Consider the following 70121-nt stretch of genomic DNA (forward strand, 5'->3'; position numbering starts at 1 on the left):
ACCATCCATCCGTCTGTCTATCCATCCATCCATTCATCCATCATCCATCCATCCATCCATCCGTCTGTCCATCCATCCATCCATCCATCCATCTATTCATCCGTCCATCATCCACTCAAGCATCCAGCCAGTCATCCATTCATCCATCATCCATCCATCCATCCATCCATCCATCCATCCATCCATCCATCCATTTGTTGTATTTAACAAGCCAAACATTCTCTTATGCCATGATGAGTAGGATAATGCTAAGACCTAGCCTCTGCTTCCCCAGAACTTATTGGGGGGAGGGTGTAGACAAATGGGGCAGACACATGACCTAAGAACTCAAGTACAAAGATACAAGATAGACTATCATTCCAGTCACATGAGGGGGCACAGAAAAATGATAGGGCAGGGAGATTGAGCCATGGAGTAGATAATTTAAATTTCTGGACTCTTTTTTTTATTGCTATTGTTTTTCAAATGCCCCCTTCTGCAAAGTGAGGATGACGGAGCAGAGGCCATGCAAGCCCTTGCAGAAAAAATATCAGTGACTTCTTTGGTTGCGAAGGAGGAACCGATTTCTGAACCCAGAAATCCAAGTCAAACACTCTTACTCAAAAAGGGGAGAGGGGAGAATTCATTGGATCACATAGTCCAACAATCAGGAGGAGTAGATCTAGGCATGAGGGTTGCAGGTACGGCTGAATCCAGGTGTTCAAACAATGCTGTCCTCCATCTGTCTCTGTCCAGAGCCATTTACCATTAGGCCAAACCAGGTGATGGCAGAGCATCTGTGAGCCTTTCAAAGGTCTAGAAATGTGTAGAAGATTTCCCAAAAGATCGCCTGGCTTCAAATTGTGAGGAAAAGAAAGAATATGATGAGCTAGCCAACAGGTCCCCACCTTGGAGGTGATCTGTTCCCCCACGCTGCTCCCTCCTAAGTGCCAAGGTCAGCAGGTGTTTTGTCGCTCCCTCCACCCACTCCCTCTCTGCAGTCTTTGACACCACTGACCACCATGTCCTGGACACTCTCCTTTCCCAGCTGCCAGGCGCCTCACTTTCCTCCTTCCTCTGTGACCTATGTTTGTGCTCTTCTCTGCTGGATCTCGGAGGATTGAAGGGGACCCACGGCACACTGGGACCATCTTGGAACTGTAGGTGATCAGGACTCCTGGGACGGGTCACAGCCTGGGCTTGGGCATCAAGAAGCCACCAGGTCAGGATGCGCCACGCAAATCACGCCATGGAGTCCGGCCTTTCTCCTGAAGGTACCAGGGAGCCATCGAAGGCTGTATTGTGGGCGTAACGCAATCAGATTTGCGTTTCAGCATCAGAGAGGGGTGCTTGGCCGTGACGTGGACATGGATCAGGCTTTCACGGTCCCTCGGGAGGAGGGCGATGGTGGCCTGATGAACTGGTGACAGCTGTGGGGGTGGGAAAGGGGGACGGTTTATGACATAGGACTTGGTTGCACTTAGATGGAACAGGGGAGAGAGAGGGAGGTCGTTGAGGATGATGCCCCAGGGTCTGATGCTCAGGAGAGGAGCAGACAGGTGGGTCTGGTTGGGGCCGGGCGGGGAGGGCTCGGTTCATACACCTTAAACTGAAAGTGCCAGGTGGATGGCGGCTGGGGTGTCTGGAACGCAGAAGGGAGCCAGGGCCCCCCACCTCACAGCTCAGTCAGCACCAGAAGGGCCTCTATGGAGGTGCCCCCTCCTGCCCTGTAGCAATAAATACAGAGGCTCCAGTGACCGCGGGTGACCACAGAGCTTCTGCAGAAAGCAGCCTCACGGCAGGATGTGCTCTGGGAGGAGCTTTGAGGGCCACGGGGAAGGGGAAGGAAGAGGAGGGACAGAGTCGGGCCTGTGCCACGCTGGGCCTTTCTCTGCAGATCTGCAGGCTGCAGCAGGGACCGGAGACCCCCGCGGGGGCCCCTCGAAAACATCGAGCTCTCTGGAGCCGGCAGCCTCCCTGTGGGAAGACGGTCAGTGGGAAGTCTTAGGGAACCGAGTTCGAGCTGAGCTACGGTAGGTGCTGGCTGCGGGAAGGTGTCCAGGGAGGAAGCCGGGAGAGGCGGATCTGGGGAGACCAGGTGGAGGGGCCCGGAGGAGGGAGGCCAGCAGGGAGCCCTGCGGGGGGAGATGCCTCTGGCTCTTCTGTACATGAGGCCCAGCTTGCTGAGAAGGCTTACAAGAGGCGGCGGCCCCCAGAATCACTCTGCCCAGTTAGGATCGTTTCACCCCGACCCTGCGAGGGGACCGCCCCGTTCTTCTCCGAATCCTAACAGATTGCACACGCCCGATGAGGAGACCCCACGCACTGTCCCACCAGATGCTCGCCTGCACTCACAGGTGGGCCGGATACGCGTCTCAATGCCCATCCTTCTGGTCCCGTCTACACCGCTTCTGGGACCTCATCTGTCTGTCTGTCCCTCCTGGGAGGGAGCCAGGGGACGATCACGCTGGCCTGGCTACTTCTGCCCACGATCGAGCATCTTCTGGCTGCGCAGCCAGTGCTGGAGGCCGAGCAAGCCCGGGCCCCGGGGCTCGAGAAGCTGGCCAGCGGTGGGGCCTTAAGACGCGGCACGAGCGGGGCATCTGGGTGGCTTAGTCGGTTAAGCGTCCAACTTTCGCTTAGGTCACGATCTCGCGGTTCGTGGGTTCGAGCCCCGCGTCGGGCTCTGTGCTGACTGCCAGCTCAGAGCCTGGAGCCTGTTTCAGAGTCTGTGACTCCCTCTCTCTCTGACCCTCCCCTGCTCACGCTGTCTCTCTCTCTCTCTCTCTCTCTCTCCTAGAAATAAATAAAACATTAAAAAAATTTAAAAAAAAAAAAAAGACGCGGCACGAGTGCCCAACAGAAAGTAAAGCGCGCGCAGTCCCGAGGCAAGGTGACCTTGGAGCATGGGATCCAGGAGGCTTTACGGGAGGGGCAGAGAGGAGGGTTTGTGTGCAGAGGTGAGACAGCAGGCTTCCTGGTTGAGAACAAAGTGTGCAAACCCACAGCAGGAGAGCAGGTGTGAAGGAGGGGGGTTCCAGGAAAACAGCTAGTGACTTTGTTTGGCGGCTGAAGGTTGAGCTCATGGAAGGTTTGCAGGTGTGACTGTTCCACGCCTTCCCTCGGCTCGACGAGGCTGGTGAGCATCACCTTAGTTTTTAAATATTTATTTATTTTGAGAGAGAAGGAGGGAAGGAGGAGGGGCAGAGAGAGAGGGAGAGAGAGAGAATCCCAAGCAGGCTCCATGCTGTCAGCGCAGAGCCTGATGCAAGGATTGAAGTCATGAATCATGAGATCATGACCGGAGCCGAAATCACGAGTCACGTGCTTAACCACCTGAGCCACCCAGGCGCCGCCAGTATTATGTTATTGGTCCTTGTAGTAATCCGATGGGGGCATTGGGGCACCTGGGTGGCTCAGCGGTTAAGCGTCTGACTTCAGCTCAAGTCATGATCTCACGGTTCATGAGTTCGAGCCCCGCGTCGGGCTCTGTGCTGCCAGCTCAGAGCCTGGAGCTGCTTCCGATTCTGTGTCTCCCTCTCTCTCTGACCCTCCTCTGCTCGCATGCTCTCTCTCGCTCTCCCTCTCTCTCTCAAAAATAAATAAACATTAACAAAAATTAAAGATAGGGAAACTGAGGCACAAAGGTTCTAAGCAAGTAGCCCAAGTTGTGACAGCCACAGAGGGGATTGGAGTCCAGGCAAGTCCAGCACCAAACGCCACCAGCCACACGGCCCCACAGCCCCCCACGGGACCTGCTCTGTGGCTGACGTGGTGGCCAGGAATCTGGTCCCCGGGGGCTTCCTGGTCTACACCACACCCTGTCAGATTCCTCCCAGGCTCCCTGCCCCCCCAGAACAATAGTCTCCTTCCCCCCTCCACCAGCCAGTCTCTCTCACATCCAGGTGTTTCCTCCCTGGGCCGTAGCAGACATAGCAAGGGAAACAGGTCTACACCCCAGGGCCCAGCAGAGAGCAGGCCCCCACGGCCCCGGCGCCTCGGGCATCTGGACAGCCCCAAGTGGGCTGAGGGGTCCCCTCTAGCTCTGCATTTCTCCTGTGAGTCCACCAATCACATGCTCCAAACCACAGCGCCGGGTGCGTGGTCAGGCGCGTGGTCGGGCGCGTGGTCGGGCTGGTATGACTTTGTCCGCGGAGAGCAGTGGTCAGAGTCCTGGGAAGAGCATCAGGGCTTTGCCAGGCAGCGCCGGCGGGGGAGGGGCAAGTGGGTCAGTGGCGGAGGGAGAGGGTCCCTGTCCCTGTGTCAGAGTTGGGGGGGGACAGGGCTGCGACCTTGGGAAGCTCTGTGTCTTTAAGCCTGAAGGATGGCTGCAGAGAGGGCTGCATGGGGCCCGCAGGGGTGGGGGTGGGGCGCAGGGGTGGATAGGTCAACAGCCTGGATCTGCATTGCTGGAAGCACTGACCCCCACCCAGGGCTGTTGCTGGGAGTCTTCCCCCCCCCCTCGCCTGGCCCCAGCCAAGGGCAGCAGCAGCGGCAGGAAACGGGCTCCCATCAGCCTCTCCCTGTGGGTGGTCCCAGACGGGGTTTCCCCCACGGCAGTGACCAGCCTGTGTCTGCACCTGCCCTGAGGACCCTTTATTGCTGGGGTTCTGTATTGAAGGACTCGTACCCCCTGACTCCCACCCCATTCGTTCATGCGTCCGTCCATCCATCCGCCCGTCCATTCCTTCCTTGTCTCTGATCTCGTCCCTGCGTCCCCGTAAAGCGTCCAAGATCTCACCCTGCTCGGAACTGTTAAGTCAGCCTCCCCCGCTTTCGCAGCAGGAAGCAGGAGACTCGAGTCCGAGGCGAAGGACCTGACCACTCGTGGCCCCGCAAGCACATGAGGGTCAGGATCCAGGGCGCAGCGTGAAAGTGGGTGCTGTGTACCCTCAGCCAAGGAGCCCTGAGCGTAGGGAATCCCCGGTTTTCACAAACGTGCCCGTTCTGCCCGGGAAGGGGACACAGTCGCTGCTGTGCTGGACGGCAAGTAACTCTGCCACGTGTCACCCGCAGGGAGCCACCGCCGCCGTCCTCGAAGGCTGTGCACAACGCACACCTTCTTGGGTGATGCGGTGCAGAAGCTCAAACACGTGCCCCTGGAGGATCCCCCCCACCGCCCCCGGCCGCCCCTTCCCGCCACGAAGCAGCCACGCTGTCCCTCCCACCTCAGCGCCTGGCCTCCCAGTCCCTTCCCGGGACCCTGTCTGGGCAGATATGGCCACACTGGCCCTCCTCGCTCCCATCCACCCCCCCACACCCAGGTTTCTACCCAGATGTCACCTCCTACTGAGACCTCTCTGACCAACCTTTTAGAGGCCACTCCCCCAGCTCTGGAACCCCACACACCCCCTTTCCGGCCTTTTCCTTACAGCGCTGACCATCGGCTAATACACAGCTTACTTCTTGAGGTTCCTGTGTGTCCCCCTGCGTTCCCTCCGTGCCCGTTAGATTGTAGCCTTTATGAGAGCAGGTGTTTTTGTCTATGTTAAATTGTCTCCGTATTCCCAGGACCTAGAACCAGGCCTAACATGCGGAAGGAAGGAAGGAACCCACCCATTCATTGGGTCTCCCATTGAAGACTGGGTTTCTTTTTTTTTTTTTTAATGTTTCATATATTTCTGAGAGAGAGACAGTGAGAGCAGGGGAGGGTCAGAGAGAGAAGGAGACACAGAATCTGAAACAGGCTCCAGGCTCCGAGGTGTCAGCACAGAGCCCGACGCGGGGCTCGAACCCACCAACCGTGAGACCATGACCTGAGCCGCAGTCGGATGCTCAACCGACTGAGCCTCCTGGGTGCCCTGAAAACTGGGTTTCTTACCCTGTGTCTGTGGGACACTGTCCAACACGCCGCTCGTCTGGGTAACTACAGAGCAAAGGAATCAGTGAACGAAATGAACGCTGTGTGCAGGGCAGGGTGAGAGAGCCCGCAGGGGTGGGGTGGGGAGGGTTCTCCCAGGTGGTTGGGATTCACCCCTGGCCGCCCACGCCACCCACGCCAGCTGCTGGGAATCTTCCCGACTGGGGGAAGAGCACTGAGCCCGGGGCCGTGGTCTCTCCTGCCGGCATCCTGAGCGCCGACACCATCTCCGTTTCCCTTTGTCCAGTGGCTGCGCCCCACAGACTGGTGTCTGCCCCCCACTGGCTCACGTGGGCACCGTGGGCGCCCCCAGTGCCCGGCTCACCTAATAACTCCTCCTGGAGCGTTAGGGACTTGGCGCCGCAGCACAGCTGGGAGATGGCTCGTTGTCAACCTCCAGGGGCCCGGCATGGCAGAAAGGGTGCCCCGGACAAGCTCCCAGGCCCCCGGGGGGGCGGGGGGGGGCACCCGCCCTTCTGCGGTGAGCAGCTTCGCGTGGACCTGTGGGCTGACTGTCGCCGGATCTCCAGGTGATTCCTCTTACCTAAAAGCTGGGAATCTCCAGGGGCGCCTCGGGGGCTCAGGCAGTTGAGCCTCTGACTTCGGCTCAGGTCGTGATCTCACAGTTCGTGAGTTCGAGCCCCGCGTCGGGCTCTGTGCAGACAGCTCGGAGCCTGGAGCTGCTTCTGATTCTGTGTGTGTGTCTCTGCCCATCTCCCGCTCACATTAGGTCTCTCTCAAAAATAAATAAGCATTTAAAAAATGTAAAGCTGGGAATCTGGATTTGTATGTGAAATACGAATTTTTTTTTTTAAGTTGGCCACAGATGCAAATTTTCTAAAGCTATGGTTTCTTCTGGGAGCGGGTGAGAGGAGCCGGTCGCCCGGAGGAGGGGTGAGGGTGCTTGCTTTTCACTGTAGAGTGGTTTGCACCTTTTGGATTTATCATCGGCGTGGTTTTTAATTGAAAGGTGAATTTTATGGACATCCTAGGCAGGGCACGTCTCGGGGGCCTCAGTGCAAATCTGCGAAGTGGATTCGTTGTCAGGCACGTTGTGAACACGGGTCCGTGAGAGCATCAGTGTGCTGATTGTGGGCTGGTAGTGTGGCAGCCGGGGCCACGCTGCTGTCCTTGAGAAGTCCCAGACGGGCAGAGCCCCATAGTCTGACGGGCAAGGGCCATGTCTCCTTCAGTCATCTCTGAACTCCCGGGCCCTTGTACAATTTCCGTTACCCAGACAGGATGGGTATTCCATAGATCCTCTTCGATTGGCTCAGCAATGTCATCACTCGAGACCCAGCCAGGAGCTAGGAGAAGAGCCAGACAGCCTCTGAGCAGCCGAAATAGAGGCTTCCAACCACGTCTGTGCTTGGAAGCTTCTCACTCTTTTCATAGATCTGTTTCTCGGGCTTTGTTTTTGTATCTTGCCTCCAAAACCATCCCATGTGCTTATCGGCATCCCAGCCTTCTGGAAGAGTGCAGAGTGCTGGGAGAGGCTGCTGCCGATACAGGGGACCCTTGGTTGGAATTAGAAAGAGGCGTCGTCATGACACCTGGGGGGCTCAGTTGGTTACGCGTCCAACTTCGGCTCAGGTCATGATCTCACGGTTCGTGGGTTCAAGCCCCGCGTCGGGCTCTGTGCTGACAGCTTGGAGCCTGAAGCCTGTTTCAGATTCTGTGTCTCCTCTCTCTGCCCCTCCCCTGCTCATGCTGTCTCTCTCTCTCTCTGTCTCTCTCTCTCTCTCAAAAAAAAAAAAAAAATAGGAAGGATGGATGAATGACAAACTGTCGCCCTCCCTGGCAGGTAAATTACCCAAAGGCCAGTGGATGGGTCGCCAGGTGACAGCCCCCAGTCACCCGCTATGAGCAAGGAACAGCCTCCAGTGCTGAGACAGGATCATTTCCGAGGAGTCAGAAAGTACGAGCCATTCGGGGCAGGATGGAGGCTTCGGTCACTGGCCAACAGCTCCCGAAATCCTCGCCATGTGGCCACGTGCAATGAACTCCCATGAGATTCCTCTAGAAAACATCCTGAGGTGTCTTTGGGTGCGGAAGCGGGAAGCCTCCTCCCTGAGAAATTCGCTTCGTCCTCAAGCACAGACAAAGGTGGTGTTGATGCATTTTGAGAAGGACCCGGACCGGGTTCTGCGTACTTCCATTTCCTGTCTGGGTGCGAGCTTGTCCCCTGAGGGCTCCCCCACCGCCCCCCACCCCTGCCTTGGTCAACAGCCCCAAAGGACAGGAAATCGATTACAGAGGCACAAAGCATCTCCAGCCTTTGCACAAGGACATATAAGCACCGAATAGACGTGCGGTGAATGAATGAGTCGGCAAATGAATGAATAGGAGAACGGATAAGGTGGTTTTCTGACATTGTTTATGCTTCTTACGAGTTTATTTTCAGTCAAAAGCCGGGCCCAGAAGAGCCCTGAAAACGCACCGTGAGTCCTGAGACAGACCTACCCTCTTTTAATCTCTATCTTTGGGTTTCTTTTCCTTCGAGGCCGGCCAGTCTCCTTCCTGGCTGATGCTGCCTGGACAGAAGGCCATCTGTGTGTTCATTTTATTTTCCCGAGGGCAGAGGTGTTCTGTGAGGGTTGGGGGTGGGGGAAGAAAGGGTGCAGAGGGCAAGGGAGGTGGCCTGTGATCGCCCCCCCACTCCCCGGCAGTTGAGAGCAGAGCTCTAGCGCTGGTTCATCGTCCATTAGCCATGTGACTTGGGGCAAGATACCGCACCTTTGTTCTGCAAAATATTTATGCATCGCCTCCTGGGTGCCAGTTCCGCCCGGAGGTGCCGGGTCCTCGGCAGGGAATAGACACAGCAGGACCCAGTGTTGGTGGGGCTCACATTCTAATGAGTAGCCAAGAAAATTAATCATTACCCAGGAAACGCCTGATACAGATAAATGCTGTGAATAAAATAAAAGACTGCTGGAGAATCACATGGGGCAGGTAGGGGAGTTTATTTAGATAGAGTGACCAGGAAAGGACTCTCTAAGGAGGTGACATTTAAAATGAGACCTAGGGGGTGCCTGGGTGGCTCCGTCGGTTAAGTGTCTAACTTCAGCTCAGGTCATGATCTCACGGTTCATGGGTTCAAGTCCCGCATCGGGCTCTGTGCTGACAGATCAGAGCCTGGAGACTGCTTCAGATTCTGTGTCTTTCTCTGCCCTTCCCCTGCTCGCACTCTGTCTCTGAAAAATGAATAAATGTTAAAAAAAGTTTTTTTAATGAGAACTGACTATTGAGAAGGACCTAGCTATGGGGAAAGGCATTCCAGGTAGAGGTGTGCAAAGGCCCTGAGGTAGGTCTGGGTCTGGCAGGTGCAAGCAATATAATGAGCCATGAAGCAATAGCCGAGTGAGCCAGAGGGGGAAGAGATAAGGTAGAGAGGGGTGCACTGAGGCCAGATGAGGCCAGATGTAGGCTGGTGAGGAGCGTGGAGTAGTCTGAGATCTAAGAGATGCCAATGGAGGGCTTTAGTCAAGGACTGGGTTGCAGGGGAGGGCGTGAGTGCATGGGGACTTCTTGGGGACATGGCCACAACCCGAGCAAGAGGTGACAGTAGCTTGGACCCAGTGGGTTGGGGCAGAGGTCACCATGATCGCTCTTTTTTTTTTTTTTTTTTTTTTAATGTTTTATTTATTTCTGAGAGAGAGAGAGCATGAGAAGGGGAGGGTCAGAGAGAGAGGGAGTCACAGAATCCGAAACAGGCTCTGAGCTAGCTGTCAGCACAGAGCCTGACATGGGGCCCGAACCCATAAACCGTGAGATCACGACCTGAGCCGAAGTCGAACACTTAACCGACTGAGCCACTCAGGCACCCCCACCTCGATCGTTCTTAACTACAGCTAACACAGGGGACCTGGGAATCCGACTCCCTGGGTCCCACTTGGGAAGCCTCTGTTTGCTTCCCTGCATCACTGGCTTTGGGGTCAGGGTCCGTCCTGGCCCCCCACCCCACACAGCACCTCAGACCACCCCAGCTCTGCCACCGCCTCCCCAGACGGCGAACACTCCGGGTCAGCCACACCACGTGTTGATTCACGGCTGGATTTTCAAGTTCGATTTTTCACACTCCCTTCAGATCGCTCACCTGCAAACTCATGCCCCAGAACATCTTCAGAAAGAACGCACAGCGCGAATGCTCGACACACTCTTCTCCTCGGTGTAGTTTCAGATCACTGCTCCGCACGCCTGGCCTTTGTCAGAATATTGTCGCGAAAGAGCTGGACATTTGTGCCGCTTTGGGGGCACCCATCTCACAGAGGAAGCTGAAAGCTCAGAGAAACCGGTGACGGGCCACACGGGCACCCAGGAAGGGAGAGAAGAGCAATTATTTTAGTAGTTTTATCATTTTCTGAAGTCACCCCTGCTTTTAAGTTCCATGCACAGGGCAACGTGAGAGCAATCTTCCCGGTCAAGAGGAATTTCAAGAACCATTGGCTCAGTTGTGATCATGTGACCATTGGCATCATGTGCTACTCATATTGCAAAGCATCACTCATTTACGAAGTTAAAATTTATTAGAAATGTTTGCTCATCGGGGCACCTGGGTGGCTTAGTCGGTTGAGCGTCCGACTTTCACTTAGGTCATGATCTCGCGGTTCGTCGGTTCGAGCCCCGCGTCGGGCTCTGTGCTGACTGCCAGCTCAGAGCCTGGAGCCTATTTCAGAGTCTGTGTCTCCCTCTCTCTCTGACCATCCCCTGCTCACGCTGTCTCTCTCTCTCTCTCTCTCTCCTAGAAATAAATAAAAATATTAAAAAAAAAAAAAAAAAAAGAAAGAAAGAAATGTTTGCCCATCAGGGCGCCTGGAGGGCCAGTCAGTTAAGCTTCTGACTTCAGCTCAGGTCATGACCTCACGGTTCGTGGGTTCGAGCCCTGCGTCGGGCTCTGTGCTGACAGCTAGGAGCCTGGATCCTGCTTCAGATTCTGTGTCTCCCTCTCTCTCTGCCCCTCTCCCACTTGTGCTCTGTCTCTCTCTCAAAAATGAATAAACATTAAAAATATTTAAAAAGAAAGAAATGTTTGCTCATCTTGGAGAACACTCACAGAACAAGTTACTCGCAATCCAAGGTTTTACTGTATTAAGAAATCAGATGTAGACATGTATTACCAAGAAAATTACCTGTGATCCCACTGCCTATGGGTCAGTGATACCACACACACACACACACACACACACACACACACACACACGTACAAGTAAGCTGGGAAAATCGGAAAAAAGAAGGTTTGATGTCAATGTCCTGGTTACAATATCACCCTGAGGTTTTGCAAGATGCTATCATTGAGGGAACTGGGGAAAGTGAACTTGAGATCTCTCTATTCTTTCTTACAACTGTGTGAGAATCTACAATTATCTCAAAATTCAACGTTTAACTTACAAAAAGATAACGGCTCTTTTTTTTTCAAACGTCACTACACTCCTATCATCTCCCTGAAGCCCCCAAAGTTCTGTAGGGTTTAAATTCCCACTTGCCTCCAGTGTAGTAGCTTCATCAGGGTTTAAATTGTGATCTAAACAAGATTCACACATTCTCTCGGTTGATTCCTAGCCCCGCCCCCCACATTCATTTTCATATCTCTTACCGCCATCCCATCTACCTTGCAAATTACTTCTTGAAAGAGAATAGGGCGTCTGTCCCCCTTAGAAGTTCTCAGAGCCTGGGATTTGCATCCTGAGAATATGCATCAGCACAGTCTGTATTTTCTATAAATTGGTAATCGGACATAGAGGCTCGTTTGCTTTTAGAATATAGAAACCATGCACACGTTTTAAAAATTAAAATGGTCAGGGGCGCCTGGATGGCTCAGTAGGTTAAGAGTCAGACTCTTAATTCTCGGCTCAGGTCAGGTCATGATCTCACAGTCAGGGGATCAAGCCCTAAGTCAAGCTCTGCACTGAGCATGGAGCCTGCTTGGGATTCTCTCTCTCTCCCTCTCTCTCTCACTCCCCCTCCCTGCACCTCCCCTGCTCACCCCGTCTCTCTTTTTCTCTTTAAAAAGAAATAATAAAATAATAAAAAAGTAAAAGTAAAATGTTCAGTGGGGCACCTGGGTGGCTCAGTTGGTTAAACATCCGATTTCAGCTCAGGTCATGATTTCACAGCTCGCAAGTTCAAGCCCCACGTAGGGCTCTGTACTGACAGCTCAGAGCCTGGAGCCCACTTAAGATTCTGTGTGTCTCTCTCTGCCTCTCCTCTGCTCATGCTCTATCTCTCTCTGTCTCTCAAAAATAAATAAACATTAAAACAATTTTTTTAATGTTCAAAACTGGGTGTCTATTGAAATGTCAGTCCCTTTCCCACCCCATTTCCTCAGGAGCATTCCCAGAAGCACTTACAAACCCATGAGCAGGTTTCTATGTAAGTTGTCATTCTTCTACAGGAAATAGGAGTGGGGTTGAAGGATCACATCGTAAATGATGTTTCACTTTATGAGAAATTGCCAAACTGCTTTCCAGAATGGTGATGACATTTTGTATTCCCACCAGTAAGTAGTGTGTGAGCATTCCTGTTTCTCCACATCTTCTCCAGCACTATGTTTTTAAATTTTTTAATGTTTTATTCATTTTTGAGAGACAGAGTGGAAGCAGAGGTGGGGCAGAGAGAGAGGGAGACACAGAATCTGAAGCAGGCTCCAGGCTCTGAGCTGTCAGCACAGAGTCCAACACAGGGCTCGAACTCACAGACTGTGAGATCGTGACTTAAGTCTGATGCTTAACTGACTAAGCCACCAAGACACCCCTATTTGCCAGTGCTTTGTATTGCCTGTCACCAAACTGTAGTCATTCCCATGGTGTATGGTGGTATCTCCCAGTTTTAATCTGCAGTCCCGGATGACTAGTAACATGTGGGGTTTTTATGGGTGGTTTTTTTTTTTTGTTTTTTTTTTTTTTTGTGCTTCCTTGAGGTCCACATATCTTTTTAGATGAACTATCTGTTTAAATATTTCTCCCTTTTAGGGGTATTATTTATTTCCTCACTGCTGAGTTTTGAGAGTTCTTTATATACCCTGGATACGAGTTCTTTGTCAGATATGTGATTTGGAAACACCCTCTCCACCTCTATCCTTTGTCTTTTCATTTCCTTAAAGGCACTTTTCGCAAAGCCAAAGTTTTTTATTTTGGCAAAGTCCAATTTATCCATTTTCTCCTTTATGGATCATGCTTTTGGCATCACACCTAAGAAGTCTCTCTAACCCAAGGGCACAGAGACTTTTTTCCCTGTTTCCTTCTAAACCTTTATAGTTTTGCCTTTTACCTTCAGGTCTGTGAAACATTTTCGTTCACCTTAGTTTGAGATGTGGGATGTAAATTGAGATTTTTTTTTTCTGAATATTGATGATCAATTGTTCCAGATCATTTGTTGAAAAGAATTATCCTTCACTCGTTGACTTACCTTTGCAACTTTGTAAAAAAAATCAATCGGGTCTTTTTTATGTGGGTCTAATTCTGGAGGCTCTATTCTGTTTCTTCGATTTTGTGTTTAGTCCTTCACTAATAACTTTATAGTACTTCTTAAAATAGGGAGATGAGTCCTCACATTTGTCTTCTCAAAATTGTTTGGCTATTTCAGTTCTTTATAAATCTTAGAATCTGCTTATCTTCTAGCTACAAAAAAATATGCCTATATTTTTATTGGAATTACATTAAATCTATAAATAAACTGGGGAGAATTGACATCTCAACTATACTGGGTCTTCCAGATCATAAACTGTGTGTGTCTGCATGTTTCAATGTTCTTTGATTTGTTTCTTTAGCATTTTGTGGTTTTCACCATATAGATACTCTATGTGTTTTGTTAACTTTATACCTAAGTATTTCTCTTTTTTTTTCTTTTGAAGCTATTTTAAATGACATTGTGGTTCAAATTTTGGTTCCCAATTGTTCGTTTTTACTGTACATATGTAAGCCTGATGTTGTATCCTGACATTATATCCTGTGATCCTGGCAAACTCACTTATTAGTTCTAGGAGATTGTTTTTTTAAGTATTTTTATTTCTAGGAGAGAGAGAGGGAGAGACAGCGTGAGCAGGGGAGGGTCAGAGAGAGAGGGAGTCACAGACTCTGAAACAGGCTCCAGGCTCCGAGCTGGCAGTCAGCACAGAGCCCGACGCGGGGCTCGAACCCACGAACCGCGGGATCATGACCTAAGCGAAAGTCGGACGCTTAACCGACTAAGCCACCCAGGCGCCCCGAGATTTTTTTTTTTTCATAGACTCTTAGGACTATTCTATGTAAACCTGTTACCTGAGAATAGGGTCATATTTTTTGCAAATAGTTTTAGTTCTTCCTTTCCAATCTGTATACCTCTTTTCCTACCTTCTTCTACTTCTTCTTTTTTCCTTTGTCTTATTACACTGGCTTCCAATATTGTGTGGATTTGTTGAGTAGAGGTGGTGAGAGTGATTATCCTTGCCTTTTCCTAATCTTTGAGGGAAAACATTGACTTTTCTACTATTATGTATGTTAGTTGTGGGGTGTTTTGGTTAAAGGCCCTTTTTCAGATTAAGAAAGTTCCCTTATATTCCTAATTTACTCTTAAGTTTTTATCATGAATGTTAAAATTTGTCAAATGTATTTAGTGCATCAGTTAACAGGAGCATATGGTTATTCTTTTTAAACCTTTAATATAGTATATTACACTGATTGATTTTTAAATATTGAATCAATCTTGCATCCCTGGGACAAACTCCATCAGGTTGTTATACATTATTCTTTTTATATATTGCTATCCTTTGTGTCCTAATATTTTGTAGAGAATTAAAAGATATTGGTCTATTTTCTTTTCTTGTGCTATCTTGTCTGGTTTTGGTTTTTGTGGGGGGGTTTTTGTTTGTTTGTTTAAAAAAATTTTTTTAATGTTTTTTATTTATTTCTAGGAGAGGAGAGAGAGAGAGAGACAGCGTGAACAGGGGAGGGTCAGAGAGAGAGGGAGTCACAGACTCGGAAACAGGCTCCAGGCTCCGAGCTGACAGTCAGCACAGAGCCCGATGCGGGGCTCGAACCCACAAACCGCGAGATCATGACCTAAGCGAAAGCCGGACGCTTAACCGACTAAGCCACCCAGGCGCCTCTGTTTAAAAAATTTTTAATGTTTTTATTTCTTTCTGAGAGAGAGAGAAAAACAGTTTGAGCAGGGGAGGGTCAGAGAGAGAGGGAGACACAGAATCTGAAACAGGCTTCAGGCTCTGAGCTCATAGAGCCCGATGCGGAGCTTGAACCCACAAACCGTGAGATCATGACCTGAGCCAAAGTCAGATGCTTAACCGACTGAGCCACCCAGGTGCCCCTGTAATGTCTCTTCTTATTCCTGGTAATTTTCCTTGCCTGGAAATGGACTTTGTCTCATATTAATACAGCTACTTCAATGTTCTTTTGTTAATATTCAGGTAGTATTTTTTTTTTCTATTCTGTTGCTTTTAACTTACCTATGACATTATATTTGAAGTGGATTTATTGTAAACAGCATAGAGTTGTTTATTTCTTTTTTTATTTTTTAAATATTTTGTTTATTTTTGAGAGAGATAGAGATAGAGAGTGTGAGCAGAGGAGGGACAGAGAATAGAGGAAGACACAGCATCCGAAGCAGACTCCAGGCTCCAAGCTGTGAGCACAGAGCCTGACCTGGTGCTTGGACTCATGCACCATGAGATCATGACCTGAGCCAAAGTCAGATACTTCACAGACTGAGCCATCCTGGCACCCCATACAATCTCTGTCTTTTAATTGGTGTGTTTAGACCATTTACATTTAATATAACTATTGGTATATTTTTATTCAGGTCTACCATTTTATTATTCATCTTCTATTTGTTATTTCTGGGTTTTGTTCCTGTGATAGAGGGGGAAAATGTATTAAAGATTCTTCCCATGCCCTTGGAACTATAGTTCCTCTAGTCAGAGGGAATAATTTCCCTTTTTCAGGATTTTAGCTACCTGCATGCTCACCACTGCCATTACGAGATTGCCCGGAGGCTATAGCAGAAGAAAGCACAAAAGAAAAAAGTAAATTCCCCCACCCAATCCTTTGGGGACCTTTCTTTTTTCACAGCAGGAAGAGAAGGCTTTTCTTCTAGCTCTTTCTGTCTGCCCTAAGTGTTCACTTGTGAGTCTCAGGATGACTTTGTGTCCAGGCCAGGGTATATTGGGGAGGTGGGGAGTGCAGGAAACTCATTCCCAGATTATTCTTACTTCAAATACTGGCTTTCTTCCTAATTCTTCCTGCTGCCATTTACTTCTCAGAATCTTCAGATAGTGACCTCATGCGTGCTATCTAGAGATTTTAGTTGTATTGAGCTGGAAAGTTACAGAGGAGTATACTTACTCCATGTTAACCAGAACCAGGGCCTCCTGGTTGATGTTTACTTTTTCTTGACTTTTTACAATACATTTGATATATTAGATATATTGTTTTAAAAATTAATGCGTTAGGAATGTGTTAAGTGAAAAAAAAAAAAAAAAGGAATGTGTTAAGTGCTTTGTTACCTGGTGTTTAAAACGAATACCTCCAGGGGCCCCTGGGTGGCTCAGTCAGTTGAGCATCCATCCGACTCTTGATTTGGGGTCAGGTCATGATCTCACGGTTTGTGAGATTAAGCCCCATGTCAGGCTCTGTGCTGACAGCTTGGAGCCTGCTTGGGATTCTCTCTCTCCCTCCCTCTCTCTCTGCTCTTCCCCTCTCTCAAAATAAATGAATAAACATGACAACAATTTAAATGGATACTTCTGAAAATCTTTTCAATTCAGCAAATGTAGATTTACACATCATTTTTATGTCTGTTTAGTATTCCATTGCACAGATTAGTTTGCTTAATTGATACTCTATAGTTGGGCCTTTAGGTTTCTTCTCTTTTTCTCTGATTATAAACAATGTTTCAGTGACCATTGTTGTACACATTCCTTAGGATAAATTCCTAATGGTGGAGTTGCTTAGGCAAAAAGTGTGCACATTTTGAATTTTGATACTTATTGCCCAACTATCCTCCAGAAAAGCTATACCAATTTCCATTCTCACCAACTCCCCACAACAGAGCAAATTTCCACAGCCTCAGCAACAGTTGATATTTTTATCTTTTCTAATCATTGCCAATGTGTAATCACATTTTAATATTCCTTTCTAGGCTAGAATTACTCAGAATACATTATAATTTTAATTCATTGAATTCATTAGTGACATTCATTTAAATGTTTAGTATTTAATTTGTTTATTGTAGTAAAATATACATGCCATAAAAATTTCCTTCTTAACCATTTTAAAGTGTACAATTCAGTGTCATTAAATACCTTCACAATGTTGTACAATGACCACTGTCCATTTGCAGAATTTTTTCATCATCTCAAACAGATACTCTGTACCCATTGAATGATAATTCCCTGTTCTGCCTTCCCCAACCCCTGATAATCTGTTACACTTTCTGTCTCTGTGAATTTCCTTATTGTAAGTGCCTCATGTAAACAGAATCATATAATATTTGTCCTTTGGGCCTGACTTATTGCACTTAGCATGATATTTACAAGGCTCATCTCTGTTGTAGCATGGATCCAAATTTCATTTCATTTTAAGGTTGAATAATTTTCCGCTGTATGGGTAAGACCACTTTTTTTTTTTTTTTACTCATTCAGCTGTTAATGGACATCTGAAGTGTATCCGATTTTTGGCTATTTTGAATGATGCCGCTATGAACCTTGGTGTGCAAGTATCTGTTACAGTCCCTATTTTCAATTCTTTTGGGTATTTACCTAGAAGTGGAATTTGTGGGTCGTATGATAAATCTATGTTTAACTTTTCGAGGAATCACTGTACTGTTTTCTTTTTTTATGTTTTTTTTTTTAAATTTATTTTTGAGAGAGAGAGAGAGAGACAGTGTGAGCAGGAGAGGGACAGAAAGAGAGGGAGACACAGAATCCGAAGACAGGCTCCAAGCTCTGAGCTAGCTGTCAGCACAGCCTGACACGGGGCTCAAACCCACAAACCACGAGATGAAGCTGGATGCTTAACCGACTGAGCCACCCAGGTGCCCCATACTGTTTTCTACCATAGCTGCACTATTTTGAATTCCAACCCACAGTGCACCAGGGTACACATTTCTCCACGTCCTTACTGACACTTGCTATTTTCTGTTGTTTTCTCTCTCTCTTTTTTTTAAAAAAAATTTTAATGTTTTATTTATTTCTAGGAGAGAGAGAGAGAGAGAAAGCATGAGCAGGGGAGGGTCAGAGAGAGAGGGAGTCACAGACTGAAACAGGCTCCAGGCTCTGAGCTGGCAGTCAGCACAGAGCCCGATGCGGGGCTCGAACCCACAAACCGCGAGATCATGACCCAAGTGAAAGTCGGACGCTTAACCGACTAAGCCACCCAGGAGCCCCTGTTTTCTCTCCTTTTAAAATGTTTATTTATTTTTGAGAGAGACAGAGCAAGAGCCGAGGAGGGGCAGAGAGAGAGGGAGACACAGAATGGAAAGCAGCTCCAGGCTCTGAGCTGCCAGCACAGAGCCCATCGCGAGGTTCGAACCCACAAGCTGTGAGATCATGACCTGAGCCAAAGTCGGATGCTCAACCGACTGAGCCACCCAGGTGCCCCAAGTTGTTTTCGTTTGTAAATTTTTTAAATGTTTATTTAGTTTTGAGAAAGAGACAGAGACACTGTGAGCAGGGGAGGGCAGAGAGAGAGGGAGACACAGAATCTGAAACAGGCTCCAGGCTCTGAGCCATTTGCACAGAGCCCGACATGGGGCTCAAACTCATGAACCATGAGATCAGGCATGACCTGAGCCAAGGTCAGATGCTTAACCGACTGAGCCCCCCAAACACCCCTAAATAGCTGTTCCAGTAGAGGTGGAGTGCTTCATATCTTTTTAAAACTATCTTTATTGGATTTTGTTATCAGAGATAAGTTGGCTTTTTCAGAGAATCTTTCCTTCTTTCTATATGCTTTCGAACAGTTGTAAAAGCATAACATTTTTCTTTGCTGGCTTGAGAGAACTTATCCGAGGAATCATCTGAGCCATGCATCACTTTTTATTTTTATTTTATTTATTTATTTTTTCATGCATCACTTTTTAAGAGCTAGTCCTTTGACAACTTTCTTTATTTACTCACCGATCACTAGCATGAGTAGTTTCCTAACTCATCTGGAGCTTTTGTGTCAATTTTATTTTCCTAAAAACCCAGTTGTGATATATAGGGTTCAGATTTTTTCCCATAAATATGTATATAAATTTGATATATACCATATGAATATGCATATATATGATACATATGTGTGTTTTTTTCCTAAACATTGCCAATGGTATAACACATTTTAATATTCATTTCTGGGGTAATCGATAGGCTAAAATTATTCAGAGTACATTATAATTTTATTCCATTGAGTGTATATGGCACTTACCATTCCTAATATTTCCTTAATGTTCCCTCTCTCCTAATTAGCTTTCCCAGGTATGTTTTTATTCATTTATTGTGGAGGTCACTTAGTTGTGGAGTTTGTTGCTCTGGGAAGCAGGCTTTGGGGGGGCCTCCCATTGGGGGTCACAGTGGGGCAGCCAGGGGTCGTGTCTGAGGGCACAGGCTGGAGAATCAGATAGTCCTTTTTTTTTTTTTGAGAGAGAGAAAGAGAGAGTACAAGTTGCAGAGGGGCAGAGAGAGAGGGAGGGAGACGGAGGACCCAAAGTGGCCTCTGTGCTGACAGCAGCGAGCCCGATGCGGGGCTCAAACTCCTGAACCATGAGATCATGCCCTGAGCAGAAGTCAGACGCTTAACCAGCGGAACCCCAAGGTGCCCCAAAGCTTCGATAGTCATGTAACCTCACTGTGCTTCAATCTCCCCATCTGTAGAATGGAGAGAAAATAGTACCCACCTCATCAGGTTAGTGTGAATATTAAAGAGTTGGTAGTTTCTAAGTGTTTAGAAGGGCACCGGGCACACAGCCAGCATCATAGAAGAATTTCTTAAATAAATGAAGGCTTGCCTCCAACATGCTAGAAGGCTGGGACCCCAGGAACCCCTCCAGCCCCCAGATATACTTTCTGGACCTTTCCGCCACTAACGGCCTCTCATTTTGCAGAACCACCTCTGTGAGGAAAAGCAACCGCTTTACTTTCCACTCTGCTGCCTGAGACAACCACATCCTGCTGACACACACCCCAGGCTCCCATGGAGAGTTCAGGTCAGTGTGGCCGGAGGGGGGGACAGAGGGGTTGGGTGCGTCTGGCTGCCTAGCAGGGGAAGGCCTCCCCCGCAGGTGGCGGTATCTCCCGGGGCCGGGGGGACCACCTTCGCCTGGTTCCCCATCTCAGCCGCCCAAATGTGAGAACATCTTGGGAAGTGGACATCCACACACTGTGTGAGCCCCGGCTGCTTACAGGTCATGGAGCTGGACACTGGGGACTATGGCGATAAATAATAGCAGGGATCGGGGGCGCCTGGGTGGCTTAGTCGGTTGGGCGTCTGACTTTCGCTTAGGTCATGATCTCGCGGTTCGTGGGTTCGAGCCCCGTGTCGGGCTCTGTGCTGACTGCCAGCTCAGAGCCTGGAGCCTGTTTCAGTCTGTGACTCCCTCTCTCTCTGACCCTCCCCTGCTCACTGTCTCTCTCTCTGCTAGAAATAAATAAAACATTAAAAAAAAAAATAGCCGGGATCTATCGCCAGATGCTTGCATTTATTTAACGACACCTGTCTTGTCATCTATCAAGTAGTGATAAAAGCCCTTGACAAATATCAACTCATGTAGTCTTCATAAAGACCCCATGAGAGAGATGTTGTCATCGCTCCCATTTTACAGAAGGAGAAAGTGAGGCCCAGAGGCGACAGGTATTACTCCCAAAACCACATAGCTTTGTACAGTCAAACTAGGACTTGACCCCAGCAATCTAGCCCCAGCGCCATTCACTTAATGATTTCACTGTGGATTTACCCGTGTGGACGTCAGAAGCTTCTCTGCAGCATGGTATCAATGCCGTTGTTCTTGTTTTATTGAAAAGGGCAATGGAGGTTCAGAGAGGTTAGGGAATTTGCTCAGAGCTACACAGCTAGTAAGTGGCAAAGCCACAGCTCATTGTGAAACACAGGCTCTTCGCACCTTATTAACCTGGAAGTGTCTAGAATCTTCCCCACCTTCCTGTAGCCCTAAGGGGTTCTCTCATCCCAGAGTTCAGAAGAGGGGCCCCTGAAAAGTAAGGTATTTATTTGGAGGGACGCCAAAGAGCAGCATCCCAAGGGCACCCAAGTTATTGTTATTCGGCCCTCCCTGCAAACAGGGACAAGAATGCAAAGCTTTTTTGAACAATCTGAGCCCTTTTTCTAAGTGGGGGTCAAGGGGACCGGGCGTGGGGGTGACAGAGAAGCGTGACCACATTACTCCAGCCAATGGTGCATCTGGGTGCCGAGGGCAGATGTCAGTAGCAGCTGAGATGCTGACATGGAGCTATGGGAACATCGGGGTGGGGGTGGGGGGGCAGTTCACGAGGCCCAGGTGGTCAGCATGCAGGGGCTCGTGAAATCTGGGAGAACAGAACCCAGCCCGGGGGTCAAGGTCAGGGAAAAGCCACCCTCTGAAATGCAAATCAATGTACCAATCGGGACACATGTGAACATGCTCTCCTCGATTATTTTACGACTCACCTGGCATGAAGTAACGGGACCCAGGGTTAGTGATTTTATAGGGATGTTAAATGAGAGGGGACCAGAAAGAATTTGTGGGTGCATTTCCCATCTCCATCCAGAGAGGGGGTGCTGATTCTGGCCGCTGATACCCAGAAAGCAGAAAAGGGAAATTCTTTTCAACACCCTAGTTTGAGGGAAACGTCCCTTTTGGGATTGCTAATTCAACCTCTTGGGTAATAATTTTGTGTGTCCTCCAGGTGCCTGGGTGGCTCAGTCGAAGTGACTGACTTCGGCTCAGGTCATGATCTCACGGTTCGTGAGTTCGAGCCCCACGTTGGGCTCTGTGCTGACAGCTTGGAGCCTGGAGCCTGCTTCGGATTCTGTGTCTCCCTCTCTCTCTGCCCCTCCCCTGCTCGCTCGCTCTCTCTCTCTCAAAATAAGTAAACATTTAAAAAAATTTTTAATAATTTTGTGTGTCCCAAGTGACCTGAGGTTCCCTGTAACCCTTTCATCTGGATGGCCATGCCCCCCGCCCATACTGCTCCCCGGCTGTAGAAGGCTAAGGAAATACTAAGTTTGATGATTCTCCCAGCTTTCCCGATGTGTGTTAGCTAGGGTTCTCCAGAGAAGAAGCCCCCGTAGGATATATACACATATATGGAATGAGATTTATTTTTTTTAACATTTATTTATTTCTAGAGGGGAGAGGGGCAGAGAGAGAGGGAGAGAGAGAATCCCAAGCAGGCTCCACTCTGTCAGCACAGAGCCCGCCATGGGGTTCAGTCTCACAAATCGTGAGATCATGACCTGAGCTGAAATCCGGAGTCGGACGCTTAACTGACTGAGCCACCCAGGTGCCTCTAGAATGAGATTTATTATAAGAAATCTGCTCACGTTGGGAAGGAGGGAAAAGGCAAACAGCCTACAAGGGGGTTGGGAGAGATCAGATTCTGTCTGGGATCACGGAGAGCTGGACTGGTCAAGTTCTAGTGCAGCGTTGAATGGCCGGAAATTGAAGAGTGGACCTTGAATTAAGAGGGTCATCCAACAGTCAGAACCCTGACACCTTTCATCTCCATCCCTCCCTATTGGCTCCTCAGCCTCATAACACCTACTCTGGCTTGAGAGCTGGGAATCTTTGCCCAGGCGACTTTATCCAGGGCATTGAATCTAAGCATTCAAAGCCCAGGCGCACATAGATAACGCATATGTTCATCCTCTCACCGGGGAATTCCCTCCTCTCCCTTCTCTGGGTGAGCAGGTGAAGCAACACATGTAAAAGTGCAGCTTTAGAGGAAGAGCCTTTGCCAAAGAGAAAGCTCACTCCAACAGCTCCGTGGCCTTATGTCAATCACCTCTTCCCTCTGAGCCTCATTTTCCCATCTGTAAAATGGGACGAGGGCCTCTCAGGTCCCTCTGGGTCTGACCTCTGTGCTTGGAGAGGCAACCTGGGGCAAGGGTAAGAGCTCAAGACCTGAAATCTACAAAACAGGGAGAAGAATATTTGCAGGGCAGACACCTAGGGCTCTCTGCTCAGAATTCAAGGGGATAATATACCAGAAAATCCTCTGCAAGTCCACGCGTCGGTCAGAGAAGGCTAGCTGCCGTAACAAATAACCCCAGTGTCAGTGGATTAGCACCACAAGTGCTTATTCCTCAATGGCCATCCAACGTGGGCTCCAGTCTTCCAGGGACTGAGTTCTCCTTCCTTCTTGGGGGGCTGCCATCTTGAATGTGTCTCCCAGGGTCACCACGGAATGGGAAGAGAGGAGGAGGCTAGTGCAGAGGATTTTAGGACCGGGCCTGAATGTGTCATACGCCGTGTCTACGGTATTCCATTGGACAGGACTCAGCACACAGCTCCCGTAACTGCAGGGGAGTCTGGGAAATGTAGTCTTCCCGTCTACCCGCAACAAGCATGAAATTGTTTGGTGAACACATAATGCTGTCTTGCCACCCCTCTGTGTGTGTGCCTTTCAAATGCTATTTATTTATTTTTTTTGTTTTTTGTTTTTTTTTTATTTATTTCTAGGAGAGAGAGAGACAGCGTGAGCAGGGGAGGGTCAGAGAGAGAGGGAGTCACAGACTGAAACAGGCTCCAGGCTCTGAGCTGGCAGTCAGCACAGAGCCCGACGCGGGGCTCGAACCCACAAACTGTGAGATCATGACCTAAGCGAAAGTCGGACGCTTAACCGACTAAGCCACCCAGGCGCCCCTCAAATGCTATTTAAATGTTAGATATTAATAGTACTGTGACAGTATCCCACATTCCTGGGTGGCGGGGAGGATAATAATTAGGGATTTTTATTTATTTACTGGCCATTCTGAGTCAAGAATGATGACAGACGTGCATGTTATATATGAACAACCCTGGGACCCTCAAGGCGCAAGAAATACCCCATTTCTTTCTTTTGCTTAATGCAATTAAATCCAGCTTCAAGCTCTCCTTTGCCAAGGTCAGTACCCATTCCAATGTCATTCACTTGGGGGTGGGTCTCCCTGTCTGTGATCTTGTAAGCCCAAGGGGTTACAAAGTCTTCATGATGGAAAAGTCCATGGTCTTCAGTCCTCTGTAGCTTCAGCATCCCCAGCGGGTTGGCCAGGCTTGCATGGTGCATAGGGAGAGAGAGGGCCCCTTTGGGGACATTCTTGCGCGCTGGCCAGGGTGACCCAGGAGACCACAGCTGTGACCCTCAAGGTCAGAGTTTCGTGCTCACCTGCCTTCTGCTGAGCTCTTTGGCACAGCCGGTAAGCTGTGTCCCAGCCAGCCTTGGTCTGAGCTCCCCAATCCAGGGGACTCCAGCCTCCCTCCTCCCCTTTGGGCCACCACTCTCCTCTAGAACTAAGAGCATCAGGCTTCACCCCCATCCCTCTGAGATAATCCAGCTCATTGTCTCAGCCCCCCTCAACAGGGGTCTCAAACTCAGGGGCCCAGGTAGAGGGTGTGGATGAGCGAAACCAGGAGAGGAGGCTCCGTGAAGGCCCAGAGTCGTGGTGCCCCGTCAATTGCCACCTGTGAGAATGCATGTCTCATGTCATCAGACTTCCAGGAGATGCCGGACACCCAAACTTTTAAGCAAAATCTCCTGGTCTGTAAATGTTGACAGCTGATTCCTTTTTCTTCTTCTTCTTCTTTCCTTCGAGACACTCTACCAGCCCAAACAAAAGACGTCTGCAAGCCAGATGCAGACCCAAAGCCTCAGAGTTTGTTCTCGCTGCCCAGACTTTCGAATACGCACCTTATTTAGGGTTGTCTCCTGGGGCTGCTGGAAACTTCTCTATTTTTTTTTCCTCTGAAACGTAAAAGCTTAAGTCCCTTTGCAAAGCGGAGGAGCCCAGGGCTCAGAAGACAAAGGCTTGGCTGCCCTTCGGGGGAGGGGGCTCCCAGCCTGTGCAGCCCTCGGTGAGGAAGGAGGGGAAGGGAGGAGGAAGGAAGGAGGAAAGGAGAAAGTAGACATAACATCATGTTTGCATAACTCAGGCTGCACTGACTCATTCAGTCTGCATGCAAGGTGGAGACAGGTAAATGGAAAGACAGCTTGCGGCCAGGCTTCGTTCCAGGCTTGATGATCTCGTTGCCAGTGCCCAGCAGGGTGGCTGGGCGGGCAGACGGGGGCTCTGACAGCTTGTGCCCACGCTCAGCCTCAGGGAGACTCAGGAACAGGCCTTGAAGGGGTCCAAGGCGCAAGTGAGAGGCAGGTGGAAGGCGAGGGCTTTGGAGATGCCAGGTGGCTCTGGCCAACGCCGCAGACCCCACACCACGGCCTTGGGGGGGCCAGTCCCCGTGCCCTGGCTCACCCTGGGTCCTTGGCTAAACCCATTCTAACTCCTGAACTATACAACCCACTGATTTGTAAACCCTGTGATCCCCATTCTGCTCGCTTCCAAAAGAATTTGAAGCAATTAAGATCTACGTTAAGGGGCGCCTGGGTGGCTCAGTCAGTTGAGTGTCTGACTTCAGCTCAGGTCATGATCTCACAGCTCGTGAGTTCGAGCCCCGCGTTGGGCTCTGTGCTAACAGCTCGGAGCCTGGAGCCTGTTTCGGAGTCTGTGTCTCTCTCTCTCTCTCTCGCTCTCTCTCTCTGCCCCTCCCCCACTCGTGCTCTGTCTCTGTCTCAGAAATAAATATTAAAAAATTAAGAAAAAAAAAAAGAGATCTACGTAGGATGTAAAGCAAGAGCAGCAGAGGATCCAGGAGGAAAGGTCCCTGACTCCTGAGATGAGCTGATTCGTGACGCGGGGCCCCAGTCTGACCGTAGGTTTCCCGAGCATGAAGCAAAAGAGGAAGCCCAGACAGGCGTGTGGTTTGCAGCGTCCAAGGGCCGAAGAACGCACGCTGGCTGTCAATTCAGCCTCCCGATGGGAGCTGGTGGCAGAGAGGCATCTGTGGTGCAGAGAGCATTTCTCGAACTTCCTGCATTAGTCCAGAGCCTCTGCGAAGCAGATGCCACGACATGGCGGCCATGCGGGGATCTAGGTGGGGGCACGTCTTAGGGGCAGGAAAAGGAGTGGGTGAGACTGACCCCCGGCTCCAAGGTAAGGAGAAAGAGAAGGGCCCCAGTGTCCAAGGAGGAGACTGTGAGAGGCTGCAGCTCTCCGGGGTGGCCGGCCGTGTGGCCCCACACCAGTGGGAGGGGGCGAGGGGTCCCCTCCCTGCTACCCCCGCCACTTCCCCACATCAGCCTCTCATTCTTCCACAACTGCCTCACAGACAGCTGGGGACTTACAGCGAGGGGTGAGCGGATGGAAAATCACTAGGAGGAGACACGGAGGGGGAAGGTACAGATTCCTGCTAAGGGGGGTGGGGGGGTTTGCTAAATCTAGTCCAGGCGTGGGGCGCCTGGGGGGCTCCGTCAGCCAAGCGCCCAACTTCAGCTCAGGTCATGATCTCACGGTTCATGGGTTCGAGCCCCGTGTCAGGCTCTGTGCTGACGGCTCAGAGCCTGGAGCCTGTTTCAGATTCTGTGTCTCCCTCTCTCTCTGTCCCTCCCCTGCTCACGTTGGCTCTATCTCTCTCTCAAAAATAAATAAAACATTAAAAATTTTTAATAAAAAAATAAACTAGTCCAGGCAGGTGGAAGACAGGACAGGGGCTAAGATGGGGGCGGGAGCTGGTGGGGAAGGTGGTTTAGAGGAGCCTGAGTTCATGTGATGGGGGGAGGAGACTCTGCCCCAGCATTTATCTGACCTGTTTCTTTCAGCTGACTTTAAGTTTTCACTTCATGAATAGATTGAGGAACTCCTTAGAAATATTTTTTGGGGGGTGCCTGGGAGTCCAAATCTCGATTCAAGCTTGGGTCATGATCTCATGGTTCGTGGGTTCAAGCCCTACATAGGGCTCTGCATTGACCCAGGAGAGCCTGCTTAGGGTTCTCTCTCCCTCCCTCTCTCTCTCTCTCTCTCTCAAATTAAATAAATAAACATTAGGGGCGCCTGGGGGGCTCAGTTGGTTAAGTGTCCAACTTCGGCTCAGGTCATGATCTCACGGTTCGTGGGTTCGAGCCCCGCGTCAGGCTCTGTGCTGACAGCTCAGAGCCCGGAGTCTGTTTCGGATTCTGTGTCTCCCTCTTTCTCTGACCCTCCCCTGCTCATGCTGTCTCTCTGTCTCACACACACACAAATAAATAAAACATTAGAAAAACAAATTTTTTTAAAGAAACATTTTTTTCTGAACACACATTAAAATCAGGGCATAGTGATTCTATGATTTTAGGACCGTCTGAGTGCCCTATACAACCACCCCATGTACCGCCAGCTGACAGCGCTCTGGATTTACGGAGAACACGGAGATGCCGATTGAAAGCCGTGTGCTCGCTCCCTGCTCCGAGCTGGTCACTTTGGGGCACCTCTCGGGGCTTGGAGACGGGGCTGAAGATGGTCTCCGGGAGCGCAGAGGCGGGGGCGAGGGGCGAGCCGGGGACTCCAAAGCTCTTGGCCTCAATGCTCGCCCCCCCCCCCCACCGCTGCCCAGACGCTGAGCTTGATCTCCAGCGGAGTGTGCAGGCTGTGCTGCGGGAGCTGAGCGCCCAGGCCCCCGCCTTGCAGAGCAACCGAGGTGAGAGCCAGTGCGTCGCCCCTGCCAAGGTCCTTCCCAACCACCTTCCAGCCCCCACCCCGTAAACCAAATTCCCCTTGACCCTCCGGGCCCGCGTGACTCCCAGAAACGTGGCCCGAGGTGCTGACCTGCAAACATTAGCCACATGCACACACCTCTGTCCCCAAGAGCTCCCTGTCCTCAAATAGAGCAGAATTCCATGGTGAGGAGCCCACCCAGGTGCCCCAGAGCCACATGCCCAGCGGAGGGGTCAGACCCATGGCTCATCAGAGTCACGGTCTGGGTCCCCTTTCTCCTGGCCAGGCATGTGGCGGTGGTCCCTGCACAAGAAGGTAGAGCGAGATCCGGGAAAGAGTCCAGCTCTGGTCCGCATTCTGCTCAGAGAGCTGGAGAAGGTGGGTTCTGGGGCTTCGGGGAGGCGGGGGGGGAAGGCCAAGCTGCATCCCCCAGACTGTGGTCACTTGTGGATGACCAGCAGGAGGTTTACCAGCCGTGTCCCCCTTCTGGATGCTTCTGTGAGTGATATTTTCTTTATCTTGATGCCCGTCCTCTCACCTGACTTAGCCTCCCCACCCCAAGGACCGTAAATGGAAAAGCCCCCCACTTGCAGAGACAGACAGTATCGATACGCAGAAATGCACGCGTTTAGGACACCCCCGAGATCATTCAAGGACCGCCTAAAATGACGCTGTTCTGAGCACAGCCGTTTGGCAAATGCTGCGCTCAGGGAGCCTCCACGTGGGAGAGGGGGAGGGGGTCTGGCTTGGTGCTTTGTCCCACCCCCCGTCGTGAGTGGATGCCCCCACGCTCGGCTCCCAGGTCTTCCCAGCCCCCACCCCTGGGCCCCCAGACCAGTAAATGCCCGTGACTCCCTGTTTTCCAGGCGGAAAGCGAGGACATCCGGCATGTCATCATTCCCTTGCTGCACACGCTAATGTACGTGGTCACTAAGGTGAGCTGGCGCTGGAGGTCAGGGCGGTCGTGGTGACCCACACGCAGCAGGGCCAGCACTCTGCTCTCCCACAGGAGATGGATGCCCGGTCTCTGCCTGGGCGCGCCGGGAGGATTCTCGCATCGCCTGCCCCACCCTGGCTTCTCCACACTAGCCGGGCCCTGCCGCTAGTTCACAAAGGGGGGTGCTGGGGTGGAAGTGGGGAAAGCAGTATGTAGGATGCCTGCGAGCCATGAATGCCAGGATGAGGTCTCTGATCCCTGCTCAGAGGAGGGACAAGCCGCCGAGAAAATGTCGTGACAGCAGCGACCAGGAGCTGTGTATAGTTTCAGGGGGTGGGAGTGGGCAGCGAGGGAGATGAGGGGCAGGAAGAACGGTCCAGGAGCTTCTAGAATCCAGGGGCAGGAGGGGGCTGGGCTCGGGCCAAGGCAGGAGGCTGAGGAGGAAGCGGAGCCCCTGGGCATTGCACTGGGAGCATCATGCCTGTGGGATATGGAGCCCAGCAGGCTGGAGACGAGACTCCAAGTTCTGAGCCTGGATCCCTGCAGGAATGTGCTGCCCGGACAGGCAGAGGGGTGTGAAGGGGGTGGATTTGCTAGCAGAACAGGGTGCGGTGGAGCGGGGTGTCCGAGAGGTGGTGTGAAGTGCTTCCGAGTGCTGGGCGAAGAGGCTGGGGGTGAACGTTTGGGAGGCAGGAGTGAGCCCAGGTCTGGCTGTCAGACCTTCCTTTCCTCCTCTCCACCCCACCCTCCCGCCCACCCAGCACCCTTTGTGACCTAGGGCTCTGGGCACCCAACTCCCCCCTCCCACCCAGGCCACGGGCATCACAGAGGAACTCTACCAGAGAACCTATACCTTCTGCACAAGGTTGCTAACCCTGCCCGCCCCCTACTGCACGGTCGCCTTGGACTGCGCCGTAAGGCTGAAAACCGAGACCGCAGTCCCAGGTGAGAGCCGTCCCAGGTGAGGGCCGTCCCAGGTGAGAGCCGTCCCAGGTGAGGGCCGTCCCAGGTGAGAGCCGTCCCAGGTGAGGGCCGTCCCAGGTGAGGGCCGTCCCAGGTGAGAACTGTCCCAGGTGAGAACTGTCCCAGGTGAGGGCCGTCCCAGGTGAGGGCCGTCCCAGGTGAGAACTGTCCCAGGTGAGAACTGTCCCAGGTGAGGGCTGCTCTGTGGCTCCGACCACAGTCTTGCTTTTTCCTGGGCCTGGAGCTCAAAAGTCCCAGCACCTTCTGTGGAGGGTGCGGAGCGGAGGCCAGAGACCGGGGTCGGTCGGCTGACCGGGTCTGCTCTGCAGGGACACTGTACCAAAGGCTGGTCATTGCCGAGCAGAACCTGACGAGTGAGCTGTATCCCTACCAGGAGAGGTGAGTGGCCCCGAAAGTCGCTGCCCTCCGCCCCCTCCGGCTGTTCCCTGACGGGGACAGGGCCGGGGGGAGAAGAACACCTGCAGAGCTTCCCGTCCGTGACATTTGTCCCGTGGGGGGGTGGGGGGCGGGGCCGGCCTTCTCTGGAGATGCAGGTAGCAGGGTGGGGGACTCTTCTGGGGCTGGCTCAGAACACACACACACACAGACCCCTCCCGCCCGCTTGCACGCAGGGGTGACGTGAGCATGGGCCACCCTGGAGCTGTGCTGCTCCGCTTCCGTCCCACCCTTGACCGTGACGAAGCACCGACCAGCCAGACAGCCCGGGGTGGCTCCGGGGTGTCTGTAGCTCAGGCCACAATCACACCCTGAAATCTGGGGCTTTCGTCTGTGGGCGCCTGGCCCTTCCGATAAGATTGGGGAAAAGCCCACTGTGGGTGTGGGGGCGGGGGGCGGGTGTCGCTGAGGGTGCCGCCGCTGCCCTGGCCCTGGAAGGCGTGGCTTGAGGCTGTGTTCATGGCGGGTGCAGGGGGGTGAGGTGGAGAGGCCCAGGGGAGCTGGGAGCCGGGCAGGGGAGCAGGGGTGGGGCTCACTCGGGGTCCAGAGCCCGCTAGGGCAGGAAGGAATTGGGGTCCCTCCTGAAGAGTGATGTCATCAGTGGACCCCAGAGCTGAGGTGGGGGGAGGGGCGGGAACAGGGTTCAGGTCAGGACTTACCTGGACACCAGACTAGGGGGGACCCTATGGGGACCAGTGGTTCCCGCCTGCCCTCTGATTTGCTACGGTCCCCACTTCTCCTTATTAGTAGCAATTTTTTTAAGTTTATTTATTTATTTTTGAGAAAGAGGGGGAGTGAGAGAGGGAAGGGCAGAGAGAGAGAATCCCAAACTGTCAGCGCAGAGCCCGACGCGGGGCTCAATCCCACGAACCGCGAGACGGTGACCTGGGCCAGAAATCAAGAGGGGGACCCTCCACCGACCGAGCCGACGCGGCCCACCCGGGCGCGCTCCGCCCCCCCCCCCCCCCCCCCCACCCACCTCTGCCCGCAGAGCCTTCCTCTTCGTGGACCCCGAGCTGGTGTCTCCGTCCGTGTGCAGCGCGCTGTTGCTGGAGCTCGAGGCTGCCCAGGAGCAGCAGACGCCGGAGGCCTGCATGCGCCACGTGGTCTCGCACGCCCTGCGGGCCGGCCTGGGCGACGCCTGCCACGCCGGCGCCCTGCAGAGGACGCTGCAGGTGACCGCCCCGCCGCAGCCCTCCTGGCGGCGCGCGGGGCCTTGGGGGCGGGGGCGGGGGCGGGGGGCGGGGGGCGGGGGGGGGGATGCACGCAGGAAATAGAAATCACTCACCCCCCTCCACCCGGATACGTTACCAATTCACACTTGGGTCTGTGTCCCTAATAACACAACGATAATCCTAACAGCCGGGCCGGCCGGGTGTCGGTGGCATCGCAGACGGTGCCTGAGGCACCTCCGTGTATCACATGGAAACATCCTCGCAGCATCTCAGCCACAGCGAGAAATGGATGTAATCATTAGCCCTGGGGCACAGAGAGGTTGATAACCTACCCGTGGTCACACAGATACAAAGGGGCCGGGTCAGGATTTGAACCCAGATCTCTCTGACCTCAAACCTATGTGCCACCGCCTCCCGGCCCCACCGCCCCACCACCCCCTTTTTAGCAGAGAGAAATACCAAGCTCTGTATACAGTTGTCCTGAATTAGGGTGAGGGGCCAGGCCCTTATACGCCCACGTCTATTAGTTATTGGATGTGGACGGCCCTCAGGAAGGGGGCACGACCTCGCCTGAGGCTGACTTTGGAAGGGACCGCAGCTGACAGCCGACAGTTGCTAACACTCCCCGAAGCGGGTCTAATCAGTGCCTCAGTCTTGAAGGTGGGAATCCGGCAGCCACCATGGCTTTTACCACACTATAGTGGGTGGAGTCAAAGCCAAAGACATCATTACGGTGGCCTATGAGACCCTCGAGATCTGTCCCCACCTCCTCATGTCCCCTCTGATTCCATCTCCTATACTCTCTCTCTCTCTTCCACTCTGCTCCAGCTACATAGGTCTCCTCATTGTCCCTCAAACATGCCAGGCGTGCTTACACCCCAGGGCCTTTGCACGTGCTGTTTCCTATGCTTGGAATGTTCTCTCAGATATCCACATGGCTCGCTCTCTCCCTTCCTTTAGGACTTAACTCAAAAGTCACCTGCCAGTGAGACTTCCCTGATGGCATTACCTAAAATTTCAGCCCCTCCCCTCAATTTCACATCCTTCTCTGCAATTTATTATGTATAAATTTTACTTATCTTGTTTATTACCATGGGGGGGAGAGAAATACACCATAATATAAACTCCCTGGGAATAGGAATTTTTATCCGTTTTGTTCGCAGCTGTATCCCAGCATCTAGAACACTGCATGGCATGTCGTGGGTGCTCAAAAAACGCGTAATTAGTGTATTTATAAATTAAGCAACGAGATAAACTGGACCCGATGGCCCCTGCCAACTCTGATTCTATAATCCGCTCGTTGCATTATTTGTTCGTTCCGCGAATATTTACTGGAGCCCCGGCCAGGCGGAATGACCCTCTCTCCCTCAGTCAGGAAGTTAGGGTCCCACCCAGCAGACCCCCAGCCCAGGCCAGAGATGAGAGCAAGCCCTGGCGTGACTGGCTGTGGGCTTGTTTGAGCCCCGCACCTGCGAAGCTCGGAGATGGGACTGGTTGGCGCTGGGCAGGGGTGAGGGGAGACAGAGAACACAACGCAGGGCACTTGTGGGGGGTTCAGGTCTGCACCACGGGAGGGAGGGGCTGTGGCACTGAAGGGCGTGGAATGCGCAGTGAGAGGCTTTCAAAACCTGTTCCCGTTAATTCCCATTAAGGGGAAAGGCTCAGCTTTCGTGTTTCACCCCTAACTTCTTTAACACTCACTTCCCTTTTCTTTCTTAGGTTTATTTGTTTTTGAGAGAGAGAAAGAGAGAGAGAGAGCGCGAGCGAGCGCAAGCGGGGGAGGGAGACACAGAATCCAAAACAGGCTCCAGGCTCCGAGCTGTCAGCGCAGAGCCCAACACGGGCCTCGAACCCACGACCCGTGAGATCATGACCCGAGCCCAAGCCGGACGCTTAGGCCCACTGAGCCCCCCAGGCGCCCCTAACTTCCCTTTTCAAAAAGAGAAGGCAAACTTCAAGCCGTGAAGCCTTGTCGGCCACAGTAGCTGCCGGAAGTTAAAAATGGTGGTTTTTGAATTATTATTATTATATTCATCTTAGTTATTTTCCACCTAGGATGCGTGACACTAGGCTTTCTATATAGACGACCAACATAAGGTGTCCTTCTGAAATAGTTCTGAACCAAAGGGAGCTGATTGGAAGAAAAACAGCGAGAAAATAATCATATAGGTGGCATGTCAAGGTAACAAGTAACAGTTTAGGAAAAGACTCAGCGGCTATTTATTGAGCACCCACTGTATGCCCGGAGATGTCCCAGGTGCTGCGGTTGCAACTGCAAACAGACAAACCCCTGCCTTCCTGGAGGTTCCATGCAGATGGGGGCGGGACGGTGACCCAAGGGCGGCCACCCCTGCCCCCCTGGGGGCCCCACAGTGTGGGGGCCGGAGAAGGAGGCGGGGCGGGTGGGTGCGGGGCCGGGACCCAGGCTCGGCGCCCCTCCCCCACAGGCCAGCCCTCGCCAGGCCCTGGAGCGCTATTTCCACGCCGTGGTGGCAGCCGTGGAGCAGATGGCCAGCGAGCCCAGCCCGAGCCGCGAGGGGCACCTGGAGAGGCTGGAGGAGATTTACTGCTCGCTGCTGGGGCCGGCGGCGGCCGCCAGGGGGCGCTGCGGCGGTAAGCGGGCGGGGCCGCCGAGGGCCCGCAGGGGGCGCCAGAGGGCGCGCTGCACCTGCCGCGCGGGGCTGAGGCGGGCGGGACCCCGGGGCCCCCGGGGCGCCCAGGAGCTTGGACGGTCCCGGGCTAAGGAAGAAGGCTGGGCTGGGCCAGACGGGAGAGAGGGTCTCTGCACCCCCTCCGGGCCTCTGGGAGCTGCAGGGGAGGGGAGGGGAGAGTCCCACAGCGCCCCCCCTTCCTTCAGGTGACCCCCTGCAGGACCCGCAGCCGAGCATCCCCCTGCCCAGCCCCCACATCACCTTCCACCTGTGGACGGATGAGGAGCAGCTCTGTAAGTGCCACGCCTCACGCTCCACCGTGGGCAGCGCTGGGAGTGTGTGTGTTTTCCAGCATGTGTGTGCGCGTTCGTGTGTGTGTGTGCGCGCGCGCAGCTGTGTTTTCAGGGTCTAGAGGTCTATGTCTGTGTCTGTCTGTGACTGTGTATCGTGTCTGTGTATCTACTGTGTGTGTGTGTCTGTGTGTGTGTGTCTGTGTGTGTGTGCGCACGCAGCTGTGTTTTCATGGGTCTAGAGGTCTATGTCTGTGTCTGTGACTGTGTATCGTGTCTGTGTATCTACTGTGTGTGTGTGTCTGTGTGTGTGCGTGCGCGCAGCTGTGTTTTCATGGGTCTAGAGGTCTATGTCTGTGTCTGTCTGTGACTGTGTATCGTGTCTGTGTATCTACTGTGTGTGTGTGTCTGTGTCTGTATGTGTGTGCGCATGAGCGCAGCTGTGTTTTCATGGGTCTAGAGGTCTATGTCTGTGTCTGTCACTGTGTATCGTGTCTGTGTATCTACTGTGTGTGTGTGTCTGTGTGTGTATGTGTGTGCGCATGAGCGCAGCTGTGTTTTCATGGGTCTAGAGGTCTATGTCTGTGTCTGTGTGACTGTGTATCGTGTCTGTATCTACTGTGTGTGTGTGTGTGCGCGCGCGCGTGCCCCTTGCTCCCTGAGCTGTCTGCACGTCTGGAAGAACACATTTTCTCTATGCCGGAATAGCTCGGTGCATTAGCCACTGGCCTCAGGCACCTACAAAGTGCCACGTGCCCAAGTTGGTGCCGACAACGAATGTCCCCAAGAAGGAGGCAGTCACACAAACATCACAGCCCCAGGAGCTGGAGGGGACTTTCCAGAGTCGCGTCACACTGACCCTGGCTCTTCTCAAGGGGTTGGGGGGGGGGGGTGCGGATTATGGTAGGAAGTGCTGGGCTGGTGACCTAGGTCCCAAGTCCCTCCTTTCATGGCCGGGTCATCCTAGACTGACTCCGAGTTCTCTCTGGGCCTCAGTTTCCTCGTGGGTAATAAAATGAAAGTAGACTAGAAAAGCCTAGGGCCGCCTGGGGGGCTCAGTCAGTTAAGCATCCAACTTCGGCTCAGGTCATGATCTCTCCGTTTGTGAGTTCAAGCCCCGCGTGGGGCTCTGTGCTGACGCTCAGAGCCTGGAGCTGCTTCAGATTCTGTCTTCCTCGCACTCTGTCTCTCAAAAATAAAACACATTTTTTAAAAAGAAAGAAAAGCCTAGAAGTCTTTCCTGGAGTAGGCAGGGCCTGTTCTCTGTGTCCCAGGGGAAGCCGCAGGCAGTAGGGCGGTAGGAGGAAGCTAATAAAAGACGGCTCCAGGGTCAGCTACGTGGGAGGCACCGAGTGTAGCTGACTCCTGCAGGACTTCTCAGAGCCTTTAATACATTCACTCCGCAAGAGGTGGCAGGAATATGCGAGGTTCTCCATCTCTGTTCACCACAGGACCTTTGTTCCTTCGTGGGGCATCTTGCGGGGCTTCTGTTCAGCTGAAAACAGAAACACGGAAGCGCAGGCCTCGCCGGGGGGAGGCCCTGCCGGCCCCCCGTAACCTCTCCCCTGCTCTCTGCACCCCAGGGAAGGAACTGGTGCTCTTCCTGCGCCCCAGGTCCCAGCTGTGCCTCAGCGCTGACCTGGAGGCCTTGGACCTGCAGGGCCTCTGGCCGGACCGGGAGTTGGCCCGGGTGTCCGTGCTGTCCACCGACAGCGGCATCGAGCGGGACCTCGCCCCGGGGGCTGACGAGCTGCCCGTCCCCGGCAGCCCCGAGACGGAGCGCGCGGGGCTGCAGCGCAAAGGCGGCATCAAGAAGCGGGTGCGGCTCCCGGACGTCCTGACGCCCGCGTGCTGGGACGGGCCCCCGGGTCTGCACCGCAGGACGGGCAGGCCCAGCGGGGATGGCGAGCTGCTGCCCGGCGTGTCCCGGCTGCACACGGCCAGGGTGCTGGTGCTGGGCGACGACAGGATGCTGGGGCGCCTGGCGCAGGCCTACCACAGCCTCAGGTAGGGCCGGCGGGGCTGGGGGCGGGGCGCAGGGGCCGCGGGAGCGCGGGGGGCGGGGCGCAGGGGCTGGGGCGGGGGCTGGGGGCGGGGCGCAGGTGCCACGGGAGCGCTGGGGGGCGGGGCGCAGGGGCTGGGGGCGGGTCGCAGCGGCCACGGGAGCGTTGGGGGGCGGGGCCCAGGGGCGGGGCGGGGGCTGGGGGCGGGGCCCAGGGGCGGTGCGGGGGCTGGGGGCGGGGCCCAGGGGCCACGAGAAAGCTGTGGGGCGGGGCCCAGGGGCGGGGCAGGGGCTGGGGCGGGGCCCAGGTGCCAAAGGATCGCTGGGGGGCGGGGCCCCGGTGCGGCACATGGGCTGGGGGCGGGGCCCAGGTGCCGCTCAGCACCATGGGGCCCTGCGCTCACCGGCTCAGCACTTTACGTTCTCATGAGCCTAGCACTCCTCATCACCACTACTGCACCCATTCTACAGGTGAGAAAACAGGCTCAGAGATTCAGTAGATTTCTCAAAGGCCAGAGAGATAATACACAGCACAACCAGGATGTGGAACTGTTTGAAGCCCAAGGCCCTGCCCTCACCCCGTGTTCTACTGCCCCCTTTGCCAGGAAACGGGAGACCCAGAAGTTCTGCCTCACCCCCAGACTCAGTCTTCAGCTCTACTACATCCCCGTGCTGGCGCCTGAGGGGGGGGGGCGGGGGGGGGGGGGGGGGGGGGGGGGGGGGGGGGGGGAGGGGGGAGGGGGGAGGGGGTCTGCATTAGGGGCTGGGCCAGACTCGCTTTAGCCACATCCCTGGCCCCAGGGGCAAGGATCATCCTTCCTTAGGATGCGGGGCTGGGTGAGCCCTTCTGGGTTTCTGTCCCAAAAGCTACAGACACAGTCCCGGGAGGCTGAATGTCCCCTCAGCCCAGTGCTGAATTTTGTTGTGCTTTCCTGATGGAATATATTGTGAGCCTCTCGTCACACTGGGACACACACACACAGCATGCTTCCAGGGATCACATGAAAAGAAGTTGCAGACAGTGGGAGCCCATTGATCTTTTGGGGGTGGAGAGACTCACCTTTGCAGCTTTGCGTTTGGATCGCCCCCTCTGCCTGCTTACCGGGGAGCACTGAATCCAAAGCAGTACTTGTCTCCCCATTTCTAAGGCTGAGGGTCATTGTTCAATGTCCCCGGCACGTGGTCCTCTGTGAAGGCTTTCCCAGCCTCGTCTGAGGTATAAGGTCTAATGGGCTTCACATGGCAGAGAAACCGAGGCCCCGAGAGGTTCAGTGATTGGAGCATAATCCCCAGGCCGGTGGGCCTAGGGGAGGGAGCCTCTGGCCAGAGACCGGGCCTGATGGGTCTGCCCCATGCCCTTGTCCCCAGAAACTGGCGTCATCATGCAAACATTCGGAGCTCAGAGAGCTGGCCACGTTCCTGGGCCGCGCAGACCCGTGGTATGAGAGCACCGTCAATACGCTGTGCCCGGCCATCCACAAGCTGGCAGAGATGGTAGGGGGGGGGCAGCGAGGGCGGGAGGGGGTGGATTTCAGATGTGACCCTTGACCCTTGACCTCAAGAGCCAACCCCAGGGCCCTCCGGAGTGGGATGAGGCTGGAAGGAAACATGGGAGCTGGTGGTCAAAATTCTCCCAGGCACCTGCTTTGGGTGGGACACTTAACAGCCCGTGTTTCCTGAGCACTTACAGGTGCCCGGTGCTGTTTAAGGGCACTCACACTCAACAGCCCTACCAAGTAGGCACTCTTGTTGGCAGATGCCAATATAGCCATGTCCCCATTTTACAGACCAAACTACTAAGCAAAGATTAGGGAACTTGCCCAAAGTACCACCGGTAACCAGACAGCTTGATTCCAGGTGGATGGCGAGTGAGTTCATCTTCTACTGACTTGAAAAGATCTTCATATATTATGAGATTCTTTTTTTCTTTTTTCAAGTAAACGCTACCCCCAACATGGGGCCTGAACTCACAACTCTGAGATTAAGGGTCGCAGGCTCTACCCACTGAGAGAGCCAGGCAGGCACCCCTACTATTAAGAGAATCTTAACCTTTTAGACGTCAGGTACTGGCGACATTTTTTTTCCACTCTGTTATTTGCCTGTGAATTTCATAAGCAGTGTTTTTTGCCTTACAGAAGTTTGATATATTTTTCAATACTTATTTATTTATTTGGAGAGAGAGAGAGAGAGGAGACAGGTAGAGAGAGAAGGAGAAGCAGAATCCCAAGCAGCCTCTGCACTGAAAGCACAGAGCCCGATATGGGGCTTGAACCCACAAACTGCGAGATCAGGACGTGAGCAAAAACCAAGAGTCGGACACTCAACAGACTGAGCCACCCGGGCGCCCCCTGAAGTTTAATATTTTTATGTCATACACAGGTATATGTGACACCTGCCTCTGGAGTCCTGCTTTGAAAGTTCTCCTCTGCTGATTAAATTACATCCAAGATTAAATATTCACTGAGAATTTACTGTAGCCTTTTTTTTTAATGTCTCAGTTTTTACATTTAAATTAACCTGCCTGTGATTGATTTCACTGGTGTGAAGCATGCACATTTCTTTTTTCCAAATGTTTAGCCATTTATCCTAAAGCTATTTATTGCATAAGCCATCCTGCCCCATGAAATGCCACTCTGATCGTTTACTAAATTTTTACAGATGCTTGAGTTTATTTCTGGACACTTATTCTTTCTCATTGATCCACTCACTTCCGGACACATTAGTACTTGCCTATTTTAATAGCAGGCAGAATAAACCTACCTCGTTACTTTTCTTCTGGAAAACTTTTCAGACGATGTTTGTTTCCAGATAAATATTAGAATTTTGTCATGGATTTTTTTTTTTTTAATCCACCCCCTCCTGCCTTAGGCTTTTGATTGAAATGTGGAGGAAAGTTAGCCTCTGTAGCGTGTGAAGTTACTCCCTCTGGGAGCCCGGGATTTATCTTTATTTATTAAAGTCTTCTTGTATAGCCCTCAGGATAGCTGTCCACTTTTAGCATGTGAGTCTTGCTATATCTCATGTTTGATGGTTTTTTCTTGTTGTGGGTGGTGTCTATTTCCTCTTACATTTTGGTAGCAGTTGCTGCTGTATAAAGGAGTCTATTGATTTTAGGTACCTTATCTTCTTTACATTCCTTTTAATGTTTATTTATCTTTGAGAGAGAGAGTGCACAAAAGCAGGGGAGGGGCAGAGAGAGAGGGAGACACAGAATCTGAAGCAGGCTCCAGGCTCTGAGCTGTTAGCACAGAGCCCGACACTGGGCTCAAACCCACAAACTGTGAAATCATGACCTGAGCCGAAGTCGGACGCTTAAACCGACTGAGCTACCCAGGCACCCCTGGGTATCTTATTTTCTAAGTTGACACTTTGCTGAGATCTTCATGTCATTTTATGGCCTGATTGATTGGGGTTGTTTCTTATACCTTCTAATAAGAATGTCGGGGAGGCCTGTTTTCTGAATTATCGCTTACCCAAAAAGTGTCTTTGCACATACACAGAAGACAGTTAGCCAAGTATTGAAATACCTTTTCCTCAAAACTTGGAGGTTATCAGGGGCGACTGGGTGGTGCAGTCAGTTGAGCATCTGACACTTGATTTCGGCTCAGGTCACAATCTCACACACAGTTCATGAGTTCAAGCCCCGCATTGGGCTCTGTGCTGACAGTGCGGAGACTGCTTGGGATTCTGTCTCTCTCTCTCACTCTTTCTCTCTGCCCCTGCCCTGCTCACCCTCACTCTGTCTCTCTCAAAACAAAATAAGAAAACTTGGGGCACCTGGGTGGCTCAGTGGGTTAAGCATCCGACTTCGGCTCAGGTCATGATCTCGCAGCTCATGAGTTCAAGCCCTGTGTGGGGCTCTGTGCTGACAGCCGGAACCTGGAGGCTGCTTCAGATTCTGTGTCTCCCTCTCTCTGTACCCTCCCCCACTTATGCCTTCTCTCTCTCTCTCTCTCTCTCTCAAAAATAACTAAACATTAAAAATTTTTAATAAATAAGAACACTTAGAGGCTGTTAGGGGAGGAGCATCTAAGGCAGGTCTCATTTCTACTCGTTTGTTGGTAACTTTTGTTCCCCATGTCAGGACACATGCGGAATTTGGGGTCCCCTGATGGCTTTGCCCTAATAATTAGCAGTTTGTATGGCCCCCCATGCTTACTCCAAACGCAGTTTCCACATGAAGACACTGGAAACAGTGTGAGATATAGATAGATAGATGGTAGATGGATGATAGATAGATAGATGATAGAAGATAGATAGATGGTAGATAGATAGATAGATAGATGATAGAAGATAGATAGATAGATGGATGATAGATGATAGAAGACAGATAGAAGATAGATAGATAGATAGATAGATAGATAGATAGATAGATAGATGATAGAAGGTAGATAGATGGATGATAGATAGATGATAGAAGATGGATAGATAGATGATAGAAGACACATAGAAGATAGATAGATGATAGAAGATAGATAGATGGATGATAGATAGATGATAGAAGACAGATAGAAGATAGATAGATAGATAGATATAGAAGATAGATAGAAGATAGAAGATAGATAGATAGATGATAGAAGATAGATAGATGATAGGTGATAGATGATAGATAGATGATAGAAGATACATAGATAGATGGATGATAGCTAGATGATAGAAGACAGAAGATAGATGATAGAAGATAGATAGATGATAGAAGATAGATGATAGAAGATAGATGATAGATAGATAGATGATAGAAGATAGAGAGATGATAGATGATAGAAGATAGAAGATAGAAGATAGATGATAGATAGATGATAGAAGATAGATAGATAGATGATAGATAGATGATAGAAGATAGATGGATGATAGATAGACAGACAGACAGACAGAAATGGGGGCAGGGACCCTGTGCAGGTATATTTGCCTGGGGAGTAGACATCCGGCGGTAAGCAAGGCCTGGGAGGCTTTGAGGGACCAGCTGGGTTAGTCCCTCACGGAGGGTACATGGGAGCCTTGGAGTTTCTCTGTCCCCAGAGCAGCACCTCCCACAGCAGCCCGGACGACGGTGGCTGAACACCTTCTCTGCCCCCCTCCCAGCCCCTCTCCCTGGACACATCCCGGACCGTGGACCCCTTCATCCTGGATGTCATCACCTACTACCTTCGCATGGGCACCCAACCCATCTACTTCCAGATCTACACCGTCAAGGTAAGAATGGCTCCCCTGGGGGAGCGCGGGGGGCCCAGGACCCCACTGCAGGAACACTCTGGCTCGGGGGAGGTGCGGCTTAGCCGGGCACAAATCACAGACCCGCCCAGGCACTGCTGATTGCTCACCGTGTCTTCCCAGTCCTCGGACGAATCGGGCGATTATTAACTTCACAGACACCCAGTGTGAGCAGGAGCACGTCTTCTTCCCGTCGAAAGACACTCTAGGCCTTGACCCTGGGGAGGGCTGGGGGATAGGGCTGCTGAGAAAGTTCCCCCCAGGAATCGCTCTATCTCAGAACTCCTAAAGGCTCGCTGTCCAGTCTGATCACGCACTCCCGTCCCTGCAAGCCCCCCTCACCTTCTCCCCCAGCACCTGCCCCCTCAGAGAAGCTGTCCCTCCATCTTACCACATCCAGCAGCCCCTGTGTCCTTGCTCGCTCGATGCCTCCCCTCCCGGCAAAACCCGAGCCCAGGGCAGCGCTCCAGTGCGCCTCAGCTCCTGCTGAGCTCCGGGCTCCCGGGCACCTGCTCAAAACCAGTCTGAAGCCCTCTGGCCAGATGTGAAGGCACCCGCAGCGGCCAGCCTGTCCCTTTCCCTGAGCAATGGCTGTTCCCGCCTTCCCTGCCTTTCCCAGTCCTCACTCTCAGCAAGTGACTTGGCCACCCAGTCACCTGGGGGCAAATTGGAGAGACCCTTAGGCGTCCCCCAGCCTGCTGTCTGTGCCTACGCATGCGTCCACAGCTCACCAGCAGATACGGAGCCCCCCCCCCGCCCCCAAGTTCAGGCAAAACCCCTCATGCATGCCCTTCCAGTCTGTCCCCTGCCTCCTCTGGGACGTCCCCCCTCAGCCTGCGATTGCGGGAGGCCGCCTCTGCCGCTTCCTGTCTCGTTCTGAATTCTCATCCCTCACTCCGCATCCGCGTGGTGGATATTTTCTTTATGACCTTCCTTCCTGCTTTTTGACCTAAATGGGGCAGTTAGCTCCTGTCTTTGGTTTTCCAAAGGGCAAAACAAAACAACCCAAGTCAGACCAACGGGAGAAACCTCTCAAGCTGAGAAAGGGAATAACATCTCAGCCACACAAGTAACTTAAAGAGAAAAGTTAGGCATCCGTCGCTGCCCAGAGCAGACCAGGGTTTGCTGGCTCTGGCGGGGCCAGCAGTGTGGAGCAGTGCACAGCGTGGACAACCATGGGCAGAGGCTGTTAGAAGGAACTTATAATGTGGCTTTGGGCTCGAGTCAGGTGATTTGGGAGAGAGGTCGGGAGGGAGTGATTCTGTGATTGGACATCTGTGTGGTTCTTTTTTTTTTTTTTAATGGTTTGTTTTTGAGAGAGACAGAGAGACAGAGCGCAAGGGGGGGAGGGGCAGAGAGAGAGGGAGACACAGGATCTGAAACAGGCTCCAGGCTCTGAGCTGTCAGCACAGAGCCCGACGTGGGGCTCGAACTCATGAACTGTGAGATCATGACCTGAGCTGAAGTTGGACGCTTGCTTAAGCGACTGAGCCACCAGGCCGTCCCTGGGTCCGGGCGTCCCTGGGTCATTCTTAATTCTGAGTAATCCTTTGATTGTGAAAAGTGACCAGATAGGAAGGGAGGGGGACGGGGACTGTACACCTTCCCCTTTTTTCCTGTGTTTGTGACTGTGGCAGGGTCTGCTTTCTGTCTTGACCCATCGGGGTCACAGAGAGGCCCCTCCAGCCCTAGATTTCTGGCACACACACACACACCCCGCCCCCGCAATGGCTCAGCGCCCTCCAGCCCTTCCCTCCTGGCTGGCCTCGCCATGCAAGTCAGGAATCGGGTCCCTCTCCCTGGCCCTCCAGGGTGTCCTCAAGAGATTTTTTCCCACGGCCCAGCCCCTGTGTGAATTGCGCATGTGCCATTCCTTCCGCATTAGACCCTCGTGGTTACAGGTAGCCTGGGGTTCACCACGAGCGTCTTCCCCTATTTGTAAACATATTACCTTGCTGCACATGTGGGCAGGCAGGTCCAGGAAATCACTGGCTGCAGTTCAGAATCTAGCGGTAGCAGGATGGTGGGGGCCCGGGTCCTGCTTCCTTCCAGAAGCTCTCCGACCGTCCACACCCTCGAGCTCTGGGGGACAGAGGGCGAGGTGCCTGTGACAGGGCTGGCCTCCTCCCTCTTCCCCCTCCTCCCTCCAGATCTTCAGGGACCTGAGCCAACACCCTGCAGAGGACATTTTTCTCACCGAGCTCAACGTGAAGATTCAAGACCCCAAAGCCCCCAAAGGTGAGGATCCGAGCCCCCTTCGCAGAGCTCACTGATGCATCTTAGGCCAAGACGTTTCCAGAACGTCCTCCAGCCTAGTGGCCCCCCTGTTCCACATCCACTGAATACCGGGGTGCCCTTGGCTCCTCCAAGCTTCCCTGGACTGGAGCTACCGAGATGCTTCCTTTCCATCCAAGGAGAGAAAGATGCTGTCAAAATTCAGCAGCTCAGCTTGGCCTGAGCTCAGGTGAGGCAGGAGGGGCGGAGCCTCCCACCTGATTCAGCCTCTCCCCTCCTCCTCCCTCAGATGGCTGTTCACCCAGGAGGAGGGGCGGAGCCGAGGGCCCAGGGGCCGAGCTCAACATTTGCTACCAGAAGGTGAGTGGCCGGGAAGCTGGCTTCAGGGACGCGCCGGTGGGGAGCAGACAGAGCCAGAGCCTCCTGCCCCAGACTTTCCCGGCCCTTGGAGACGCAGGGATGGACGGATTGCAACCCGCCTCGCTGGCAGCCAGGGGGGCACAGGGGGCTGTCCCGTTGCTCCAGGATGCCTTCCTCCCGAGCCAGGTGCTTGAACTGATGCCATCAGAGATGTGTTCCTTTGGGTCTGGGAGGCTGAACGTGCTCTCCGTGCTCCCCGGGGCCGAGTGCTCTCAGCCCCTCTCCGCCAGCCCCGCCTTGGGCTTTAGTGACGCAGACAAGAATCGCAGTCAGGGCAGGGGCGGGAAGGGAAGGGTGCCCAGGGGGACAGCGTCGCTCTGAGCACCCCCTCGGTTCCTGCACCGCCCCCCCCCCCAGGCCCTGCTCAGCCACCGGGCCCAAGAGGTCACCGTTTCCCTGCGGGCCACTGGGCTGGTCCTGAAGGCCCTCGCAGCCAGTGACACTGAAGGTAAGGACCTGGGGAAAGCAGGGGGAGAGAGAAGGCACTGAAGGGGGAGCGGTGGGGGGAGAAGGAAAAAGGGGTGAGTCCCGGTAGACCAGGTGGCCCAGAGGAATGGGGCCTCCCACGCATCCCCGAGGTCATGGAACGTGGCTGGGTGCAGGGCTGGGCACCGGGTGCCCGGGTGCAGCGTGGTCTCTTCACCATCGGGGAACAGGGGACAGCATTGGCCTCGGGTCCGCCTTGCAGCTGGAGGGGGAGGGGCCCCTGCTGCCTTCCTGCCTTTGTTGGGTCTGGAGATGTTTTATTTCGAATGTCACTCCACCAAGGTGCAGATATTCCCCATTCACAAAAGGCACCCCTGGTCCAAACTCTCTAATTCTAGCTAATCCCCTGATAATAGCTATCTATCGAATAGATAATAAGATCCTGTATCTAACAATCCAAATCTAAAATAGGGATAATAGACGATACCAACTTACATGCAGACAGTAAATTACAAAAACGAGCTCTCTGTTAGCTCCCTGGTCTTCTGGAAGAAAGAAAAGTCCAGTGACATGGATGACGACATCATTGAGCACATGGGTCAGAGGCCAGCGTGTTCTGTGTCAGACAGAGCGGCTCTCCTAACACTGTGAGATCGGCATTATTAGTACCAGGAGCTTTTTACTAGAGATGCAACTGAAGGCCAGGTCACATCCACGAGGAAGGGTCAGAGCCGGGAGTCACACCCAGGCCGTCCAGTGCAGGCTTCTAGGCAAAGGAACTGGGGGAAATAGCAAGACCTCCTTTATTTATGCATCTTTTTTTTTTTAAGTTTAATTTAGTTTTGAGAGGTGGGGAGGGGCAGAGACAGAGGGAGGGAGACACAGAATCTGAAGCAGGCTCCAGGCTCCAAGCTGTCAGCACAGAGCCCGACACGGGGCTCGAACCCACGAACTGCGAGATCGTTACCTGAGCCGAAGTCAGACGTTCAACCGACTGAGCCCCCCAGGCGCCCCCACTTCTGCATCCTTAACACCTCGAGGGAGACTTGTGACTTCAGGGCTAGCTCTTACCAAGTGGTGGTCATGGTGGGTCAAGAGCACAGATTCTGGGTCAGGCAAGGTCCAGCTTTGTCTACCATCTGTGTGACCTTGGGCCAGTTACTCGTGACCTCTCTACTTATTCTTTCATTTCTAAAGTGAAGATAAAGTCCTAATTCATGTGCGTCTAGTAAACTACCATGTTCGCTCTAATTGTTAAATTGTATTTCCTTCACCAGACTCCCCCCACCTGCCCACCGCCATGCTAACTTGTGCTCCCCATCAATGGATAGCATGCCCGGGGGCTTCGGGGAGGGTCCACAGCACTGCTTTCCATAGAAGAGGGGCGCAGGGGGAGGTGCAGAAAGGCACGGGGCTGATGGTGGCTGCCATGCCTGAGGGCACAGAAATGTTGCAGGGTGTTCAGGATGGATGTTCAGGAAGGAACTGAAACATGTTTGGGACCAAGGTGCAGGCAGGAAGTGGGGGGCGCTTTACAGCCACCCACTTCCCATCTTGTTCCTCCCAGGTTCTGGGCCCACCCACGCCCCGCCATCTGCTGCTCCCGTTACAGACCACACGTGCCTGAACGTCAGCGTGACGGAGGTCATCAAGTCCTCCAACTTGGCCGGAAGATCCTTCTCTGTAAGTACTGGGCGGAATGGGACCCTCGAACAAGGAAGGTGGCCCGGGCCGGGGTATTCAAAGAAGCAGAACTGGCTTCTGAAGGCTTACTGTTGGAGTGGGTCTTCCTCTCGGAGAGAATCCACACTCCCCTGGTCTGTGAAGTGGGGAGCACCAAGGCCCTGAGAAGAGTCAAGGCCCTCCACCTGCTGGCTCTTGGGGGACCCAGGCCATGCCCAAGTCTGGCACCCCCAGCACTACCCAGCAGCCAGACTCCTAAGCAACAACAGCCCAACCTTGAACCAAATCGAGCAAGCTCCTCCAACTCATCGCCCCTACGGCTGCCCTTTGCCCTTATTGATACTGGTTGATTTGGACTCCTTTATTGATACAGACCCGGGACCCACCCATTTCCCCCCCATCTCCTGGCCTCTCTGGACTTCCCGTCCCCACTCAGCTGGGCTGTGGATCCCATGATTATACCTGAGCCCTGTTCTCAGCCACCCTCCACTCCCCTCCAGCACCGCTCAGGCAGACACTCACTCTCCATCGAGTCACCTACTCAGTCTGTATTCTCAGTGCTTCTGGAATAAATCCTGCGTCCAGGGGAGCAAACACCTGACCTCGTACCTCAAGCCCCTTCTCTTGCATGTCTTCTGGGCTCTTTTTCGTCTAGTTCACTTCCTCCCTCTCCTCCAGCGTGGACCTTCTGTGCTGCTCCTCCTTCGTAGCTTGGAGACGTGATCAGGTCTTTTCCATCCTTGAAAGAAAATCTCTACCATGACCTGCTACCTCTCTGGCTCCCACTGCGCTCCTTCCGTCCCAGTCAAGCTTCTTGTGATGTACCCCGAAAGGAGTTCTCAGTCTCTCCCCAAGTCTCTCCTTCCCGCTACCAGCTGCGTACCGCCCTCCCCACTGTAGCAAAGTCACCTCCGTGTCACTAAGACCAAAGCTGTCTTTCTGGTCCTCGATGTTTGTCTTCCCCTTTAAAAAATAATGTTGTAGGAGCACCTGGGCGGCTCAGTCGGTTAAGCGTCTGACTTTGGTTCAAGTCATGATCTCACGGTTTGTGGGTTCGAGCTCTGTGTCGGGCTCTGCGCTGACAGTACAGAGCCTGCTTGGGATTCTGTCTCGCAAAAAAAAGCACAAAGAAGTAAATCTACTTCTGGTCCCATTTTCTAGAGAGGAATGACTTACTATTTTGACGTGCAAACACCTAGCCTGTTTCCCATATATCTTTATGTAGTTGATAGCTACATGCCATCAAAGTATGGAGAGCCTCTGTGTCAGACACAAAACACCAGCTGGCCTCTGACTCGTGTGCTCAATGACGTCGTCATCCATGTCACTGGACTTTTCTTTCTTCCAGAAGACCAGGGAGCTAACAGAGAGCTCATTTTTATAATTTACTATCTGCATATATATCTTTTTTTATCCCTATTTTGGATTTAGGTAGTTAGATACCTAACTAGTAGTTACACAATCTTATTATCTGTTAGATAAATAGCTATTATTAGGTGCTCAGCTAGAATTAGAGAGTGAAATAACTGAGCCACCCAGGCACCCTGTCCCTTTATTTTTAAAACATTTCTGGGGCACCTGGGTGACTCAGTCAGTTAAGCATCCGACTTTGGCTCAGGTCATGATCTCACTGGTTCGTGGGTTTGAGCCCCGCGTCGGGCTCTGTGCTGACAGCTCGGAGCCTGGAGCCTGCTTCGGGCTCCCTCTCTCTCTGACCCTCCACGGCTCACACTGTTTCTCTCTCTCTCTCTCTCTCTCTCTCTTTCTCAGAAATAAATACATTAAAAAAACTTAAAACATTTTTATTTTATTTTAGATATGCCTCTTGTAAATAGCATACAGTTGGATTTTGTTCTGACTCAGTCTGAAAGTCCGTGGTTTTTTTAACAAATGAGAGATTAATCCATCGACACTAACTTTATGCACTATTTGATCTTATTCTGCTGTTTTATGTCATGCTTTTTGACTTTTGTAATGCTTTTGCTGGTGTTTTTTGAGGGGGGGGACTTAAGCTTTGTTAGCTTATTTTCCGCCTCTGACAATCTGGAAAGTACATGTGCTAGTTTTTCTATCATGGTTACCTTTACATTGAAAAAAATACATATTTAAAGTCCCACTTGGGGTGCCTGGGTGGCTTAGTCGGTTAAGTGTCCGACTTTCGCTTAGGTCATCATCTCGCAGTTCGTGGGTTCGAGCCCCGCGTCGGGCTCTGTGCTGACTGCCAGCTCAGAGCCTGGAGCCTGTTTCAGTCTGTGACTCCCTCTCTCTCTGACCCTCCCCTGCTCACGCTGTCTCTCTCTCTCTCTCAGAAAGAAATAAATAAAAAAAACTAAAAAATAAATAAATAAATAAATAAAGTCCCACTTATATGTCGATATGCTAATAAAGCTGGCTTCCAACATTGTCATAGACCATTCTTCTAGGTTTTTATTCCTTTGATCAATTTTTAAATCATTCATTCATTCATTCATTGAGAGCATGAGCAGGAGAGAGGCAGAGAGAGAGAGAATTCTAAGCAGGCTCCACATATCCGCGCAGAGCCCAATGCTGGGGCTCGAACCCACAAACCATTGAGATCACGACCTGAGCCAAAACCAAGAGTCGGACGCTCAACCTACAGAGCCATCTAGTCGCCCCGCTTTGATCAATTTTTAAGGAGTTCCACCACCAGAGCTGACGCCTTGTTCTCTGAGTCTTTAAATTCTCTGAATCTGGGAATTTGAAGATGCCACTTTCTCAAAGTTGTACATATCTGACTGTGACTTGCTGGCCTCGCTCCCCGGGCTCTTTTTTCCTAAGCCAGTTCTTTAAATAGCTACTGATCTCAGCTTCCATCTATGGCCCACTTCTTTCTCGTTCCCTGGACTGGCTACCCGACATGGGTGGTTTGAGTCCAGTGTGTTAAGGGCACCCAAATCTGTATCTCTGGTGCTGATGCTCACCCCCTGAGTTTCCGACTGTACATTCAACTCAGCATGAACTGGATGTCCACAACACCCCAATTGCAAGGCATCCAAGACCAAAGCCAGGCCTTTCAAGTAGTAAGGGCTCTCCAGGGCCAGACTGAGACTGCCTCATGTGGAGCTTGGCTCTGCTATTTACCAGCTCTGTGACTTCAGGCAAGTTAATCAGCTGCCTAGATCTGATTCTCACCATCTGTAAACGGTGATGATAATAACAGTATTGACCTTAGCCAGTCGTTGTGGGGATGGAATGACTGTCACATGTAAAGCTCTCAGAGGAGTGTGTGGCCAAGAAAGGGCTGTGTGGGTGCTAAGAATGATTTTTGTTTCATCCCCTCCCTGCTGTGTCTGGCCTCTCATTTAATGGTACCGTCATTAATCGGTCACCTCTGCCAGAATTCTGGGGGTCCCCTCAGATGCCTCCTCTTCCTCACTTTCCTGTGTGCCGCTGGTTTTCTCTCTCAACACTTCTCCGAACTTTTTCCTTGCCCCTCATTCCCCCTTCTTTGGAGCCACTGAGGTTGACTAACCGCCCGAATTTGCCCAGGACTAAGGACTGCCTCCTGGGGAGAGGGGCCTTCTGTGCTAAATCCCGGACAGTCCCAGGCACATCAGGACAGGTTGGACACCCTTGGTCCAGACCTGAACGATTCCCTTTTTCCTGGACAAACGCAGTAGCCTCCTAGCTGATACCCCCACAAAGCTCCTTAGGTCCACCCTCCACATCTCTGCCCGAGCGATATTTCTAAAATAGGGGCACCTGGGTAGCTCAGTTGGTTAAGCGACCAACTCTTGGTTTTAGCCTTGATCATCATCTCATGGTTGTGAATTCAAGCCCTGAGTCCGGCTCTGCGCTGACAGCACGGAGCCTGCTTGGGATTCTCTCTCTCCCTCTCTATCTCTGCCTCTCCCCTGCTCATGCTCTCTCTCTCTCTCTCAAGATAAAGAAATAAACTTGAAATAAAAAAAAAAATAAACCTTCGACCTGTCAATGCTTAAAACGCTTCTGTCATTTCCCATGCTCCATGGCTAAAGGCAGGAAACTTCAGTGTTGCGTAGCATGGGTCCCCTTCGGCTCCATGCGCAACGCCGGCCTGAATCCCCGGGCCCTTTACCACACACCGTGTGCAAACGTGTTCCCGCAGACCCACCTCCGTGTCCTGCTCATGCGCTGTCCCGGATCTGAAACCTGGTCCTACCTTTCTCTTCTCCATCTTCTTTCCGTAGCTCGTATTTCTCCTTCAAAAGGAAACTCAGGTGTCCTCTCCCCCGGGAGGCCCTCCCTGATGCTCACCATCACCCCCCACTCCTGCGTAAGCGAGGTGCCCCTCTCTGTGCTCCCACACAGCCCTGGGGTCATGATCTCTGTACAGTGATATGCACTGTGAGTGCCCTGGGCTCCCCCCACCCTGGTCCTCCCCATCCTCCCCAGGTCTGACCCTCACCAGGTGCTCTCAGCGTTTGCTGAGCCCTCCAGTCTGATCCCGCCTCTCCAGGACCTCATCCCTAACGCGCATGCGCGCGCTCTCCCTGAGCCCGCAGGTCTACTGAAGAAGAGCTCTGATTGGCTGAGAGGTCACAGGTACCGAGGGAAAGCCTCCTTCCTATTGGACAGCTCTGTACCTGAGCCTCAAGGAGGCTGCAAGGTGGCCCGATTTACACTCCTCTAGTTCCTCTTTCCAAGTCCGTTCCCTGCAAGGGTTTTTTCCTTTCTTTTTTTCTTAAGTTTATTTTATTTATTTTGAGAGAGAGCAGGCGAGGGAGGAACGCAGAGAGAGAGAATCCCAGACAGGCTTTGAGCTGTCAGTGCAGACCCTGACTCGGGGCTTGAACTCACAACTAAGAGGTCATGAGCGGAGCGGAAATCAGAAGTCCCACGCTGGACCCACTGAGCCACCCAGACACCCCTAACAGTTCCATCTCTAATGACCTCTTTAAACAACCTGCTTGTAGGCTTTTCGAAAATCTAAACTTATCACCCCTTCGTGTGTCCTTTTCCCCTGCACTGACTTGCTGGAGGAAGTTCCAGAAGCTTTGCTTTGCTCCTGGAACCCAGGCGGGGCAGCTCTGTGCTCTGCACAACTGGATAGATGGCGAACGTCGAGAGGTAGGGGGGCTTCGTGGTGAGCTAGAGTGAGGGTGTTCTCTGCTTGGAGAACAGCAGGGCCAGGGCGTTGTGGCTGGATTGGTGAGGTTAAGGGGCAGCAATGATACTAATTGGGCTGGGTGGGAAGTTTGATAGAGGAAAGTAGTGGGAAATAAGGCAGGAATGGTAAAATTGGGGCTTTGGGGCATGAGAGCAGGGAGCCCCTAACGAGCTGAGACTGAGACCCTTTGCAAATTCAGCATCTGGCCATTTCAGTTGACCTCCGGGGCCACATCTATAGAGTAAAATCCAACAGCCCTGTGGTCCTCACGGGGCCAAAGCCAGGCAGGGTCCGGTGTGTGTAGGCACGCAGACCACAGAGGGGAAACGAAGGCCTCTGTCTGCAATGCAGGCAGGTGGAAGGAGGCCAGGACACTGCCACTGGCTACCTGGAGGTCAAGGTCAGGGAGGCCCAGATCCTGCTGGGAGACACCTAGCGCAGCCTAATGCAGAGAAAGAGCACTGAGTCGGGAGTCCGGGAGCTGGGTCCCACGCCTACTACTGTGAAAGCTTCAGAAGATCACGGTCAATCCCTCCAGACCTCAGTCTTCTCCCTCGCCAGCTGGGGTCAGTTCAAGTGGGGTCCCATAAGCTATCATAATGCATCTGGCTTTCCCCACCCCCCAGCTCACACAGGAGTTTAGCCTCCTACCGTCTCCCCAGGTACTTCTGGAAGGTCATGGATGACACCCCAATGCTTCTGGTTGTCCAGCTAGCAGCCTGGTCAGTGTCCTGCCCCCTCCTCTGACAAACATTTGGCAGAAATGCCCAGACATGCCTGACCCCCACCCCCACTCCCAGCCAGTTTCAGCTGCTGCGTGGACCTCTGCTCTAACACTGGAAAAGCTGGGTTAGTTCCGTGGCCCCCCGTCCTGCTTGTAATGGGGAGTTTATTAAAGATGCCCGTGCCTGGGCTCAAGTCCAGACCGCATCAGTTTTTTGTGTTTTTTTTTTTTTAATGTTTTATTTATTTCTAGGAGAGAGAGACAGCGTGAGCAGGGGAGGGTCAGAGAGAGAGGGAGTCACAGACTGAAACAGGCTCCAGGCTCTAAGCTGGCAGTCAGCACAGAGCCCGACGCGGGGCTCGAACCCACGAACCACGAGATCATGACCTAAGCGAAAGTCGGACGCTTAACCGACTAAGCCACCCAGGCGCCCCCAGACCGCATCAGTTTTGAACCTCTAATTTTATGTTTTGGAAAGGAGATTTCCAGGGTTGAGAATTCTTGAGCGAGATGAACTCTAGAAGCCCAGAATGTCGGGGGCAGGGGCGAGCCACCCAGAGCTGCTGTCTGCATATAGAGTGGGCCAGCCACCTGGAAAGTCCCTCTGAAGGCCCCACCTGGAACGCAGGATGCTCCCAATCCTCTCCTGAGAGGTCCCCTCCCTCTGGGCAGCCGTCGGGTCAGGGGGTTAGAGAGCTGCCTGCAAGCTGTTTTCCTCAGGTCCTGAGTACGTTCTAGAGAAGCCACACAGGGCTTTAGCGCGTGGAAGGCAGGAGCCCTTTGCCCCAGGTTTCCTGTGCAGAGAATGGATTCCTTCCACCTGTGCCTGGCCGCCTAGGCAATTCCATGGTGCAAACAGTTACAGGGCTCGTCTGCGTCATGAGGGTAGGTGGCCGCTTCCTAGACCCCCCATCTCCGCCCCAGGGAAATCATTTTGTATGTAATCCAAGTCCGAGGACAGCAGTCAGGACTCCTAAAACCCCTGAAATATCCCCCCTGCCCAGACGGCACATGTAATATACACGCCTGTACAAGGGAGGTCTCAGGTACCTTGATAACTTGGCAAGATCCAGGCTGTTTGAAATTTAGGACGACGGACTGGGAGTGGGGGGAACACTGCGGAAATGATAAGAGACCCAGAGGCCAGGGCAGCCCGGACACAGTTTCTGCAGATTACTGTCCCTGCTGCAAGCCACTTGCAGGAAGGGAGCGGGGGACCCCGTGCGCTGCACCGATCAAAGACGCCGGAGAGGGTAGGGGGTGTTGGCAAGGCCATCCGTCCCCAAGGTGACACTCACACGAGCTCTCTTTGTTTGCAGACAGTGACAAACACCTTCCGGACGGCCACCGTCCAGATCCAGAGCCAGGACCACAGGCCCCTGACACTGCTGCTGGACAAAGACAGTCGCCGAACATTCAAGGATGTGGTCAGGTAAGGCTGGGCCTCGCCGTCCCTGCGTGTCCCACGGGGCACACCCGAGCAGACCCTGTGGCCGGGCAGGTGTCCCTGGTGGGGTGGACTGCGGCCACTGCCTCGTGACTTCCTGTGACTCCAGGAAGAACAAATGAATGGCTGACTCCGGGCAGCCGCTGATATTAACGTTTCTGGAGATTCCTCTACCTACACTCAGCCCGTGGCCGCGGCCACTGATCTGACCCCGGGTCGGCACTGGCCCCCTGACACAGGTTCCCCTGGGATGGTGTGTTTGGGTAAGGAAGGCGTACACCTAGTGACCCATGCAGGCACGCCTCCTGTCCCGGGGTACGCACCCCCCCTCGTCCAGGCTGCTCTTTCCTTTTCCTGACTCCCTCCTCTCTCCGTGAAGCCTCCTCTGTAGAATCTGTAATAGGGGGACTACCCTCCAAATGCCCGGGGAAGACTTGACTCCAGACACGAGTCTCCTGAGCTGGCCTCTCTCTACCCACAGATTCGAGGTTTCTCCCTGCCCGGAGCCGTCTTCCGGGCCCCACAAGTCCAAGACATCGCGGCCCAATTCACACGGGCAGGAGGTGGAAGGGACCAAAGTCAAGCCCAAGCCCCTTCTCATGCCCATCAACACGTTCTCCGGCATTGTCCAGTGAGCCCGCAGGAGCAGCGGAAAGGCCAGTCCCGGAGCCCCGGCCTAAGAGTACGGATACACTACCCCACAGGCCTCCGGACGCCCCCACCGGCAGCCGGAATGAGGCCTGGCTGCCCTGGCTGGCCTCTGGCTGGGAGCAGGAGCCAGCGAGTGACCGGAGCACAGGGCGGTGGCTTGGCCGTGGCGGGTGATGGAGCAGGGCCCATCAAGGCTCGAGGAAGGTTCTGGCAAAGCTACACACACACAAGCAGGACCCAGCTCCGTGCACAAGTGTCCCTCATTGATCTTCAGTTCCCTCTTGTCCGGTGCAAGATGCCCCCTCGGCCCTTAAATCCCCCCAGTGAGAGCTGCTATTTGGCCAGGGCCCTGGGGCCTGGTGGGGAGGGGGCGGGGGGTGGGAAGCAAGCAAAGACAAGTGCAGCTTCTCCCTCTCGAGTCTGTTCTTTTTCCTCCTTCCAGCCACCTCCCTGCCCTGCATTCCCAGGCAGGTGTCCGCGTGGTTGAGAGGAAATTGTCGGGTCCAATAAACGCACACTAAAGTACTTCTGCTTTTATCTACTACCTAGCGACATCTGGGTTTTAAGTTTTTAGTGTTTTTTTTAAATTTTTTAAAATGTTTTATTTATTTCTGAGAGAGAGAGAGAGAGACGGTGTGAGTAGGGGAGGGTCAGAGGGAGAGGGAGACACATAGTCTGAAGAAGGCTCCAGCCGTCAGCACGGAGCCCGATGTGGGGCCCGAACCCACGAACCGTGAAATCATGACCTGAGCCAAAGTCGGACGCTTCACCGACTGAGCCACCCAGGTGCCCCTTTAATGTTTGTTTTTGAGAGAGAGAGTGAGTGGGAGAGGAGCAGAGAGACACACAATCCCAAGCAGGCTCCGGGCTCTGAGCTGTCAGCACAGAGCCCAGCGTGAGGCTCGAACTCACAAACCTCGAGATCATGACCTGGGCGGAAGTCAGACGCTTAACTGACTGAGCCACCCAGGCGCCCTGCGTGACATTTGGATTTTAACAGAGATCGGGGCAGTACTTCATCTAAACTAGTGAATCCTCTTGGGCTGGTTAAGTTCTGTCTGCCTGTCCACCCCTGTCCACCCCTGTCCCCACTTCCACTGACAGTGCTGTCCCAAAACAGAAATGGGAATTCAAAGTAGTTTTAGGGGAGCCAGATATTAAAAACATTGAAACTCTTGGCTTTTGAGTTCTAAACTTTTTTTTTTCAAGTTTATTTATCGAGATAGACAGAGAGAGAGGCACGCATGTGTGCAAGCAGGGGAGGGGCAGACAGAGGGAGAGACAGATCCCAAGCAGACTCCCCAACGTGGGATTCGAACTCACGAACCAAACCGTGAGATCATGACCTGAATCCAGATCAAGAGTCACGTGCTTAACCGACTGAGCCAGCCAGGTGCCCCAAGTTCTAAAACTTGTATCCAGACATAAAATAGGGAAACTCAGCAACACAGAACCAGTTTCTTCAACCCGGGACTAGGCGTGGGGTGGGAAGAAAAGTAACAGAGAAAACATAAAAGTGTGGATTCGAGGTCATCTCTCTTGCCTGGGCAGGGTCCCTGGGGAGAGTGGGAGGAGGGCATAGAAGAATCCCTCTCAGGGGCGCCTGGGTGGCTTAGTCGGTTAAGCATCCGACTTTCGCTTAGGTCATGATCTCGCGGTTCGTGGGTTCGAGCCCCGCATCGGGCTCTGTGCTGACTGCCAGCTCAGAGCCTGGAGCCTGTTTCAGTCTGTGTCTCCCTCTCTCTCTGACCCTCCCCTGCTCACGCTGTCTCTCTCTCTCCTAGAAATAAATAAAAATATTTAAAAAAAAAAAAAAAAAGAAGAATCCCTCTCAGGTTTGGAGATCCAAGAGAGAGGGAGGCACTTTACTCCTCGCCCCAGCATTGGGGGGGGCAAGTCTGTAAGACCCCTTGAAAGAGGGGCTGCCTGGGGGTCTAGGCAGGTGGGTCCCGGGGACACCAGCACAGCAGATGCCTGCCAGCTCTGGACACGTGAAGACCGACGAGTGGATGGGTGCGAGATCTTCCACTGAATTTGCCCCGTGCAGAACCCAGGGAGACAGAGATTAGGGACACGCCCCCTTTGAGACTGACATGGTTTTAAACCAGAAATGACCGATATCACCAGATTTGAGCCGGTTTACTTGGAGGCGACTGCATTTATTTTCCTGCTATTGGCATGATGTCAGCTGATTCGTACCAACTTTGGCATTCACAGTTACTAGGACTTTTAAGTAAACATTTGCTGGGTTTACCAGCTGTTCGAATTGGGTGAGACCTCTGGGCCCCTCCCGCAAGAGTCTACCAGCTCACAGTGAAAGCAAGTCATAGACCAAAGTTTGCTACACATTCAGACAAGTGTGGGCCAATCGCCACCCCCCGCCACCCCCACCCCAGCCAAATTAGGTGCTCTGAGCAAACCTGGCATGCAAATTTCACCAAATCAGCAGGTGGACATTGGACCGTCTTGGAGTAAAGCCTACAACATTGCAAAGGACTCTCTATATTCTTATAAATGCTTGCCCAGGCAGGAAAAGCCTCCAGCAAAATTATATTCAGTTGGACACCACTAATTTCACCAGTGAAATCGCTAATTAATGAAAACACTTCTGTTGATCTAAGATTGTTGACCTGGTTGTATTCGTGCCCCAGTGTTAGCTCACTGCCCCTGGGGCTGTGTGCCCTCAAACTGAATACTGAGCTCCCTTACGAGTCCGTTGAAACTAACCAAGACGTACATACCTTTGCAGGGGCTGTGACCACAGCCTGCGTGGGGTGCAGGGGGAGACTCCAAGACAGCCCTCAGCCGGCAGCCGTGCCCTCTGGGGGTTGGTGTCTCTGCCGGGGGAGCTGGCATCCGAGGAAACAGCTCTGTGTCCTGGGGAGTAAAAGAGCTGCTTTCCTGGAGTTCTGACTCTGACGGAGACAGACAAGAAACGAGAGACACACGCGAAATAGAAAGCCGTAGTGTGCTGGGGGGTGATGCGTGCTGCGGAGAAAAAGAAAGCAGGGGAGGGGGGCGTGAGTCTGGGGAGCGGGTGGGATTTGTCAGTGGGGTAACAGGTAGGTCCTATCGTGAATCGCATCCCCGCTACCCCCACCGGCCCCCAATTTTCCTCTCCTGCAGCGACTCAGAGAACCGACTCAGGTACGCGGGTGACCCGGGGCCGGGCTTGGTGCGCACCCCTCGGGCCACCGGCAGCCACCTTCGCGCACTGGCGGAGGGGCTGCGGGACAGGCAGGTGCGGCGCGCAGGTGCGCCGGCTCCGCCCCCAGCTGCGGCGCCCAGAGGGCGGGGCTACTTCCGGGCCGGCGGCCGGACGTCGGGGGGGGGTGGACGTGGAGGGGGCGGGCGTGGCGGCTGGTCTTGGACCCGGTGACCGAGGCGCCGCCGGAGGCCGAAGGGGCTGCGGAACTGGCAGGTGGGGTGCGCAGGTGCGCCAGCCCCGCCCCCCCAGGTGCGGCGCCCAGGGGGCGGGGCTACTTCCGGGCCGGAGGCCGGACGTCGGGGGGGTGGACGTGGAGGGGGAGGTGGGCGTCGCGGCCGGTCTTTGACCCGGTGACCGAGGCGCCGCCGGAGGCCGAAGGGGCAGCGGAACTGGCAGGTGGGGCGCGCAGGTGCGCCGGCCCCGCCCCCCCAGGTGCGGCGCCCAGGGGGCGGGGCTACTTCCGGGCCGGAGGCCCGACGTGGAGGGGGTGAGTGGGCGTGCGGCCGTTGACCCGGTGACCGCGGCGCCGCCCGAGGCCGGAGGGGGCTCCCCGCTCGCCCCGCGCCCCCTTCCCGGGCCATGGCCGCGGCCCCGCGCGGGCCCCGCGCCCAGCTCCGCCCCCCGCCCTCCCGGGACTGACGGAGTCGGGCAGCCATGAGCGCCAACCCCCAGTGGGACATCAGGAGGGCGCTGGGGGTGGCCAGGCTCTTCCACCTGGCGTGCGGGCTGCGGGACGCCTGCGTGACTCCGTTCCTGACCCTCTACCTGAGGCAGCTGGGCTTGGCCGCGCCCTGGGTGGGCATCCTGATGGGGACCAAGCACCTGGTCGCAGCCTTCTGGGGTCCCTTCTGCGCCTTCCTGGCCAAAAGCTACCAGAAGCGGAGGGTGCTTCTGACGGGCTCGCTGCTGGGCTCTGTGGGGGCCAGCCTGCTGCTCGGCCTGGTGCCGCCGCTGGACGAAGACCGGCCGTCCGGCTCCGGTAACGCCAGCCACGGCGCCCCCGCCCCCGCCCCCGCCCCGCCCCCGGGGGTCGCGCTCACCGGCACCTTCGCCTCGAGCCCGCCGCCGGGGGCGCCCGGCCCCCCGGCCAAGCGCAGGCCCGGGACAGGACCCTCACTGTTCCCTGGGACCGAGGAAGCCTCCGGCTTCGGGAAGGGACCCGCGGAAAGCGTCCACGGGCCGTCCGGCCGTCCGCCCGGCTACGCCCTGGGCCCCGTGGAAGGAGCCGGGACCACGTCCCGAGCTGTCCACCCTGTCACGTCGCGAGGGACAGATACTCCTTGGGAAGGTGCTTTCAAGGTGGGCAGGACCGCCCTCCCTTTGCTTGCTGGGGGTCCAGCGCTCGGAAGCCCAGCCAACGGGTCAGCGGCCGAGGGCAGTGCCCGGGCCCTTGGCCTCGCCTCCGATGGGTGGAGGCGGACCTTCTTCCTCTGCCTGGGGTCCGTGGTGCTGTGGGAGCTGCTGACCGCCCCTCTGGAGCAGGTGGCGGACGACAGCCTTTATGAGTACCTGGATTTTGTGGACGCCACCGACCGGTACCGAAGCCTGTGGATCTGGAGGCTGCTGGGCACGACCGCGGGCGTGTGTGGCATCGCCGCGTTGGTGGGACAGCTGGAGTGCCCCCTGGTGACCAAGGGCCCCCGCGGGGTGCTGCACTTCTACGGCTACTCGCTGGTCAGCACGCTGGCTTTGCTGCTGAGCATCGCCTTTCCCGTCCCCACGTGCAGGCCGCGGGAGCCCAGCTGCACCACGGTCAAGGCGCTGTCTCTGGCCGGAGGCGACCCCCGCCTGCTCCTCCTGGCCCTCACCGTCTTCCTGGCAGGAGCCGCCGCCAGCACGGTGCAGAACTTTCTGTTCTGGCACATGCAGGACCTCGGGAGCAGCGAGCTGGTCATGGGTTTCTCGGTGGCCCTGGGCTTGCTGGGGGAGACTGCGCTCCATCCGTTCAAAACGACCTTGCTGAGGAAGCTGACCGGGGCGGGCACCGTGGGGCTGGGGCTGGGCTGCCTGGCCGGCCAGCTGCTCTACTACTCGTTGCTCTGGAGCTGGTGGTCCGTCCTCCCCGCCCAGGTCTTGAGCGCCCTCAGCAGCGGGGCTCTGTGGTGGGCAGTGAAGGCCTCGGTCGAGCACCGGGCCACCCCGGGAACCGAGCGGCCCCTGGGTGCCATGTTCCGAGGCCACTTTTCCGGGGCCGGGGCCAGCCTGGGCAGCTTTGGGGGGGGCTTCGTGGTGACCTACTTCGGCCTGGCCGTGCTGTACCAGGCCTGCTGCGTGGTCCTGATGCTCTGGCTGGCGCTGTTCGTGTCCGTCCAGCACATGCTGCCCCAGGAGCAGAAAATCAACTACGCGAAGCTGCTGGTCAGGGAGGCCAGCGACACGAGCGACTCTGAGCAGGGGACCGAACGGGACTGGCTCGTCAGGGCCATGAGGGAGGAGCATTCAGACTAGCTGGGCTGAGAGGCAGGTCAGGACGCGCTGATCCGGGGAAGGCGCCTGAGGAGGGGCTGGACAAATCTCCCCTGCCCGGGGACAGGGTCTTTGAACCCCGCCTGGGGCCACAGGGAGCCTGGAGAGAAAAAGCGAGTGGGTGCAGAACCCCACGGGATCATCACAGGGCATGATTTCCCTTACTTTTGTGGTAAAAGGAGATTTAACTTTTTGCTGTTCAATCGTTTTTTAAATAATGGAGGAAGAATACATTTGCTTAAAAAAAAAAAAACAAACCTCACAACAACGTGCCCTTAGTATTCACTTATTCGCTATATTTTGGCGTATGACGTTAGCAAGAGCTTTACTGGTACTGACCTTGGTGCTGTTGATTTCAGCCACGGCTGGAGTGCTCAGATCCAACTGGCAAGTGCCAGAAACGCAAAGGGGACCTGAAGGATTCAGTTGGCAGAGGGGGCGGCTGGCTTTCGCGAATCACATGTGTTCCCGTGGGTCCTAAAAGCACAAGCCTGCGTCCTACAGAGGCTGTGCCGTGGGCAGGTAAGAATGAGAACAAAAACAAAACTGTGCGCCCATAGTCAGGCGCCCACCCTCACAGCCAGGCACTCGGGTTTCCGATAAGAGAAGATGATGGGAATATGTGTTGGGGGAGCAGAGGGGATGCAGATTAGTCCTTTTCATCCTTACTGTCAAATGTGTGCATCCCCAGGGGTAGGATCCCTAGAATCACCATCCAGACTTCCATCAGAGCAAGGGCAAGGTCATGTCTATGGACGCCTATCTTGCATGCCCCACCTCGCCAGAGTTCAAGGAGATTGTTTTCACGTGCCAACAGGCGCGGCAGCCCCTGTAGGGTTAGGATGCTACGGATGGTCCACATGGTGCCCGTGCGTAGCCACTAGATGGGGTGCCTTCTCAAGCCCTCCCCGCCTGCCCCGCCAGGATAAAGCCCCTTATTCCAGAAGCCAGACACCAGAGACCAATTCTTCTACCCTCTATAATCAAGTTAAGTGTCAGATATCAGATTTAAAAGGGCCTCATTTTACAAATGCAAAAAAAAAAAAAAGTCTCATAGCTGGAGAAGGGGGGCAAACATATAAATGTTCTCTGGGTCAGACGTGGCCCCGGGAAATTCATTCTCTTACAGTTTTCCCTAAGAAGCTTTAGGGTATAAATAACCGACAAAAATTACCACCACCCGGGGCGTCTGGGTGGCTCAGTGGGTTTCAGCATCTGACGTCAGCTCAGGTCACGATCTCTATTGAGCTATGCAGTGGGCACTGTTCTCAACACTTGACCTGCTGGCTCTGGCTCGCTTAATCCTCCAAGCGATCTCAGGATGCGGCCACTGTCCCCACCTCCAGCTTACAGATGACAAAGCTGACGGCCAGGGAGCCTGTCGGAAGTGTGACTCAGATCCAGCCTGGGGGCACCAGAGCCTGAGACTTTAGTGACTGTGCTGAGTGGCTAAGGAGGGCAGTGGGCAGGAGGGAAATTCAATATGAAGATTGAAGGCAGCTCTCGCTTGAAATCTACCAGAGAGAAGACGGAACTGGCTATGCAGACAGAACAGAGAGTAAGACCAAAATACAAACACAGGTGTGTTTCCCCGAATGTAAACAAAAGATGAGGAACCGCACCTGGCTTAAGAAAGAAGTTAGTTAGTTAGTGACTTAGTCTGAAGAAAGGAGGAGGAGAAAGTGGAGAAGGAAGCTGAGTGATGTGATGGTTTAAAGATCTGAAAGATTACACGGGAAAGATACTGAGAATTCTGTGTTTGGACTGTTTAGTTAATATGCGGCCATCCCCTTTTGTAAAGAAGTATGCTACTTGTCACGGGGAACACAGGAATGAGTGACATGCAGAGTCCCTACCCTCGAGAAGCTCATGGTCTCACCGGGAGGTTTACATACACACACACACACACACACACACACACACACAAACACACATGTGCCTATAGCACACAGGACATTGTGGAAAAGGCATCACAGGAGTGAGGAAAGGGGCAGATCATTTCTGACTCAAGAACTCAAAGAATTTCGTGGAGACGACATATAAGCTAAGCTTGAAAGATCAGTAAGCCTAACAGGTAGAGAGAGAGGGTGGTAATTTGGGGAAGGGCATTCTAGGAAGAGGGAACAGACAAATGAAGTTACTGAGGTGGCAAACGCAGGGGGTCCACTTGGGGGAAGTGGCAAGAAATAACATCATTTGTGTAGCAGCGCTAATAGGTGAGTCTGGGAAGGCACCTTCTGCCACCCGGATTCTGTACACTTGGGGTAAACCATGGAAGGTTCTCAAGAAGGTCATGACAGGTGAGGCCTATGCTGAGCTTTTTTTTTTTTTTTAATTAGCTTTATTGAAGTATTTACATATAATAAAGTGCATACATTTAAATGGTACAATTTGATACATGTCGACATATATCTATATATACACCTATGAAATCATCACCACATTCAAGATAGCATCTGCATCCCCCCCAAACTTTCCTCCACCCTGGTCCTAAACAGCCACGGAGCTGTTTTCTGTCACTCTGTTGGTTTGCATTTTTTTGTCTTTTCTTTTTTTTAATGAACTGGTAATTGCACTTTTATTTCTTTTTAATGTTTATTAATTTTTGAGAGGGGAATGGAGGGGAGGGGCAGAGAGAGAGAGACGGAGACACGGAATCCGAAACAGGCTCCAAGCTCTGAGCTGCCAGCACGCAGCCTGACGCAGGGTTTGAACCTAGGAGCCCCGAGATCATGACCTGAGCCAAAGTCAGATGATCACTCAACTGACTGAACCACTCAGGTGCCCCCGGTTTGCATTTGTAAAGACTATGGTACGCATTAGTTTTTGTCTGGCTTCTTTCACTCAGCATCATCTCAGAGGCTTCTGACACCAGCCTCCTCCAAGTTAGGCCAAATTCCCCTAGTTAGGGGCACACAGCTGCCCCTAATTCACTTCAGACCCCCCAAGGCCACCCTCACTTCTGACCAACTGGCTGCAAATTTGGGGCTCCCCCCTGACCCCACAGGCTCAATACTTCACTAGAACGATTCTTCGACCCAGAACCAAGTGCCATACTTAACGATGACGGTTTTCTTGCTTTCTTTTTTTTTTTTAATGTTTTATTTATTTCTGAGAGAGAGAGAGACAGCCTGAGAAGGGGAGGGGCAGAGAGAGAGGGAGACAGAATCCGAAATAGGCTCCAGGCTCTGAGCTGTCAGCACAGAGCCCAACACGGGGCTCGTACCCACGAACCGCGAGATCATGACCTGGGCCGAAGTTGGACGCTCAACCGACTGAGCCACCCAGGCGCCCTGATGACGGTTTTCTTATAGCCAAAGAATACAACTCAGAATCAGCCAGGAGAGAAGACGCATGGGACGAGTTCTGAGGGGGGGGGGGTCCTAGGTGGAGGGTCACGTGCTCCCCCAGCCCCGTGGGCTCAGAACCCAGCAGGCTCTCAGCACAGGGATGTGTGATTGTACGTGGAGTATTGCCCGTCGGGGGACCCACCAAGCTTCGGTGTCCGTGGTTTTTACTGGGGCTTCTTTACAGAGGTAGGATTCCTTGAATCTCGGTCGTCAGTCAATCTCCAGTCCCCCTCTCACCCCCAGAAGTGAGGCTGACATCACATGGGCCAAAGCCCCAAACTTCGAACCACACGGCCGGTCTTTCTGCCACGGCCTGCCCCTATTTCTGATGCGCTGTGTTAGCATAAAACAGGCGCGTTCTGAGAGGCTTGTCAGGAATCGCAGGCACCACTATCACAAGGAAAATTCTAAGGACTTAGAGTCCACCTCCCAGGAACCAGGGACAAAGGCCAGCCAGAAGGTCTAACAGAACACACATGCCCGAGCAGAGCAAGGTAGGACGTGCTGGATTCGATACCAAGTGAGAAGTTCAAGTGGTACATCAGAAGTCTGGGCCAGGTGGGAGCTGAGTGCTGGGAACCTTCAGGGGGACCAGGAAGCAGGCATGAATCAGCGTGAGGCACCCTGAAGGAAGGACCCAGCCTTAAACCCTCGAGTCATGATTTTTATTCCATTAACTCTGGTAGATCAGTGGAGCTTCAGAAAGCCAAAAGTAAATGAAATTCTTAGCTCCCAGCCTTATGGCTATCAGAGCAACTGACTTCTAGCATATCCTGTTTCCATCGAAGAGGAAAGCAAATATTGAATGAGCCATTAACCTTTATGCTCAGGCTTACTTAGACCATTATTTTCTTGGTGAGTTTTGCAGAACACTTAATCCTTGTGTGGTGGGGCCAGTGGGCATTCAAAAGCATTCTGTGGCTAACTGGTTGGGAGAATTATGTAAATTATTGTCACCCTTTAGAAACTCGCAATACATATAAGCAATCAAGGCTCCGTAGAACCCTGCGGTCAGCAAACTGTAGCTCCGTCGGACCCATAATTCCCTTACCCGTGTGACATCGAGACCTTCTTCCCGGTAACACCGATCACTATCTTAAGAACTAGTATTTCCTGGAAGATGCTTTGGAAAATACCAACGATGGTAGTTTCCTGTGTGACCTTTTCAACTCAGCCGAGGTGGTGCTCAGGGACAGATCTGGGCTCCCACCCCCAGACTGGCAAGTGTCCTGAGAATCCGTGCTAAGAACTTGGCAGAGATTTTCCCATTGAGTCAGAGTATGAACTCATTTTACAAGTGAAGTTAACTAAGGTTCAGAAAGGCGAGAGTTCAAAGCTGGGTCTGTTTGAGCCGCCCTCTCAATCCCTATGCTGGCTCAGATAAGTGGAGTTAATTCCTTGCGGGGAAGCAAGGATCAGAGGCAGGGACGGGATGGGAATGAGACACTAAATCTGCAGGTGGATTTTGTATGAAGAGTCATGGAAAATAAGGTTAGAGACACGGGTCGGATCCAGATTGTGGATGTCCCTAAATATCAATCTAAGAGAAAGGAAACTCATAGGCTGAACCTCTCTGGGCTCAACACCTGCACATGGTAATGCTTGTAACTCTCACAACACTAATGCCCATTTTACAGCAGGGAAAACCGAAGCTGGGAGAGGTCAGCTGATTTAGTTGCCCAGCATCATGACTATTAGATGGTGAAGCGGGTGTGCAGATCTAACCATGGCAGATTCCATGGTATGGAAAAGTTTTTACCAGCTATGGGAGGTGCACTGAACGATTTTGACCCCCGCTTGCCAATTGCATCGTGAACAATGGGTCTGAGCTGGGGAAAGCTCTTGGGGTCTGGGATATCTGTTTTATTTTTTTATTTTATTTTATTTTTTTAAATATTTTTATTTATTTCTAGGAGAGAGAGAGACAGCGTGAGCAGGGGAGGGTCAGAGAGAGAGGGAGTCACAGACTGAAACAGGCTCCAGGCTCTGAGCTGGCAGTCAGCACAGAGCCCGACGCGGGGCTCGAACCCACGAACCGCAAGATCATGACCTAAGCGAAAGTCGGACACTTAACCGACTAAGCCACCCAGGTGCCCCTAGTTTATTTATTTTGAGAGACAGAGAGAGTGAGCAAGGGAGGTGTAGCGGGAGAGAGAGAGAATCCCAATCAGGCTCCGTGCTTCAGCGCAGAGCCTGAAGTGGGGCTCGAACTCACAGACCATGAGTTCATGACCTGAGCAAAGACCAAGAGCCGGACACTTAACCAACGGAGCCACCCAGACACCCCTAACTAACCACGAACTTTTAGATGAGTTATTTGATCCTGCAAAATTATGTTTTTTAAAAAAATACATTTTTGGATTTGGCTGACCAATATTTTAAGATTCTTGCATTAATGTTCTCTTTGCTCTTCTTCCCTTTCACTTTTCTTGGGCACTTCTGTCCCTACGGTCATCCCAGCCTCGCCTTTTGTATTTTCTATTTTATGGAACAACTTGTATAAGATAAGACTTATCTGGTCGCCAAGTGGTAGAACTGTGTAGCTAGCAATCAGTAGAGCGAGTTTTCCTATAAACAAGTGTTTATACAGTTCTCTATTTTTCATATGACCTTTTATGTTTTCCTGTATCCTTTTTACCAAAGTTTTCAAAGGCATTGGTGCACTGTTGTTGAGACAGAAACTGCTGCTTGCCTACTCACCACCCTTTCTTCTCTCTCCTCCACCCAAACTGTGTTCCTAGCAGCAACTGTGTTGAACTGAAATGCTTGCCTTCCAAGATTCCCTTGCAGGTGGAAATCTGCAAAGGATATCTGGGGAAGTCTGCTTTCCTGGGCGTAGGCGGGGCCTCCTATATAAGCTCCACCTCCTCTAGGGAGCCACGCCCCTCTATAGGCTCCACCTCTCTATAGGCTCCACCTCCTCTATGGGCTCCACCTCCTTATAAACTCCACCTCCTCTGTAGGCTCCACCTCCTCTAGGGCGCCACCTCCTGTATAGGCTCCGCCTCCTCAATAGGCTCCACCTCCTCTAGGCTCCACCTCCTCTTCTTTCCTTAGAGTGGAAATAGCTGCCTTGCGAAGGTAAGTTGACAATGCTGAACAAAAAAAATGGCATACTTAGCTGGGCACAGTGCTTTTGGCTTAGCTACTTTCATGAGATTTGTGTTTACACTTTCCAAAGGACCTGCTTTGGGTTTTGCTAATTGTATCTATTGTTTTTATTCTCTCTTTTCATTACTACCGTTAGCTTTGTTACTGCTTTTTTCCTCATCTCTGTGGGTGTGCGCTGTTGCTTTTTGCCCCCTCGAGTTACACACTCACCTCTTCTGTTCTCGGTATTTCTTGCTTTCCAATAAATGTCAAAAATTTTAATTTCCCTTGGGTATTGCTTTAATACAAATGTTGACATTGCAATTCAGCACAAACTTTGACATCGTAATTTAGTTCTAAGTATTTCATAATTCCCCTTGCCATTTCCTCCTTAGCCTAAAGGTAGTTTTCATTTTTTCCTAGGAACATGGGATTTTGAAGTGTTTTATTTTTACTAAATTGTAACTTTATTTCATTAGGGTTGGAAAATGTAACCAATGTCATCCTTTGTAACATATGGAGATTTGTTTGTTAGGTATAGAGGTGTGTGTGTGTGTGTGTGTGTGTGTGTGTGTGTGTGTGTGTGTTTTAGCTCAAGATTATTAATTGTATTAGTCAAATGTTCTATCATGCTTATTTTGGGTCTGCTTGCTGTATCATATTCTGAAAGAATGTGCTAAGATCTCCAAATATAATCGTTGATGTATCCATTTCCCCATGTTAGCTATTTATTGCTATATATACACACACATATTATTTATTTTTAATATTATTTTATTGTTTTTAATTATATAATTTTAAATTAAATTAATTTATTTAATTTACATCCAAGTTAGTTGGCATATAGTGCAACAATGATTTCAGGAGTAGATGCCTTAATGCCCCTCACCCATTTAGCCCATGCCCCCCTCCCACACACCCCCCCCCAATGACCCTATGTTTGTTCTCCATATTTAAGAGTCTCTTATGTTTTGTCCCCCTCTCTGTTTTTATATTATTTTTGCTTCCCTCCCCTTATGTTCATCCATTTTGAATTTTTTTTTTTTAATGTTTTATTTATTTCTAGGAGAGAGAGAGACAGAGTGAGCAGGGGAGGGTCAGAGAGAGAGGGAGTCACAGACTGAAACAGGCTCCAGGCTCTGAGCTGGCAGTCAGCACAGAGCCCGACGCGGGGCCCGAACCCACAAACCGCGAGATCATGACCTAAGCGAAAGTCGGACGCTCAACCGACTAAGCCACCCAGGCGCCCCTATGTTCATCCATTTTGTATCATAAAGTCCTCATATGAGTGAAGTCATATGATATTTGTCTTTCTCTGACTGACCAATTTCGCTGAGCATAATACCTTCTAGTTCCATCCACGTAGTTGCAAATGGCAAGATTTCATTCTTTTGGATTGGCGAGTAACAAACACCCCATTGTACATACACACCACATCTTCTTTATCCATTCATCCATCGATAGACATTTGGGCTCTTTCCATACTTTGACTATTGTCGATAGCATTGCTGTAAGCATTGGGGTGCATGTGTCCCTTCGAAACAGCACACCTGTATCCCTTGGATAAATACCTAGTAGTGCAATTGCTGGGTCATAGGATAGTTTAATTTTTTGAGGAACCTCCCTACTGTTTTCCAGAGTGGCTGCACAGTTTGCATTCCCACCAGCAGTGCAAAAGATCTCTTTCTCCGCATCCTCACCAACATCTGTTGTTGCCTGAGTTGCTCATGTTAGCGATTCTGATGGGTGTGAGGTGGTATCTCATTGTGGTTCTGATTCGTATTGTGATGTTGAGCATTTTTGCATGTGTTCGTTGGCCTTCTGGATGTCTTCTTTGGAGAAGTGTCTGTTCATATCTTTTGCCCATTTCTTCACTGGATTATTTGGTTTTTGGGTGTTGAGTTTGGTGAGTTCTTTATAGATTTTGGATATTAACCCTTTATCTGATATGCAGGTTGCAAGTATCTTCTCCCATCCTGTCGGTTGCCTTTTAGTTTTACTGATTGTTTCTTTTGCTGTGCAGAAGGCTTTTATTTTGATGAGGTCCCAGTAGTTCATTTTTGCTTTTGTTTCCCTTGCCTCCAGAGAGATGTTGAGTAAGAAGTTGCTGCGGCCAAGGTCAAAGAGGTTTTTGCCCGCTTTCTCCTTGAGGATTTTGATGGCTTCCTGTCTTACGTTTAGGTCTTTTAACCATTTGTGAGTTTATTTTTGTGTGTGATGTAAGAAAGTGGTCCAGGTTCATTTTTCTACATGTAGCTCTCCAGTTTTCCAAGCACCACTTGCTGAAGAGACTGTCTTTATTCCACTGGATATTCTTTCCTGCTTTGTCAAGGATGAGTTGGCCATACGTTTGTGGGTCCATTTCTGGGTTCTCTATTCTGTTCCATTGATCTGAGTGTCTGTTTTTGTGCCAGTATATTGCTTTATATATTTTAAGCCTACATTGCTGGATGCATATCTTCTTATGTTTGCTACTTCTTTTGGATTTATTATTCCTTATTAGTATATAACCTCTCCATTTGTCCCTTCTTTTCTTTTAAAAATTTTTAAAAATATTTATTTATTTTCGAGAGAGAGAGACAGACAGAGTGCACTCAGAGGAGGGGCAGAGACAGAGAGACACATAGAATCTGAAACAGGCTCCAGGCTCTGAGATGTCAGCACAGAGCCCAGTGCAGGGCTCAAACTCATGAACTGTGAGATCACGACCTGAACTGAAGTTGGATGGTTAACCAATTGAGCCACCCAGGCACCCCTCTTCTTTCTTATTTTTGAGTGAGAGAGAAAGTGCAAGTAGGGGAAGGCCAGAGGGAGAGGGAGACAGAGGATCCAAAGCACACTCCATGCTAACAATAGCTTCAGCACAGCCAGCCCAATGTAGGGCTCAAACTCACAAACCACGAGATCATGACTTGAGCTGAAGTCAGACACTCAACCAACTGAGCCACCCAGGAGTCCCCATATGTCCCTTATTTTCACCCTTAATTTTTTTTCTTCTGATGTTAAAATTGCACCATGGTTAGTTCTTTTCTTAATGTGCCAGGATTTTTAAACCTTTGGTTTTCCAATTTTGCTTACACGATCCTGGCTAACAATATATTATTGTATCTTATTTTTACATCTAATCAGAAATTCTCTGTGTTCTGATCTGTGAGTTTGACTCATCCTCACTTATATCTATTAACTTTATTTTAGGGCATATGTCTGCTGTCTTATTATGTGTTTCTATTTATTGTACTTTCTTTCTACTCCTTTCCATCTTTGCAATAGTTCAAAATTTCCTTCCTTCAGTAGGAAAGTTTGGATTTTTCTGCTTCCTGTTGACAAGATCAAATTACTCTGTAGAAAATACTAAGATCAAATTACTCTGCAGAAAATACTATGTTCTATTTACTCCCTTCTCTGGTTAACCCTTGACCCTAACTTATATTTATCCTTTTTCCAATCAGTTTCTCAGCCTTGACAGTTCTAGATGTTTCCTTAAACAGGACAGGTTCCACCACCCTCCAGTCTCTCCTAACTCCCACCAGATGCCAGGTCCCCTTCCCCAGCTATGGTTCCGATCTAGGGCATTACTTCTAAGTTATCTGTAATGTATACATTTTTTCCGGGAGGGACACATCGCCAATTTAAGTAACATTACAGTTTTCTAAGTTATGTTCCCGCCTTTACTTTGCACAACTCATTGCTTCATCCTGGGTTCATTCCCCATCTTGCAGAAGTACTTCCCTATAAAAATACTTTTAAGGGGCGCCAGGGTGGCTCAGGTGGTTGAGCGTCTGACTCCTGATTTCGGTTCATGTCATGATCCCAGGATTGCAGGATCAAGCCCTGCGTCAGGCTCCATGGAGCCTGCTTGGAATTCTCTCTCTCTCTCTCTCTCTCTCTCTCTCTCTCTCTCTCTCTCTCTCCTTCTCCCCTTCTGCCCCCTCCCATGCTCACACTCTCTAAAAATTAAAAAAAAAAACTAATAAAGATAATAAAAATAAATAAAAATGCTTTCAAGGGAGACTGAATTCTGCAATGGCAAAGCGAGGGCCTTGGCAAACCACTTTCCCATTAAAACAATAAAAATGCTAACGAAACAACTAAAATCAACCATCTCAG

The 70121-nt window shown here is 52.3% G+C and overlaps 2 protein-coding genes across 2 annotated transcripts; both read left to right on the forward strand.

The window, feature by feature from the left end:
- Positions 1-1863: 1863 nt before the first annotated feature.
- PIK3R6 (phosphoinositide-3-kinase regulatory subunit 6) lies at positions 1864-54449 on the forward strand. Its single transcript, XM_039231667.1, has 20 exons — positions 1864-2012; positions 19910-20011; positions 27419-27502; positions 27806-27897; positions 28386-28454; positions 29269-29401; positions 29749-29818; positions 30867-31050; positions 33498-33663; positions 33908-33994; positions 35575-35998; positions 36599-36677; positions 37362-37487; positions 41076-41186; positions 43355-43442; positions 43729-43799; positions 44217-44307; positions 45853-45968; positions 53122-53234; positions 53731-54449. Exons 2-20 carry the CDS (start codon positions 19999-20001, stop codon positions 53882-53884), a joined length of 2271 nt encoding a protein of 756 aa, XP_039087598.1. The 5' UTR covers positions 1864-2012; positions 19910-19998; the 3' UTR covers positions 53885-54449.
- A 3207-nt stretch (positions 54450-57656) lies between these two features.
- On the forward strand, positions 57657-59807 carry MFSD6L (major facilitator superfamily domain containing 6 like). Its single transcript, XM_039231466.1, has one exon. The coding sequence runs from the start codon at positions 57763-57765 to the stop codon at positions 59554-59556; it is 1794 nt and encodes a 597-aa protein (XP_039087397.1). The 5' UTR covers positions 57657-57762; the 3' UTR covers positions 59557-59807.
- The last annotated feature ends 10314 nt before the right edge of the window (positions 59808-70121 follow it).

Source organism: Hyaena hyaena, unplaced genomic scaffold (assembly GCF_003009895.1).
Source record: "Hyaena hyaena isolate Hyena2069 unplaced genomic scaffold, ASM300989v1 scaffold_58, whole genome shotgun sequence".
Lineage (NCBI taxonomy): Eukaryota > Metazoa > Chordata > Mammalia > Carnivora > Hyaenidae > Hyaena > Hyaena hyaena.

What these genes read in the sequence shown, in the direction of transcription:
- PIK3R6 (XM_039231667.1), top strand. An exon ending in CTGTATCCCTACCAGGAGAG is followed by an intron (nt 29,819 to 30,866) that starts GTGAGTGGCCCC and finishes CTCTGCCCGCAG; the next exon opens with AGCCTTCCTCTTCGTGGACC. An exon ending in CGCAGCCAGTGACACTGAAG is followed by an intron (nt 44,308 to 45,852) that starts GTAAGGACCTGG and finishes TGTTCCTCCCAG; the next exon opens with GTTCTGGGCCCACCCACGCC.
- MFSD6L (XM_039231466.1), top strand. Translation starts at nt 57,763, where the DNA reads ATGAGCGCCAACCCCCAGTGGGACATCAGGAGGGCGCTGGGGGTGGCC.